We start from the raw sequence: 63,554 nt of genomic DNA on the forward strand, positions 1-63,554 counted from the left end.
GGTTGCAAAGAGTTGGACATGAGTCAGTGAATGAACAATAACAAACACCACTCATAACTGATGGTTAAAACTTACCTGACTGGAATTCCCTGGCGGTTCAGCTGTTACGTGCTTTCACTGCCAGGGCCCAGGTTCAATCCTTGGTCAGGGAACTAAGATTCTGCAAGCTACACAGCACAACCAAAATAAAAAAGGAAAGCTCACCTGATTGAAAGAGTGTAAAAGAGCCCAATATTATAAGAAAAATTAGTTAAATATACATAGAAAAAATCTGGAACCAATATGCAAACATTTAACAGCAGTTTACCTTTCAAGTGTCATTTACAAAACTTTCACATTTTATGTTAAAATTCAAACACTGTAGAAATGTCTAATAGTGAACATATTTTGATAACTGGGAGTTTTTTAAAATCCCAAATATGTATTTATTGGATGACTATGTAATGGATGCCCGTTTACCAAGCGTCCAGCAGCTGCCTCCGTTCCAGGGGCCTGAGGAGGAGCAGACAGACAAGCTGGTGAAAACACCACCACCAGAAGAAGAGCTCCTGAAAGGAAGCAATGAAGCTCCTGTTTTCTGGGAAGCAGCCTTCCCTCCACCAATATCCGCAGGTTCCTTTGACAAATGGCCTCTTTTTAAAAACTAAGGCCGACTACTCTTTGTTCCTTGTTAACAGCAGAGAAGAATTTAGATACAGGGTTGTAAAAATACAATACTTGTTTTTATTGTGACTTTAATAATGCTAAAGTTCAGCACAACTATATGTGCTGATGGTACTCTGGAAATTGGCAGTTTTGCAAATGAAGAAAAATTATCTTTCAACTAATGAGGCATTAAATGTTTCAAAAATGTCTTTCCACAATAATCATCTTGCCAAAAGAACCCACACAATACCAGTAAAATGGGGGAAATGGGAGTAACGCCGGTGGAGAGGACCACTGTCAATACTCTGCTTGTGATCCGTGTTGCCGTTCCTCAAGATGGACCGTTGGGAGAAATCCAGTCCAGGTACCCAAGCTCAGTCTATATGACTTCTACAACCACGTGTGAATCAACAATAAAAATCTTAGTTAAAAAAATTCTTTTAAAAGGATCCACACACAGACTCATGAGGACAAAGTAGGAAGCAAAAATCTTTATTTCTGAAAAAATTCACATTTATTAAAAACAGCAATTTCTAGCCAAATAATATAAAGCATTTTAAATTAATTATTTGAAAGTATGTACACTCTGTATAAGTGAACACTTTAAACTGTACAGATTTAAACAAACAGTCATTTAGCAAACAGGTTGGATCACTATTACCTACTCGGTAAGGTGTTTGAGTGTTTCAGAAATAAAAGATTCAAAGCACAAGAATGAGTGCCATCAAATATTTTTATCCTTAAGAACATACTCTGCTCTGTACATCAAATGAAATCATAGTACTGTACAATAATCATGCCCTCATTTCTTTGGAAAGGCTATTTAAAAATCAAATGTACATATAATATACAAAACTGGGTATTTTACAGTTTATTTCATTAAACACATATTTAAAATAGTAAGTAGAAGTGAGTAGAATCTTCCTAATTCATTCATTTCCTATCAAAGAATGAATATGGCCCCTCTTTACCTTCTACCTTCCCAAAATATACAGAGTATTAAGGTCTATCAAGCAACATCCATCACCAAGTTACACTGAGGTGAAAAGCAAGTGACCTTTTAAAATGACAGACATCAGGGTTATGTAAACTATCCACACGTGGCGGGAGTCTACTTGAAGTGGATGAAAAATACTAGTCTCACAAAGTGAGGTCTGCTGGCTACGTTCCAGAGCCCTTGTTAGCGTTCTATCTCAAAACTAGTGTCTCAGTAATTCAAAATTCATTGTGAACCAAAAAGCAGGTGACATTTACTGTAACATCAGAGGCAAAACCAATTCAATCAGCAAACAGGTATTTGTAGGAAAACTCAAGAGATGTGCGTGATTAATTTGATGACCCCTGATATCAGGCAGTCCATTTCAAGGCATGGGCGGTCTTCACCAGCTTGTGAGTAAACTGTATTCTGCTGTCGCAGGCTGCCGATCCACAAGGCCGGCCCGCGGCACAGCCGCTGTGAATGTTCCGGACAGAAAAGTGCTCGCTTTTCAAAGAACTGCGGAAATGGAAGGCAATGTGCACAAAGCTGGTAACCCTAAGCATCATGCATGCGACCTGCTATTCATCAGGCTTCCTGGCCTCCTCAGTGTGCCAGCCTGAAGACGCCCTAATTGGTACCTCCCCCTCACAAACACTGCCTATTGTACCGTGAAGATTCTCATTAAAGACACGCACGTATCCACCACGAGGAGGCTGCAGCCCCGGCCTGCCTTTGAATGCTCTGTACCTAAGCCATTCACAGAGTACAGATTCCGGGACCTTACACAAGGCCCTTGCATCTTGAAACTACCCCACATCAAACACGCAGAAAGAGAACACCTTGAATCCCCAGGAGCAGCCAATCTACTCCAAACTAAACTTCAAAGTGAGAGGAGAAATTTTATAAATAGAGTGTAGAAATAACATTTCTGGAAGTAAAAAAAAAAACAAAAAAAGTCACTGTGGAATGCTCAGTGGTTAAAAGGACTGCAGTGTTTCTTGCTCTAACAAACCTTACTCTTGGAAGTTCCCTAATTAGCTGTATTTCCGTAAAGCTCTTTGTGGTATTTATTGTAACCTATTTTCACTGCATTTTTCTTAAGAACCATTTCCCTGTGTGCCCTCCATAAGTTTTTCCTCTTAAAAACTTACACTGCTTGCGACCATTTAAGTGAGGCAGCTATCAGCGCTCATAGACTATATAGCTTATCTTTGGCATTTTGATGTTTTTAAAAGGGAAACACAAATCATTGCACACTTTGCTTCCATTTCATTCTGTGATGAGCCCTGAGTGGCGGCCGTGTGGTTCTGGGGACGTCCCTCGTCCAATTCCCTGGTGTCCTGCAGCCTCCGGACCCGGCAGCCCGTTCCTGCCAGCCGGCCATCTATACGCACAGCCCAATAGGCCAAGTTATTTAGAAACGGACAGTAGGAGGTTCAGCTGAAAAGCAAAGAGAAAGGCCGTGTTAGTTCCACTGTGCAATACCGTGCTCAAGAAAAGGTGTTCAGATTCTCACAACCAGAACAACAGGGCAAGTCTAAAATTTTTAAGAGACCAATAAACCTGGCTGTAAAGTAGAACCTGGACCCGTGATGGTCTGACTCCCGAAGCAGCCCCTGGGGCACCACACATCGTGGTGTCCTGTGAGGAGGTACGGCCGAACCTGGACCTTTAACTCATTCAGAATCCGATGAGGAAGACAGAAAAAAAACTAGACACCAATACTGACAAAAAACAGAAATAGCTCTGAGGTCCCCAAACTGCTTGGCACCAGGGACCAATTTCATGGAAGGCAATTTTCTCATGGACTGCAGGTGGGGACAGTTTGGGGATGATTCACTTGAATTATATTTATTGTGCACTTTATTTGTGTTATTATTACATCACTTCCACCTCAGATCATCGGGCATTAGATCCCAAAGGTTGGGGACCCCTGTAAATAACCAACTTCATCTTTCTGTATGCAGAGTGTGCTGTGCAGAGAGTTGCATGCTAGGAATTCTTTAAATGATTCTTCATTGCACAAGAACAGGCCTGGCAGATTCGGGAGCCCCCTGCCTCCTCTGTAAAGAAGGGCGTGACACAGAGCCAGCCCGGGGAAACCAGAGAAGTCGCCACTGTCACTGGCAGGGACGCAGCCTGAGCTCTGCAGGTCTGCCACCCCGGCCCTGGAGAGACCTGTGGCTGACTGAGCCTGGCAGTGCGTCCTTCTAAACACAAGGGTTTTTTGGGTTTTGTGTTTTTTTTTGGCATTTTATTTACTATTAAGTATGCACAATGCACATTTATGAGACCTACTGGCAAGTATAACTGTCCTTTCCTTTTTCTAAAAGAACTTCTTATAATTGGAGGCTAATTACAATATTGTGGTGGTTTTTGCCATTCACTGACATGAATCCCCCATGGGTACACATGTGTCCCCCCATCCTGAAACCCCCTCCCACCTCCCTCCCCACCCCATCCCTCTGGGTGGTCCCAGAGCCCTGGCTTTGAGAGTCCTGTTTCATGCATCGAACTTGCACTGGTCATCTATTACTCCGAATTAAAAAGATGGATTTTATGGTATACGACTTATACCTCAATTTAAAAATGACCCCCCTTCTCCTCCAGTTACCACCCCGTCTCTTCTCTCTCCGCACAGTAAAACTCCTCAAAGACTGACCACACTCACTGCCTCCAGTCTCTCCCCCTGCAGGTTCAACGCAAACCAATCAGACGCTCAGCAACCTTGCTGCTCTCCTCTCTAGTCCTTACCATATACTAAACTCCTCAGCGATTCTTAAAACCATGAACAAAATACCCGCCGTGGCGCCAGTCTACTTCCACTCAGTGAAAGTTTGCTGACAGAACGGAATGCGTGATGGCAGTAAACACAGGCTCAGCTCTCTCTTCAGGGTTTTTAATTTAGGAAGAAGAGAAAAAGAGGACCTCTTTCTGACATCTTTGAAACATGGGCCTCTTATCATACATACTGCAAACAAAACTAGGTAGCAACCTAAATACCACTGTTTGAGTCTTCCACAAAGAGTTTATCTTAAACAGAGCAACTTTCAATTATCAGAAAGCATTAAAAAGCAACTGAGGGGACTTCCCTGGCGGTCCAGTGGTTAAGGCTACATGCTTCCACGGCAAGGGGCCAGGTTTGATCCCTGGTTGGGGAACTAAGACCCCACGTGCCACAAAAGTGTGGCCAAAAAAAAAAAAAAAAAGGAGCAACTGAAAATCTGAACACCACTGCCAAACGTGAGAGAGCACGTTTGGCAATGCTCATCAGAATAATGTACAATTTTAAAAATTACAACAAAATATGGTAACTCAAAAGATACTATCTACTCAAGTAAGATAACTAAAAGGTTATAAAAGTAACACAGATTACTTACCTGTTCCATTGAAGGACAAGCAATGATTTGAACATCTTCAGGGCTAAACTCTTCCTTTAACAAGACGTGGAACTTCTGGAAGACTTGCTGAATATTATTCTTAGAAAGAAGAAAAGGCAATCGTATTACATGAGTCACTGAAAACAGGTTCAGCCTCCTTAAACATGAAGAACCAAGGATGTTAAATACTACTATTTGCCAAAACAAGCGGAGGAGACGTATCTTCCCGGGGATTACCAAAGACATGTAACTGGTCCTTAATATTTCACATGCCAGCACAACCTAACTAATAAGACTTACCAGATAGGATTTCCTGGACAAAACTGAACTCTTGCCAGCCTTGTCCCCTCCAGAGAATAATAAGAGTCTTCAGCAGCAATTTCTTCCACAAAAGATAATGAAGTTCCCAGACACATAAATTGTACTTTAAAAATCAACCAATGCCTTGAGTAAAGATGTGAGCTCAACACAGAGCTGGAAGCAGTGAGTACTAAATTTGCTCTGGTGTTTAATCCCTTGGGGGTCGCTGCAAGCCATATATTTTCACTGCTGCTGCTGCTACTGCTATATCGCTTCAGTCGTGTCCAACTCTGTGCGACCCCACAGATGGCAGCCCACCAGGCTCCTCTGTCTCTGGGATTCTCCAGGCAAGAACACTGGAGTGGGTTGCCATTTCCTTCTCCAATGCATGCATGCACGTGAAGTCGCTTCAGTGGTGTCCGACTCTGTGCGACCCCATGGACAGCAGTCCACCAGGCTCCTCTGTCCATGAGTTCTCTAGGCAAGAGTACTGGAGTGGGTTGCCATTTATCTTCTCTACTCACCAGTAAAATGGGGCATAGTTCCTGAGATGCTGTTCTCTCAAGTGCTGGGCCACATCTCACACAGAGGTCTGATTACTCATTTACTAATTTCTACTTTTTGGCAGAAATCACCTTTGTGCCACAGGTAACCATAAAAAATTAAGACAAAATGAGGGCTAGGAGGGGGAGAGGGGGCAGAATCAGACAGATGCAAGCTTTGTTAAGTCTTTCAAGAATCCCAGTGCTTTTCTTAATCGACTGCACTAGAATAGTAGACCAACATTTCCAAATGTTCACAGGAAGAGGAAAATGCCAGAAGAAGCAAGAATACTTGGAGAGACCAGCCAACATTCAAACACATCATCATGAAACTTACCCTGACTGGTTTAAACAGGATGAACTCAGTATCCTTGTTGGATAGGTACAAAGACATACTTCTCAATGTCAGGGGCAGCTTTGCTTTTATTGTCTTGTAGGCACTTGCAACAAGGTCACTGACCTTTGCTGGAAAGAAATTAGCCTCCTTAGTATCACAAATAAAAACAGAAGAAGTACTTCCATTTTAATTCAGAGGAGAATAAAAGGAGAGAAAAACAGCAAAAGACGACTATTTCCTCAAAGAATTTTTTTCACTTTTGTTTATTTATCAAGTTTAATCACAAGCCCATAAACATTCATTAAGTTTAGATATATAAAATTCTAACCACAAAAGCTAAACAGAAAAGAATTCCCCCAGCATGGCTCAGGACATTCATAGGGACGGTAGTACGGTGCCTTTGGAATTTGGAGATAAGAGGTAAGGTAAAATTGGAAGTCATTTGCAGAGAAACACTAGAAAGAATTACTTCATAATGAATGAACTTATTCACTGTGACTCTTACTGACTCACAGTAAGAGATGCTTTCTGTCTTATGAGATCATTCAGAAAATGCCCACACGTATTTCATGGGAACTAAAAATCCATCTGTTATGTTCTTATATTACCAGAAAAGGAATAGAATTCCAGAAAATGTTAACTGAAATAATTAGCAGCCCAGATGTAGTGTCTCAGAAGAAGTACAAATGGAAAAGAACAGCAGTAATCTGTATTAAGTATTTAAAAGAGAAAATTACCTAGAAAGCTAGAAAGGAAAAGACTGATTGTGTCAAAGATGGTCGACCTCACTCATAATTAAGGAAATGCCTATTAAAACAACTGAAATATTGCAGATTAGTCACAATCACTAAGATTGTGCATATGCACACCTGACAGAGGTGTGGGGAAGCAGCCCCCTCCAGGCACTATTATTTTTAGCCATGCCATGTGGCACTGCCTGTGGAGACCTAACTACTGGTTGTCTGCTGTTTTAGTTGCTAAGTCATGTCCAACTCTCTGCGACCCTATGTAGCCCACCAGGTGCCCCTGTCCATGGGATTCTCTAGGCAAGAACACTGGAGTGGGTTGATCTTCCCAACCCAGGATCAAACCTGTGTCTCTTGCGTTGGTAGGCGGGTTCTTTACCACTGAGCCACCTGGGAAGCCCATTTTAACTACTGGACCACCAGGGAATTCCCCTTCATCCACTGTTGATGGGAGTACAGTATGAACTGGTTCAACTTCTTGGAAGGGATACTGGGCAATGTCTAGCAAAACTGAAAATACACATACTCTATAATATTTAATGTTCGTACTGCTGAAAATTTACCTTATAGACATGCTCACAAAATACTACCAAGATATGTGTGTTTATTAAAGAGTGAAAGGAAAAACTAAAAGTAATTTAAATATTAATAGAATTATTAAAGAAATTGTGCTCTAGTGATATATGTGTCCATTACTTAAAATGGGTAGAGTTAGATATGCTGATATAGAAGGGGCTCTAAGGTACAGAGTAAGTGTTTTTTTAAAAAGGGGCAGGGAGGGTATATTTTGTAAGCAGATTGGGTAGGAGGTCGCTGGAGAAAGAGAACCAAGCATGGTTTTCTTGACATAAGGGAAGCCATTTTGTCCTAAGTCATTTTGTGATCTAAACCCAGCCACAATGCTTATCCCTGAAGAGGTCTCATTAATTGATGATGTTAAGGGAAGTGAGGAAATGCAGGAACAAAGGAAGAGCAGTCAAAACACAACGTTCAGTGAGAAAACACTAGCTTTGTCCTCAAGGGATACAGAGAACAATCTGATACTGGTCTGTGAGTTCTGCAGGAAGTAAGGCACACAACCAGGCGGAGGCTGGATGATGCTGCTGACCCTCATGACTTCAATCAATCAAAGCTTAGATTCTGGAGACCACTGCCCCAGTTCAAGGTTGAAGCCCCTCTGCTCAAGCCCCTTCATGAATACGTGTACCCTTGGCTTAAAACTTCCCCAATTTTGCTGTCTGGGGAGATGCTGCTCTGGGAAAGATCCCTGGTGTTCTTTCTTGCTGCAAGTAATACCTCCTTCCTTCTCCTGATCTTTGCCTTTTTTTGTGTCTTTCAGCTCAACACTTACCAAAAGGGAAACTTGGTGAGTGTCGAGCTAAAACTTGTTACCTAAAAAGTGGTTGGCCCAGGTTTTTCAAGTAACAATAGTAAAATCTTATTTGTATAACATGTTTGTGCTAGCATACACATGTCCAGGAAGCAGCTGTGAATAGTGGTTACCTTTGACAGAACTAGCTTGGAGGTGGAGAACAGAATTACTTCTCATTTTTCACTCCTCCACATTTCCACTTTCATACCACGTTAAAAGTTTTTTCAGTTGAGGAGGGTCATAGATGAACAGGGCAAGAAAGTGCCCGTGCCCACAAGAAGAACGAACCAACAATCCAAGGACTGCATGTTTTTCATGAGCAGATGAAAACTCCTTTAAGACAGTGAATTCCATAGGCTCTGGCCCTCTCATCACTAACACACTTGAGGGGTCACTGGTCAGTTTTCAGAGGCCTGGACAACTACAGTTATATGTGGAGCTCAGTAAATAAAGTACCCTAATTCTTAAGAAGGTATATCTCCCAGAGTGAAATAACAAACTGGCATCGTAGTTATAGCTCAATCTCATGAGTTCATCATGAACTGACCCCAAGAATGTGATCAAGTCTGCATGCACCACATTAACCCTGGGTTCCAGGGTCCACGGCAAGTTCCTAGACTGCTCTTGGTGCTCCCTCCCCAAAGGCTCAAAAATCTTTGACATTTCAGTATGGGTTTCTCCTGTTACAGATCAAGAGATAGCAACTCCACAGCTCCCTGTGGCCAAAGGGGGCGGAAGATACAACTAGGTGAACTGAAGTATCACTGCTAACATTCGCCAGCATCTCCTCACATAGGAAGAAACAAAGCGACTAGATGACAGAAGCAGTAAGCCTGATCCCATCTAGCCCTCCTGCGGGCTTCCTTTTCCTCTCATCTACTCCTGCGTTACTAGTGACGACGGTGGTGCTACCTAAGAGCACCGCACGCTCAACACTGAGACTCCTATTAGGGTTCCACTTGAGAAAATGACAGCCCCTACTTTGAGCAAAAGAGAATCTTTTCAGAGCAGAAAGGAAATTCATTAATTATACATCAAGCCCCTAGGCTTAGCTGTACTAACTATGCCTATGCCAATTTGCGGGTTTCTACCTATTTGAAGAAAAATTTATTGCACCCAAGAGTTTCACCTACATTAACATTCAAAATAAAATCTGCTCCTATTTCTAAATAAGCTCTGCAAGTAACTGAAACCTTGAGCCAAAAGCCCAGTTAATCCGAAGACAATCAGAATTCCTTCTAGAACTGGTGCTGAGTTACAGACTGACAAGCCTGCTGCTGAGCCTGAGGGGTCAGAACAAGCGGTTGCCACCAGGCTGACTATAGTTAGAATTTCCAGTATTGTCTGTAAAAGACTGGTTTTCTGTCTCTTGACAGAATGTACTACTACGTGAAGGATGTTCTCTGTCCTTTCATAAGATGGCAAAGATTTCAATCTCATATACAACACAAGGTTTAAAATAATAAATCTAGTACACCATTCACTGTCTCTACCACAGTAAACAAAAGGACTAAAGCGTGTCACAAAGTTTATTTACAAAATAAAACAAATCAATGCAAACCTATAAAAGCTCCCATGACACATTTCTGGCATAAAATCCTGCCTTCCGTTCAAATGCAAGTGATGGTTCTCTACGCTTCGCAAATCTCCCTAAGAGACAGAGCCACTCTCACTCTTCTCTGTTCTACTTCAACTTCAGACTAACCTGAGGCACTAACAAGAATAACTAAAAATTCCAGAATGGCCTCAGTTCTTTTTCCCAAAAGAAGTAAGTACCTGAAAGACATACATTCTTTCACTATGGAAAGCCAGTCGTGTTAAAAACCTGATTCCAGTTTAAGTGCCTATAGACAGTCAATCTTTTACGGCTGCTAAGACGGAATCATCCTTTGGCTTTCTCACTATAAGCAAATCGCTTCCTACCAACTTGCACACGGCTTACCTGTAATTAAAACAGACTGCTTCGCCATCGTGCCCTTCTCATTCAAAGGATCTCTATCACAACATGAGCCAAGGAATGGCCAGAAATATATAATCTAACAAAGTGACTTATTCTGGTTGAACGCCAACTTAAACTGTCACAAAATGGACTAAAAATAACCCACAAAACTAGTCTTGATTTTCAGTGTCTAATATCTAATGCCAAAGAAGGGAAAAAACCTTCTAGCACAAAAAAATTTACATTTAGGAAAGAGTTAAGACAGGAAACATCTCAAGCATTTCTGCCAATCAATGACATTGCCTGCCAACTTCCAAACAACTTTTACAATTGTTTTTCAAACACTCTAAAACATTAAAGAGAATGTAACTTGTGTAAGATGTAATAATGTGCAGTATTTCTTCATATAATACTTGGAAACAGTAGCATACGGTCCATCAATTTCATACTATCAAACAGTGTATTTTCATCCAAGTTCTAAGACAGTGAAAAGCAAGTATACAAAAACTAGCGCACTCAAAGCATTCTCATCTAAGCCATATTTTATTTTTAACTGGGTGTGTGCGTATGTATATGTATGGAATGCTTGTTGAAATACAAGTAGTGTAGGCTCAATTAAGACCTGTCCACTCCAAACTGGATCTTGCAATAACCTAAACCACAGCAGGAGTAGGAAGCCAACTCCTGGCTGTCAGAGCATGACTATATAAATGCAAATTAACCGACATCCTAAAAGAGAAATCCCAAATAGTAAGATGTGGATACCTGGTTGTGCCCAAGGCTGCTGAGACAGCGTATACTTAGGTCCTCCCTGACTGGCCATTGTTTTTAATGCTGAAACCTAGTAAAGGAGACAAAAGGGGAAAAGTTTCATTTCACTGATGACAAATTAAACTAGAACTGCTCTCAAAAGATGTGACACCATTCGAACCTATGAAAATAATAATAACCAAACGTACAACTCTAAGAGAAAATGAATCATTTCCCATCCTTTACAACCAATAAAATATTTAAGTAAAACTTCTTTCGTGATTTCAAGGCATACCACTGTTTTGCAAAAAGAAAACCACACCAATGTCCTGAGGCATTCTGCCTCAAACATTTCAGGAAGCCAAGAATGAAGACTGAGAGAAACATCAACACAAAACAGATCTCTCTTTAAGTGGACTGTTAGGTTACCTTTAAATTATTTTCCTATGCTATCAGAAAAATGTCACAGGAGCTGGACAAAATCCCCTTTATATATCTACAGGGTCCTTTTCTTCATTATAGGTAGAGAGAATGTTATTAAAAAAAAAAAAAAAGGTTTTCAGACAGCATCAAAAAGCACACTTGACCAACCAGTGTTAGAGGTATGGAAACGGACGCCCACCCTCTAGTCACTTCTCTCCTCATTGCTCAGCATCAGTGCAGAGAAGCAAGACCATGCATTTTGGGTAAGAATGTTCTTAAGATGCCAAACTACAGTGGGGCTAAGGTGGAGCTGGGGAGTGTGAAAGACAGAAGCTCATAAAACATCTTCATAGAAAGGGACTGCTAGGTGCCACAGGTCCAGGCCATGACCTTGGCCTCAGTAGACAGTCTCATTAGGAAGACTTCAATACCAGCTCTTTCGATTTCTCATGAAGAAGGCCACATAAATATGCAGGGAGAGGATGAGCACAGACAGGATAACAGACAGGATATAATGTTAACCCAGGCCTCTCCAGCCCTCTGTTTCTACCGAGTTCACATTGCCAAAACTACTTCTAGGCCCTTGCTCATGTTGTCATGTGTATAAAATCACCCCTTTCCACTGTCACTCAATTCCTCTATATGGCTTTATTTTTACTGTGAAATGCTGCTTTTAAAAGTGAGTCATTGTCTAGGGATTAGACAATGCTAAAAGAAAAACATGCTCATGTTTAGTGTATATTATCCCCAATATTTCCCAACGTAAACAGAAACATACTAATGTGTCTACATTTACAAAAGCAGGAACACAGTGCTCTGAAAACTGTTTTTTTCCACTTAAATCTAAGTCCTGAACATTTTTCTGTAACCAACTGTTACACTTTAATAGTAATGCTTGCCTGTTAGTCCACTGGCTGTTCCAGAATTTAACCAATTTCATAATGACATATATTACACAGAACTATTTTTATATTAAAAGCAAATACAGACTGGTATATTCACCTCTATTTACTATCTAGATAATTAATTAGGTTGGCCATAAAGTTCGTTTTGGTTTTCCCATTAACATCTTACGGAAAAACCTGAATGAACTTTTTGGCCAACCCAATACTTGTCTTTAAGTGAAACCTCAAGGAGCATTTTCCTCAAAGTTCCGCAAATAGCCCTATCTTTTTTAAAACCCCCCAGGATGAAGACAGACCCACTGTCTCATTATGACACTGCTGTACACATCTTCATGTTTACATAATATCCATCTTGATTTCCCATTAGGTTATAACTCCTTAAACAGAAATGAAATTTATAGATCAAATTCTATTACAACATTATGTCAGAAAAAAATTTAATTTATACTGTTACTGAGGAAATTAATAATACTTAAGAGGGAACATTAAGAGTAAACTTGCAATACTTCAGCAAATTGCTTGAGAGGAAATAAAATCTGCTAACATGAGTTTTTAGCATAAACTGGTCCTACCACGGGAAACACTTTTTAGCTTAGCTATAAACTTTGAAATTATACTTCCTATAAAATACTTTCATTCAGTTTTTTTGCAAAAGCAAAATCTTCACTTCATATTTGTCACATAAACTAACATTTCTGCAAGTGATTAGAAAGTACTTTGCTACTTTCGATCTTCTGGTTCTGATATATATAGTGATATATATATATCTCACTACACAGAGTATAGTGAAAGCTGCTCAGTCGTGTCTGACTCTCCAACCCCATGGAATTCTCCAGGCAAGAATACTGGAGTGGGAAGCCCTTCCCTTCCCGAGGGGATCTTCCTGACCCAGGGATCAAACCCGGGTCTCCAGCATTGCAGGCAGATTTTTTATCATCTGAGCCACCAGAGTCCTTGTACTAACCCCAAGCCCTACTAAGGAATCAGCTTCAAGCAATATTCAATACGATGAAATTCGAGAACAATAAAAAAAGTATGGACGGTGTTTTAGTTTTGGAAAATATCTGACCCAAATATTTTCATATAAACCTCTACCCCTCAAAACTTGGAAAACAGTTTTACACTCCCTGCGTGCATGCTCAGTTGCTCACTCATGTCTGACTCTTTGTGACCCCATGGACTGTAGCCCACTAGGATCCTCTATCCATGGGATTTCCCAGGTAAGAATACCGGAATGGGTTGTCATTTCCTTCTCCAAGGGACCTTTCCGACCCAGGGATCAAACTCGGGTCTTCTGAATTGCAGACAGTCTCCTACATCGCAGGCAGATTCTCTATCGACTGACCTCCAGGGAAGCCCACTGCACTCCCCGCTGCTGCTGCTGCTAAGTCACTTCAGTCGTGTCCAACTCTGTGCGACCCCATGGACGGCAGCCCACGAGGCTCCCCCGTCCCTAGGATTCTCCAGGCAAGAACACTGGAGTGGGTTACTGCACTCCCTAGGACCACTGAAATGATGCCGAGAGAAAAGGCTATCTTTCAAGGAGCAGGAAACAAGGCAAAGTTCTTCTAGAACTTTATCATTCTCAAGAAATTTCATTATTTTATAAAATGAAATTTTATTAATTGTGACCCCCCCAAAATCAGGAAGGATGTTTACACCAGATAGATTAAAAACGCCGTAGAAATGTTCATCTCATGTGTAATGAGTCACAATGCTAAGGCTGAATTTCTCAGTCTGAAATGAAGATGATTTACCTACTCTAGGTACAGGGGATGTAAGGAGAATTAATGAAAACAAAGCATCTCAACAAAGAGAGCTCAAGCAAAGAGCTACATAAACAATAAAGCCAGTTTACAACAGGTGAAGGAGATCGGAATCACACCTGGAGTCTTCAGGTACAAAAAAATGAAGTCTTCTGACAACCTAAAAATGTTTTCTACAGACTCTCACAGTTTGTTTTATGGCAAATCCATATATGTTTTAAAAATCAGTCCAAACTCAGAAACAAGCTGAGGACATTTTGTTAATGAGGCTTACATCCAAATAGTAAATACTGAGACCTACAAGCACACAGCCAGATGAAAGATGAAATAGTTTCCTTTCTACATGGATGAATACTGTTTTTCTTGCAGTCATTTATCAAGGCACAAGAACTGACTGCCTTACAATGGCAAGTATAACAAAAGGGGTATAAGATTCTGCACCTGCAGAATTACCTTCAAAGAAAATCCTTTTAAAGTTTTAAAATCATTTACTTTGTCTCTGCTAGTCAGAGTACTAGTAATGTTGACTTGGTGAAACGTGAAAAATGTTTGGTCCACAAATTCTAAGAAACAATGTCTTAAATGATCGCAAGTGTCTGTATGAACTCCAGGGTGTACAGTGCATGTGAGTTGCCTATGTGTGTATATATCTTCGCCTTTGACCCACTCTATGCCAAGAGGACAAGGGAATAAACTTAAATTTGGAATTTGTTGTTTTTCAGTCGTTCAGGCGTGTCTGAACGCATCTGACACTTTGCGAGCCCATAGACGCTTTGCGACCCCATAGACTGCAGCTCGCCAGGCTTCCCAGTCCTTCACCACCTCCAGGAGTGTGCTCAGTCTTAGGTCCACCGAGTCAGTGATGCCATCCAACCATCTCATCCTCTGTCACCCCCTTCTCCTCCTGTCCTCAATCTTACCAGCATCAGAGTCTTCTCCAATTTGGAATAAGATAGCGTAGAAGGGATGCTGGGTCCTCTAAGCTGAAGTATCTACTAAAGAGTCTCACTAAACAGTGAGGAGCAGTGAGGGAGCAGGGTTGTAAAAGGAAAAACGAGACAACTGCAAATGAACTGAAGAAGGGCAACAGAGACTGAGCTGGTGGCAGAGTGAGGGAGACCTTTGCCTCCCCCATCCCAGTGAGAGGAGTATAAACGGAGTTGAATGATCAGCTACACAGGGGTCCCTGCTGTAGTGTGTGGCATGTCCAGGCAGAACCATGCTACAATTCAGACTTGGATACATATTTTCTACCTAAATGTCTCAATTTTAAAGAATGTTCAGTGTCCAGAATCTTCCAAAACGCACAAAGTTAAACCAGATTCCCAGGTGGCACTAATGGTAAAGAACCAGCCTGTCAACGCAGGAGATGTAACAGCCGTGGGTTCAATCCCTGGGTCGCGAAGATCCCCTGGAGGAGGGCACGGCAACCCACCCCAGTATTCTTCCCTGGAGAATCCCATGGATAGAGGAGCCTGGCGGGCTACAGTCCATAGGGTCGCACAGAGTCGGACACAACTGAAGCGACTTAGCACATATTAAATATACCAAACTTATACTCAGGTCAACTTGGACAACTGCCATCAGTAAATTTTCATTCTTTTGACTTCTGGGAAAACTGTGTTTTTCTAGGAAAAGAACCCATTAAGCCAAGATTTCATTATAACCGTCTTGCTCACATCAGAAGATTCGCTCTGCTGCTGTACAATATTCATCTCTAGCATTTCCCACAAGTATTCATGTGGATGCTCTCCCAAAACACATACTACAATCTACAAACGAGTTGTCTGTCCATGAGGGCAGTTTTAGTAAAGACTATGATGACTTATTTGTAACTTACAAAATATCAATACTAGCACCATTTTAAAAAAATCAAAAGCCAGTAGAAAACATTTACACCACACTCCTTTTAAATTTATGTAGTGAGGGGGAAAAAAAAATGCACACATTCCAAATTCTTGACGAACAGGCTAAAATCCACCGAACAAGTAATATATCCCAATCATAAAAAAATAGTTTACCAAAAATCCACCAAACAAGTAATATACCCCAATCATAAAAAAACAGTTTACCATTTCTATATTTGCTTTTTTTTGGTATCATTTCTCATTTTAAGAAACTAGTATCTTCTCTTTATCACAGGAGCCAGCAACATGTTACCAACGAACAATTTCCTGAGCTGCCTCTGGTCATTTCGTAGATACACCCTGTCTCCCCATTTAAGACTTAGGTAAGCAAACGAGAGGAAAGGCTGTCATGTCTTTATTTTTTTCTTTTAATGTCCTCAAATTCAAGTCTGGACAGACAGTAGAGATTAATAAATTAAGGTTAATTTCAAGACTTTTTAAGCATCTTTACGAGGTAAGTCCTTAGCAACAAAACTTAGATTTTTTAAAAACCATTATTGAAAAACAGAAAGTCAAAACTGCTATGATCTGATTTTTTTTCTTTGCTGGCATTTGCCAGTTCATGGATTTTAGCTGGGAGACAGAGAGATAGACAGATTATTATAAATCTATACATGTGGTGATTACCAATGCAATGATATAGAATCTTCAATTCTCAATTATCCATACAAAATGAAAGACAGGAACAGCATGTAAAGCAAGAGGAAAATAAATCACTCGTTTAGGCAATGGGAAACCCTCATACACAGGTCTGTGACTACTGCCACGAAGGTCCTAATCTAAGCGAGAGTCCCAGACCACATGCAGACATCCACACTGTGGAGAAGAGAGCTAACCAGGGCCTGCTAGAGCTAGATTTGCAATACGCACACTTTCTTTCACAACTGAAGAATCCTGCATGCCTACCTAAAAGTCCAAACCAAAAAGCTTCCGTAAGACGAAACACGGTGATTTCTCACGATCGTTAAGACATCGGTTTACTATTTCCTTCTGCCAAGGATTTCACAAGAAGGCAATTCAAATTGCAATCTAGGGAAGAATTCAAAATCACTTTACCAAATATGCAGCAAGGTCTATACCTTTGTCAGGAACTCCTCCAGCGGCTCTATGAACAGCTTGGTCTGCTGCTGAATAAACTGCTCACAGGCTGATTTCAGGTGGCGGTCTACGTCTTTTTTAGAGTCAAGGTAATGTTCTCTTATCTCAGGAGTACCCTTAAAAAGAAGATGACAATTTCCTCCTGTTTTTATGTGCCTAAAATTACCAGACATGTAAAGAATGTTGTTTCTCTCCCACCACCAAGCAAACAGACTCCTTCTCACCTCCAACAAGAACTCTATCAAGGCATTGTTGCTATTCAGCCTAAAAAATCTTGGAACAGTCATAGGATTCAGGATTTTAAATGCTGCATCTGCGAAACAAAATTACTCATCCAGTGAACATGTACAGTTTCAACAGCGAAGTCGCGTAACTATTTCAGGGTGTAAACATACACTCGTTCTCCATCACCACCGGGCCAGAGCGCTCTCATTTCCAAGTCACCTCCATGAGTGGGTGGGGTTAGTGCCCATGATGGCTACAGTGCTCACGCACAATTATCTTCTAGAACTCAGAACTGCAAAATGGCTGTTGACCACAATTATTTATTTTTAGGAACAAAGAAAAAAGGATGAATGATAATTAACACCTTACAATTTCACAGCTTTACTTTAATGATGCTAAATAAGATTTTCTTTAAAAAAAAAAAAAAAAAGATTCATATACTTACCCAGCTTCTTTTAAGATCTGGCTGGCATAGAAATTTATTCATTCGAAGCAGAGAGAATAAATTAATACGTCAGCCAGAAAAAAAGAAAAAAAAAAAAACACCAAAAGGACATATTTACCCCTTAACCTCCAGACTAACTAGAATCTGTGCAAAGTACTAACAGGTCTCATTGATGTTCAAATGCAATAAGATATAATGTTAGTCGTGAGAGGTTAGAGGCTTAAAAGTAAAGACAGCAAGTATCCAGTGATAGTCAGAAAAGACCAATACTTTGCTTTGCCTTGCCAGGCTGCAGAAAGCACAGCATGAAGTGCTTCTAGCCCGCATTTAAAAGTACATACACACACCACACTGTACTCCCTGCCTCAACTGTGAACTGATGTAACTGAAAAAAAAATCCCCTATCAGATTCAGTATTCTGAATTCAGTATGCTTTAGTAAATGACTCTTCATTTCCACTGTCCTTTCTACAAGAAACCTGAAAAACTCTAGGTGATCATGCAGCAGGATTACAGAACCTTCATTGTGTTGCAGGGAAAACATATTTTAAACCAAAATTTGCCAAAATTTTAGAATACTTCATTTTCTCACACCTCAGTGGATCTATAGTAGAACGAAGCAGCAACAGGTTATGAATTAGAAAAAATGTGAAAGAAAATAGATCAGTCCTGCTTCACCTCATCCTCTGAATAAAATAAGGACCGTCAGTGCCTGGCATTCCTCAAGGTTAGGGTGCTATTCCCACATGTCACACTGAAAGGAAAGGATGAAATCAACCAGAATGGTTGGGTAATGGAAGCCTCTGATGAGAAGAAACTAAAAGAAAAAAACTAAAAAAATGACGCATTCTATAAAGGCAAAAGTCAGGAAATCTGGCTGCTGTTATAAAAAAAAAATTTACAATGCAGATGAATAACATACAGGCTTACTATCCAGATTCCACCAGAACCAAAAGGTATTCTCTATGGTGAACAGGAAAGTGCTTTAGGAAAAGGAAAAGAATAAGCTGTTTTAATACGACTCACTGATTCCAAGTAATGTCATATCAAGTCCACTAGTTTATAAGCAGTCATTAGGAAAGTAACTTGTTCCTCTTGGAAATCCTATATTTGAAGACCCTCTAAACCATGGAATACAAAAAGTAATCTGAATGGCTGTGAATTTTCTCAATTCTTCCAGTGCACAAGGGAGAAATCCATTCATTTCTTAAATGGATGGCTTAAGGCATTAGAGCTTAATTCTCTTGGAAATGGTTAAGATAAAGTTTAGATAAATTTGTAAAAGTAAGGGAGATGGATATTGATGGTATATCCTTTAACTGTTCAAGATCAGCATTTTTTTTTTTAATACAAAGGCTTTCAATTTTATTTTATTTTTAACAAACACACATGGGACTCGATAAAGGTTACTAAATGAATGAGCTCTAACAGACAGGTTCTCTGTGGCTTTGACACACTCAGATTCTAAATGATCAGCTAGCTAGTTAGGATTGTACACTTGGTACTTTTTGCTGTTGTTCAGTCATTCAATCATGTCCAGCTCTTTGCCACCTCATGGACTGTAGCCCACAAGGCTCCTCTGTCCATGGGATTTCCTAGGCAAGATTATGGGAGTGGGTTGCCATTTCCTTCTCCGCAAGATCAGCATCTTAAAAAATAACTAATCTTTTAGAAATCATCACTTGCTAATTCAGCCAGAAACAAATCATTAGTATGGATGAAGCACCTATCTCAAGATGATTTAATGCCTATTACCAACTCAAGACCCTATCAATGTGATTACTTAACCAGCTGATTTAATAATACAACTTAAGTTTATTTAAGCACCTTAAGCTTACAAAAACACTTTAATATATATTTTCATTCATTTTCACTCTTAATGATCTTGATAATCTGGTGAAAGCATCATGATGGGTTGATTCTGCTCATTTCATGTGGGGTACAGAAGCTAAAACACATGTTTAAAATCACAAGAACCAGGAAATGATGGACCAGGAACAGAACCTGACTCACTCTTCTGATTTTACCCAGCTGGCCTCCTGAGTTTCTATGAACTGACAAACCCAACTCAATGTCTAAAATCATTCTGGTTAGCTGACACTCTTAAGTAGTTATTACAATGATCTTTCATTTTTTAACTGGTTATGGTAATATGTGGCAGAGTCTCAGAGAAGTCACACTGCAAGTTGAAATGCTCAAACCGAGTTCTCTCCATAAAGAAAACACAGCAAGTTAGATGTAACTAGGATATTGTCAGCTCAGCTTAGTATGAACAAGCAACATGCTCAGCAAGCACAGCATGCAAAATCAAAAATTGCAGATGAACATAAAATAAACCTATAAACCTGTGCTGCCACACTTGGACAGGTCAAACACACCCAACTGTGCCAGCCAGGGCAAGGAAGTACCTCTAGTTTTCTTGAGGTCCAGGGAAATTTCCTTAATGGTGAATTCAGTGTGAAATGGAGCAATTTGTTCACGAAGAATCAAAAGGTGCTTTATTAAGAAAAGTTGTCCATCGATCTGAGTCTAAATTATAAGACAGAAAAATGGATATTATCACAGATTAAGTAAAAATAGGAATACATATAACATGGTTGCTACTAACTCAACATTAATCTGTCTAGGTCACTTGCCTTTAGCGTAACGGCATGGTACCAATACTCCTCTGCTGTGCGATGAACTCTACCATATTTTCATGTTGAAACTATCTGGAAAAACCTTACTTCAAACTTTTACTATCATCTACTTAGCAAACCCAAGAAAGTAAACCAGACAATAGGTCTTGAAACAACACAGTTAGAAACAGAAGTCAAATCTACTCTAACCCAGTGCAGAAAGAGAAGAGACGATGCGGCCCAAGATCAGCACAGCACAGCAAGCAGAGCTCCAGGCCTGAGCCTGACTGATCTCGCACAGCTTCCTAGTTTCTCTCAGTAACACAGCTTTCACTGTTTGGTCGAGGTGGTTTCAATACTCAGAATATCGGAAATATTGGTAGTTATATAAAAGTACAACAGGAGCCTCCAAACGTAAGAAGATCTCGGGTGGTCAGTTTGGGTCACGCTGCCAGCAATGGAGAACGGACTAGCTACACCCCACACAGGAAGCGCAGACACCCCTGCATTTCCTTTAACCCTCTCGGGACACAGCCTCAAGAGTTTCGTGATTCAAGCGCAGTTCTCAAAGCTCTGACCCAGTTCCCAAAATAGTGAATCACCAGAGCTCTCATTTCAGAAAACAGTCTGTATATTAATTAAGAAGAGCAAGGCTATGTTTGCTCCTTCTTGCTGCTACCCAAGACAGACTTACTTTGAAAATATTTTTAACGAACTTATTCTGCATTACAAAAAGAATAATGTCTTTCAGTAACTAATACAGGCACACCTTGGAGACACAGCGGGTTTGGTTCCAGACCACTGCAATAAAGTGATTATCGCAACAAAGCGAGTCACAGAAATTTTCTGGTTACATTTACACCATACTATCATGTGGCCAACAGCATTATGTTTAAGGAAACAAAGTACATACCTTAATTTTAAAATACTTGTTGCTAAAAATATTAACCATCTTTAGCAATAAAATATTTTAAAATAATCATCATTTGAGCTCAAGCAAGTCAATATCAAAGATCCCTGATCACTGATCACCACAACAAATATAACAATGAAAGTTTGAAACACTGAACTGTCAAAATGTGACACAAACACACTAAGTGAGCAAATGCTGTTGGGGAAATGGTGCCAACAGACGTGTTTGACGCAGGATTGCCACAAATCTTCAGTTTGTAAAAAAACACAGAAACAAACCCCCACAGTTATCTGTGAAGCACAATAAAGCAAACCACAGTAAAACAAGGTGCGCTGTATAAGCTTTAAAGAGGTTATTAAGGTGACTCGTCTCTGTTCTCTTTCTCCTTCCCACCCTCCTGAATAGACACAAATCAACGTGTATGATTTACTTGATGGAAACTCACTTTGCACTCTGGAACACAGAGCACTGGGTAAGTACGAAATGCTACCCATTTTGAATAATTGCTCTGTTTTCAAAAGAACTAACAGCTCCGAAAGAGAAAACAGTATCATACAGATTGGATTTACTTTGTGGAAGCTACTGTGATTCAGCAAATAGTATCGTGTTAGTGTACTGATAAACTAGGTGCTCAATTTAAGTATGGAAAAAAATTTCTTTCCTTAGGAAAGTCTCAACACATTAAGCCATTTTCATTGATCACTTTTCCAAAAGTTGAAAGATGAAAAGCATACTTAGTTCTGAAAATAAATCGGCTAATTCTTACTAAATTGAAGGTCTCCTCATATATATTTAAGCACCTTATAATATGAAGGAAACACAGTTAGACGATGGCCTTATGCGAGGATGGCCTTACAGATGGTGTGGGGAAAAGGCCAAATAATGAGAAAAAAGGGCTTTCATTCTTCCCTTTAAAATGAGGACAGAGGTACAACAGGATATAAGCACATGAGTTTTTAAAATTAGGTCATTGTTGTCCCTCTGATAATCTAAGAAATACATGCTCACTGTATAAACTGTGGAAAGTAAAGACAAGTGTGAGAAGAAACGAGAGTCATCTGCAGTCACCCCAACCTTTCATCACTACGTTCTTCAATGAATGTATTCATTACATAGTTATCATCTGGTTTGTATCCTGCGCCTTGTTTTTACCTTAACATATTTATGTTAGATTTTCTCATTCCCTTTTCTGGAACTTAACATCTGTATATTCCACTGTATGAAATATACCACAATTTACTTAAACATGTGTCTAGTGTTAGACGTGTTTCCTAATTCCCTCTATCACAAAAGAATATGAAAGCTCAGGCTGGGAAATATGTTTTAAATTTCAACCTGCCTGTCTATAACTTAACTTCCAGTTCTCTTCTAGTTCCCGGGTCAGAATTTCCTTTCAACTCTCAATCCCATGAATGGGAACATACAGTGGTCACAAAAGCAGAGCTTTTTCCAGTTTGTCTAGGATCCCACATTCTTCCGTGAGGAGGTTTCTGTTTTTAGTTTCTCTAAAACCTTGAAGTTAGAAACCAAGTTGATAAATCTGGAAGTCTAGAAAGGTTCACAAAGTCTGAAAACTCCCACGAGCTATGAAATTTTGGCTGGAAACAGTCCCACAACTTCCTCACTGTTGGTGAGCTATAGGTATTTTAGGTGGGGAGTTAAGCATCCTGAACCATACTTTCTGGAAAAAAACCTCAGGGGTTGTGGGAGAAGCACAATGCCAACAACCGTCAGCCCCAGATCCCTTCTTCTTGAATAAAAACTGTAAGTTACAAAATCATGTCAACTCCTAGTCACATAATCCATGGTCCCCTACTCTTATCTTCCAAACTGACTGACTGATTCCTCCAAGTGAGGCCATTCAGCTATTTGGAATGTCATTGTAGGGATGATGACAGATTGCTACGATTCCTTGAAAACAGTTTCGGTATTCCAGAGAAAGAGCAGTCCAGTACCTTCCTGCTACTAAGGCTAGAACAAGAAATCTTTATCCCACAGAATTTATAACCTAAGTATCACCTTTGGTACTTCAGCAAAGCTGGCACTCTCTTATTCAGTGTAATCTTTAGCACTAAAATGAAGTACTACGTCCTCTCAAAGGGCCTCAAAATTAAATCACATTAAAAAAATAAATGCTACTGCCAAAATGGCTTTAAATTTCTGTGCCTGTATATAAACGCTGCATTCCACAATAATATTATAGATGATCAGATTTCATCTAACACTTCATCAAACCTTGTTTTTGCTGATGGACTCTGATGCTCCAAGCAGTGACTGAATGCAGGCCGACAAGGCTTCCTGTGATAGTCCTTGGAACACTGCCCTCTGGTGAAACAAAAGAGAAACATCCCCTGTAGCACTTCAAACAAAGCAAAAAGGAAATATGTAGGCTGTGAGTACAGCTTGCTTGCCCTCATCTGATGAATTAATTCATTACTACCAATTGCAGAGTTAGACACGACTGAGCAACTGAACTGAACCGATACTCCTCCCAGACTTTCCTATTCCTACACAAGCTTTCTAGACCAGCACAATTTCCTAATTTGCACCTCTTGAAACTCTTACGTTTCATAGTGTCTTTCAACACTATTTCCTGAGCACCTATTTCATGCCAGGCTCTGTGCTGGTCCTGATCTGACCTTGGGAAGCTCTCACTCCAGTACCATCTCATGATATAGGCTGTTTTTTAAACATACAAAACCAACTTTAAAACAGAGCCTCAGTAAATCCACTTCTAAAAATGTATCCCAAGTAATATCAGTACTGTATTCTAAGATTCATACACGACTCTTTTCATATTATTTAAAGCAGCCAAAAAAAAAAAAATCTGGAAATAAATGTTCAATGATAGGCAGCTGACAAAATACTAGTAAATCTAAATTATGAAATACTGTGCACGAAATCAAAGGATGCTGAACAGGAAGTGCTAAAATTCTTGTACAAGAATATAATTAATTAAAAACAAAATCAGGTTACAAAACAGAAGGTGAAGTATGATTAATTTAATTCTGCCACTGCTGTATCTTCCCAGAGGTGTGTGTGCACAGACTCCGGTCAGCCCCCCTGCTTCCTCTCTGCCTCTACTCCACCTGAAACAGAACTGATAAGGATGTGTATGAGCATAATATTTATTACTAGGCCACCATCCTGGGCTCTGGTCTCGTGCGCAAGGATTTATTCTCTTTTTGCACTGCCACCCTCTCCTCTGTTTCTCATGAGGCTACTGCACAGTGAGACAAGATTAAGGCTGTCTCTTGCTAGGTCAAGATATACCCATTTGAATGCAGAGTTCCAAAGAATAGCAAGGAGAGATAAGAAAGCATTCCTCAGCAATCAGTGCAAAGAAATAGAAGAAAAAAATAGAATGGGAAAGACTAGAGATCTCTTCAAGAAAATTAGAAATACCAAGGGAACATTTCATGCAAAGATGGGCTCAATAAAGGACAGAAATGGTATGGACCTAACAGAAGCACAAGATATTAAGAAGAGGTGGCAAGAATACACAGAACTGTACAAAAAAGATCTTCACAACCCAGATAATCACGATGGTGTAATCACTCACCTAGAGCCAGACATCCTGGAATGTGAAGTCAAGTGGGCCTTAGGAAGCATCACTACGAACAAAGCTAGTGGAGGTGATGGAATTCCAGTGGAGCTATTTCAAATCCTGAAAGATGATGCTGTGAAAGTGCTGCACTCAATATGCCAGCAAATTTGGAAAACTCAGCAGTGGCCACAGGACTGGAAAAGGTCAGTTTTCATTCCAACCCCAAAGAAAGGCAATGCCAAAGAATGCACAAACTACCACACAATTGCACTCATCTCGCACACTAGTAAAGTAATGCTCAAAATTCTCCAAGCCAGGCTTCAGCAGTACGTGAACCATGAACTCCCTGATGTTCAAGCTGGATTTAGAAAAGGCAGAGGAACCAGAGATCAAATTGCCAACATCTGCTGGATCATGGAAAAAGCAAGAGAGTTCCAGGAAAACATCTACTTCTACTTTATTGACTACGCCAAAGCCTTTGACTGTGTGGACCACAACAAACTATGGAAAATTCTGAAAGAGATGGGAATACCAGACCACCTGACCTGCCTCTTGAGAAATCTGTATGCACGTCAAGAAGCAACAGTTAGAACTGGACATGGAACAACAGACTAGTTCCAAATAGGAAAAGGAGTACATCAAGGCTGTATATTGTTACCATATTTATTTAACTTATATGCAGAGTACATCATGAGAAATGCTGGCCTGGATGAACCACAAGCTTGAATCAAGATTGCTAGGAGAAATATTAATAACCTCAGGTATGCAGATGACACCACCCTTATGACAGAAAGCAAAGAACTAACAAGCCTCTTGATGAAAGTGAAAGAGAGTAAAAAAGTTGGCTTAAAACTCAACATTTAAAAAACAAAGATCATGGCATCTGGTCCCATCACTTCATGGCAAATAGATGGGGAAACAATGGAAACAGTGACAGACTTTATTTTTCTGGGCTCCAAAATCACTGTAGATGGTGACTGTAGCCATGAAGTCAAAAGATGCTTGCTCCTGGAAAGAAAAGCTATGACCAACCTAGACAGCATATTAAAAAGCAGAGACACCACTTTGCCATCACAGATCTGTGTAGTCAAGCCTATGGTTTTTCCAGTGGTCATGTATGGATATAAGAGCTGGACTATAAAGAAGGCTGAGTGCCGAAGAATTGATGCTTTTGAACTGTGGTGTTGGAGAAGACTCTTGAGAGTCCCTTGGACTGCGAGGAGATCCAATCAGTCCATCTTAAAGGAAATCAGTCCTGAATATTCATTGGAAGAACTGATGCTGAAGCTGAAACTCCAATACTTTGGCCACGTGATTCGAAGAGCTGACTCATCTGAGAAGACCCTGATGCTGGGAAAGAATGAAGGCGGGAGGAGAAGGGGATGAGAGAGGATGAGATGGCTGGATGGCATCACTGACTCAATGGACATGAGTTTGAGTAAACCCTGGGAGTTGGTGATAGACAGGGAGGCCTGGTGTACTGAGGTTCATGGGGTTGCAAAGAGTCAGACACGACTGAGTGACTGAACTGAACTTGCTAGATCACTCACCCTGCCTGCCTTAGGAAGACAGGTTCAACTGAGACCCTCTCTTCCTCCTGCTCATGTCTTTCTTTACCTTTGACTGGTCAGATGGAGAGGGATAAGATTTGAATGTAAGCTAAGTGAAAATGTAATAGGCAGGCCTAGGGCATAAAATAAAAACAGGCACAGTGTCGTTCATGGGCCTACCTACTGTTTGCCTAAAATTCCCACTAAGCACCTAAGAGACTTCACCAGGGTCTGTGATGACAATAAGTCCTATGTGGAATGGGGCCCCCTGTATTTCCCCTGGGATCCTGGCTCCGCTGTAAGAAGTTTCTGAATCCCAGCCTAACACTATCATTCAATACACCTACTTGGAGGACCTGGGGAAGAAGGGCTGCCAACATCCAAGTCTCCCTCTGGGAGAGATCTCAGCAGCTGGGCAAAATGGCTGAGAATCCAACTCTGCAACAGGCGACCTGGCCTCACCCCTAAAAGTCCCAGAATGGAGTAAAAGGTGCTTTCTGGTTAATTCCAGAATCTCTGAGCACAAACTCCAGGAATGATGTAGTTTAACATAGATAACAAGTAGTGAGCTCTTCAGTGAACCCATGAGCCAGCTGTGCAATCCTGCTCAGGCCAGAGGGCGGTGAGCACAGAGGATCTCCAGAGTGGGAGGGGATACACACGTTCCCTTCTGAACCACACTCTAAACAGACAGTGGCTTCTGAACAATTAATTACATGATCGTTGTAGTCTTCCCTGGTGGCTCAGACAGTAAAGCATCTGCTTGCAATGCAGGAGATCCGGGTTCAATCCCTGGGTCGGGAAGATCCCCTGGAGAAGGAAATGGCAACCCACTCCAGCACTCTTGCCTGGAGAATCCCATGGACAGAGGAGCCTGGAGGGCTACAGTCCATGGGCTCGCAGAGAGTCACACACAACTGAGCAGCTTCACTTGCTTTTCTTTCTGTATTTAATCACTTCTCTCTTCATATGCTATTCAAGTTGTAATGATCAAACTAATTTCTGAAAAGTGAATTAAAGTCACTGATTTTTATAAACTATTTTTTTTGGTTTTAACACTAACATTAAATAAATGTAGACAACTGGTCATTCAGTGATTGACATATCGTTAAACTGAAATGCTTAAAATAAATGCCACCTGAAACAAATGTGCAGTATAAGTTGAGGCTAAAAAAACTAAAAGGGTACTGCTAATTTCAGCAAATAATTAGTCCATGGTTAGAAACACATGTAATCTGTGTAACAAGAAACACTTGTTAAAGAAGTTGACTTAAACTGAGTACAAAAGTAGTTGCATTCAGTACTAAATGTATATTATACAAAATATACGTTACGTGACATTGAACATATTAACCTTCCTGCATCTTTGTCTTCACCTATAGACTAAAGACAGATGAACTAATCAATAGTTTTCAATGTATTTGTAGCCATGAGAAACAAAAGTTACAGGCTTTGAGAAACAATAAAAGTTATAGGTCTTTTTCTCAAAAAGACAAATACAAACATATAGACAAAATTTTACCTACAACTTCAAGGTGTTCACAGACTATGCAAAGTCCATGAGAGGATTCTGAGGGCCTACAAAACACTCAGGTTAAGAATCTCTAAGTTAGAGTGATCTTAGGGTTATCTCTGTATATAAAAATCATATTATCTGAATCCAGTACCAAGCAAAATATATTGCATCAAGATCTTAAAATAAAATTTAAATTAAAAAACATTTTAAGTCACAGAGCAAGCAATTTACAGTAAAGCTCCAAGGATTGACTGACACACATACGTCTATACATCTGTACAATTTGGAGAGACAGACAAGAGTTCGTCGAACCGTAGGATACCACATTCCATGAAGATCTGCTGGAGAAATCGTGGTCTGTGGTCTAGGATTGAGAGATTCAGATGAACCTAAAACCCCAAGTGGAAAAGAAGACATTTCACAGGTCTGTCTTACGTGCACAGCAATTATAAACTGTCAATTAGTTTCTGTCACCAATCAAAGGCTGGAGGCATCCGTTTTCTCTAGCCTCGTCTCTAATCGAGAATGTCAAAGGAAATCTACATCAGGACAGGTGAGATTTAACACACTGACTGAGAACACACACGAATACCCACATCTGTGCATTCCAGCCTCCCGCATTTAGCCCAAGCTGCCCTCTCCACACTGGAGTCAACTATCTTTATGAACTACAGGAGCAGTATGCACCCATTACAGAATACCGTGCACCCAGTAAAAAGGAGATGGACCTAAAGCAGTCAGTGGACACAGGCGGGGGTGGGAGGGGGGTGGCAAGAAAACAAAGCGCTTTACACAGGAAGATCAATCAAAGCTCATTCGCCTGGCAGCCTTCCACGTGCAGAACTGCATCACTTCCAGGCCCACACAGTGTATCCAGTGCCCAAGGGACCAGAGCTGTGTGTCCAGCACCACTCCCACCCCACCCTCCCCAGGTCAGAAAAGACAGCTGCCAGCAAGCGTGACGAGGAGAAGAGGCATGTGGCTGCACAGCTGCACAGAAACACTTCTGCGAGAGAAGCACAGTCACCCGGGTAGGGGGACCAGAATTCGGATAAGCCGTCAGAGTGGAGCTGAGACCACAGTCTGAGACAAGAAGGGCAGACTGAAATGCAGGCTGCGTATTAGAACACATCAGGAAACATTACCAAATTTTTCAGTGCAATAATGGTTTATGGTTACGTGAAGGATGTCCCGTTTTGGGGGGTAGGGGGAGAGATGCTGAACTACTCAAAGGCAAAGTTGCAATGATGTCAGTAAGTGAAAGTGAAAGTGAAGGCGCTCCGTTGTGTCCAACTCTCTGCGATCTCGTGGACTGAAGCCCACCAGGCTCCTCGGTCCATGGGATTCTCCAGGCAAGAACACTGGAGTGGGGTGCCATTTCCTTCTCCAGGGGATCCTCCCAACCCAAGGGATAGGACCCAGGTCTCCCTCATTGCAGGCAGACGCTTTACCTCTGAGCCACCAGGGAAGACAATTAGCAAAACTATAGATACAATATGATAAAATTAAGTCTTAAATCCAGGTGGTGGGCATAGGTGTTCACTGTATCATTCCATGTTTCTGTGTATTTGAATTTTTTTTAATAATAAAAAAGTAAAAGTATAGCCAAACAAAACAGAATTCTTTTTTTTTTAAAAAAAGCTATAGGGAATTCCCTGGCGGTCCAGTGCTTAGGACTCTGCTTCCACTGCAGGGGGCCTGGATTTGAACCCTGGTTGGGGAACTAAGGATCCCGCAAGCCATGCAGTGCAGCCAAAAAATAAAAAACATTTAAAACAGCCAGATCTGCATATGCTCAAGAGGAGACCTGGAGGCTTGCGGAGTAGATTTATGCAGGAAAGCGCTGAGGGGAACACTGAGGGTCAGTGCTTTCTCTTCATCGTTCTGTAAGCTTTTTTTTTTTTTTTTTCAAAAATATGTGATACTTGTAAACGTTTTAAAAGCTCTGCCTTACTTTAAACTAGGATACCTACCTTATATAAAATTTCTTAAGGAGAAAAAAATGAACTAGACAAATTATATCATGGAATATTTAGGAGATTAAGTATCCACAGTTTTGCTGAGAATCAGGCTATCTGCAGGATTCCTCCTTCAAAATGAAAGAGCCCAAAAAGTACTCCCAAGTTACAAAGTTTAGTGAAATAAATGTGTTTAAGTAGCTTAATGCTGTAAGTCAATTTATTTGTTCCTTTTTTCATTTTCTTGAGAACAGTTAACAGTTGAAGTGGCGGATGGGGAAAAGTTCCTTATACAGCCAAGTCCAGGGCCTACTAGCTGCCTCTTCTGAGGAGCAGTGCAAACCGGCTGCAGGGCGTCTCCCGCGCCTGCTCGTCTCCTCCTCCATGAGCCTCACACTGCCCTCACTTGCTCGACATGGAGATTAAGGGCTACGCTTATTGAAGACACTGATAATCAGCCTCTTCACAGGATGGACCCTCCGCCAATTTGCCCTGACATCTACTCCTACTGGGCTTCCCTGGCGGCTCAGATGGTAAAGAATCTGCCCGCAATGCAGGAGACCCAGGTTCGATCCCTGGGTCGGGAAGATCCCCTGGAGGAGGGAAAGGCAGGCCACTCCAGTGTTCCTGCCTGGAGAGTGCCATGGACAGGGGAGCCTGGCGGGCTGCAGGCTGTGGGGTCACAGAGTCGGACACGACTGAGCAACTTCACTTTCACTTTTTCACTCCTCCTGCCACATGAACATCACATCAGCTAAAGGCCTCACTTTATAGAGGCCTCTCTCATGTGCTTCTGACACACCAGAAGACCAGGAAAAGTGATGACTCTCTTCTTTTTGCTCCCCCTGCCAAGACTCAGAGTCCTGCTTTGCATCCCCAGTTCCATCTCCATTCTGAATAACATCAGTAACCATATGGATGACCCACGTGGTTGCCCCTGACCTTCTCAACTCCAAAGACCTTTGCTTCCATTCCTGCACCCCTAGTCCAGACAGTTTCTTTTAACTTTCTTTCAGAATTACTTTCTTATTAATTTCTACAGACTTTACTACTTTGAACTATTCTACCTCTTAATTATTAAAACTCGGTATCCCACTCTCTGGCCACAATGTCCTCAGATTTCTTATTCTCAGCTCATTACTCAAACCACTCTGCCAAGCCCTCCTCCTCTGACTTGATCACACCCTCTCTTCCTGCTTCCCAGCCCTCTGGCTGTTCTTTCCCTGCTGACCTGGTACCGGTCCACTCCCTCCATCTGCCCCTAATGTCAGCCCCTATTACGAGCGTCCCCCCAGACTTCCGCCACTGTCCTGCTACTCTGTCCTGGGTGATCTTATACAATCCCAAAGTGTCACTGACTCCGCAGTCTTTATGTCTAAGCTAGCCTTCCTCTCTATCGCTCTAGAGCAGTGCAGTCCACGAGGACTATTATGTGAATCATAAATGAGACCCATTAAACGCCACCCTGGACTTCCTTGGTGGGCCAGTGAAGAATCCACCTGCCAACACAGGGGGCACGAGATAACTCACGAGTTATCCAGGGCAACTCTTAGACAATTTTGCTCCCTGCATAACATGCACCCTACTTCAAGCTATGCCATACATTTCTGTCGATTTTTCACCCCAGTACAGGCACATTAAAAAATGCAAAACTGATGGTACAAGTAGCTAGAATTCCCAAGCCCATGAGATTAGCACCTGACGCCTATCACACTCTGGCCTGTTTCAGTTGCTCCTTCCCTACAAATAACTCGTGCCCAAACACACCAAACCACGTGACCTCCCCAAGCACCTACGGTGTTCCACTCCTGTCTGCAGGCCTCCAAGCTGCTCTGTCTTAAACAACCTTATTCCACCTGGCTCTCTCACACTCGTCCACACGACAGCTTTCAGATTCCACAGCTCTCACTGAACCTGCCTTTCTGCACACAAAGCTCATCCCCCTTCACAATTCTTCCATGGTCCTTCCTCGGTCCCAGAGTCCTGTGCGTATCTTTATCCTGTCACCCCTGAACTTCTTGCTTAATGCCTGTGGCGTGCCAATCTCCCCCCATTAAAGTGTGGGCTCCTCAAAGGCATAAACAGTTTTCATGCCTGAGACACGGCAAGTCCTCAATATAAGTTTATTAAGTGAATGAATAGTAAATGAATGAATTAAATAATGGACGTTAAGACAGCATAACATACCAGATTTTGTTAGACTATTAGGAGGCTCTGCTTCTTCTAACCGAACATCTGAAAACGGAGCTTCTGAAGGTGGTAACTTCTTCTGTTCATCTTTTAAACTCTGAGCAATTTGCTGTATAAAGAAATCAGAGAACATGAGCTTTTAGCTGTGTCTAGCAACACAAACACAATGTTTCTATAAAGTAAAAAATATATATCCTAATTCATGAATAAATAGACTACTTAAGAGAACCATGCCAAAACAGCACATAGAAATGAGAAGTTAAACTGGTAGTGTCTTTATTTTCATAAAAGCAAACACAGGCTTTCCTGAACCACTAATTTCAGAACCATTACAAGGTACGTGCTAAAGAGTCAAATATACAAGGCTCAGATTAGAAGCTTAATTTTTGACTTTCTATTTAGAAACAAAATACTCAGATTTAAGATTGGATACATTGTGGATGTCAGATATGCTTGTATCAAGTAGTGAGCTAACTCACACCATGGTTTTCTCTTTATGTGAGAACAGCTACAGTTTGGGTTTTTTAAAAACAGATTTTAAAAAATTATCTTATGGACTGGAAACTATCTGGCTCTTCTTCACTGCTTAAAAAATATCATCAAATATACACGTCACTAACTACTAAGGGGGCAGTGAAAATCCTACCAATTTCCATTGGTTATACAGGCGGAAATACACAGAAATGAAGGCCTAAAAGACATTCAGCTACTGACAAAAAAAAGAAATGGCCAGGTAACTATTTAGGAGACAGGCTCCAAATCAATCAGGCCTGTCCTTTCATTCTGCATGCACAAATCAGAAAGTATAGCTAATCCCCAAATGGCACACAGATGTAATAGCCAGACCACTCTATACCCCTGACCCTCACCAAAAGAAAGCAGCAAGTAGATTCACTGGAAGCAGTATCCAAGAGGTCTAAACCAAGAGGTCTACACAAGAAAACACTCAAGACACTGGCCAAGTGATGACTGAAGAAACATACCAAATGTACCACTAAATTATACTGGGAGGAGGTAGGCGCTTCAGTCGTGTCCAGCTCTTTGTGACCCCATGGACTGTAGCCCACCAGGCTCCTCTGTCCATGGGATTCTCCATGCAGGAATACTGGAGTGGGTTGCTATGTGCTCCTCCAGGGGGTCTTCCCGACCCAGGGATCGAACCCACATCGCTTACATCTCCCGCACTGGCAGGAGGGTTCTTTACCACTAGCACCACCTGGGAAGTCCAAGGTGGGGGCAGGGGGAGTATATAGTAAACTTAATCACCTGACATCCTATCAGACAGAATTATTAAAACAGGTACTCTATCTAGAAAACAAAAACTGATATTCACAAGGAGACAAGGGAAGAAAGGGAGGAAGGAGAAAGCGAGCACAAGTCCCTGCATCAGGCTTAGAAGCAGACCTACTAACACCAATCTCCCCAAGACGCTGGCACTGCTGAAGTCCCCACCAAGAAGGCAGAGGCTGCTCCTTCACCAGGTAGATGCCTTCCTGAGGATATGCGCCCCGGCAGAGGTCATCTCCACAGTGCCCTTCTCGGTGCTCTGACCCCATGGGCAGGAGGGACATGCTGCCTAGAGCTTTGGGTTGTGCCTCTAGCTTTACTGTGGGCCTGGCCCATGAGGGGGTGACCGGCAGGTCCAAGGTGCACTGACTGGCTGACTTCCCAGGGTGCCGAGAACTCAGCACAGGCCAAGGCCCAGGGCTGCCCTCACTAACTTCCTGGAACGGCTGGTGACACCACCAACTCCCCCACCCCGCCCTTTCCCATGTCCTGTCTCCACTGCTGTAGCCTGCAGTATACTTGTCATTCGAAAAAATGAATCAATAAAAATAAGAAGCTCCAGGTTCTGTTTTAGCACTAATACCCTAGGCATTTTAAACTCTATCCAGCACTCAAAAGGAAACAAAAATACATTTGTAACTGAAAGATTAGTGAGATGTGCCTAAGTCTTCAGACCATAAACTGGAGACCAGTACTGTATAGTTTTGAGGAGACAACCTGCATGCAGGGTTTTACTAAGAGACCATGACACATGGTTATGCGACCATCCACTCTGGTGGCTCATGTTACTGACCCTCTTCTATGTCACTTACCACCAACTGGCAGATCTAAAGGCACAGGGTGAGAAACAGGGTCAGGCTGAGGGGTCTCAGCCAGCAAGCCTGCTTCCCTGCCTTCCTGCCTTTTCCTACTTTGCTTCGTTGTGCACTGCCCCGAACACGGGCACCTCCTCCTCTAGGAGGGTCGGAAGCTCCCGTTGCTGCATCCAGCAGGGTACTTAACCTGGAATCGCCTTCAAGGCCACCGTCAACACAGAGGTCTGACCCAAGGAGGGTCTGGAAACAGGCCTGGCTGGCAGCCGCAGAGAGTCTCATTGTCACAGGAGGGCCAGGGTGAGAAGCCAGGAAGTTCGGCACAGAACTGCTGCAGGACACCTGGGAGCAGTGCACAGACCCTGCAGAGCAGGAGCTGCCCAAAACCAGGGGAAGAGCTCAGGCACCTGACCAGCAGGCTGGGCTTAGGAGCCAACTGGGGAAACTTCTTAAAGAGAGCAGGGAATACCAGAACACCTGACCTGCCTCCTGAGAAATCTGTATACAGGTCAAGAAGCAACAGTTAGAACTGGACATGGAACAACAGACTGGTTCCAAATAGGAAAAGGAGTACATCAAAGTTGTACATTGTCACGCTGCTTATTTAACTTATATGCAGAGTACATCATGCGAAGTGCTGCCTGGATGAAGCACAAGCTGGAATCAAGATTGCCGGGAAAAATATCAATAACCTCAGATATGCAGATGACACCACCCTTATGGCAGAAAGAGAACTAAAGAGCCTCTTGATGAAAGTGAAAGAGGAGAGTGAAAAAGTTGGCTTAAAACTCAACATTCAGAAAACTAAGTTCATGGCATCCAGTTCCATCACTTCATGGGAAATAAATGGGGAAACAATGGAAACAGTAACAGACTATTTTGGGGGCTCCAAAATCACTGAAGAGGTGACTGCAGCCATGAAATTAAGACACTTGCTCCTTGGAAGAAAAGCTATGACCAACCTAAACAGCATATTAAAAAGCAGAGACATTACTTTACCAACAAAGGTCCGTCTAGTCAAAGTTATGGTTTTTCCAGTAGTCATGTATGGATGTGAGAGTTGGACTAAAAAGAAAGCTGAGCACCAAAGAAGATGCTTTTGAACTGTGGTGTTGGAGAAGATTCTTGAGAGTCCTTTGGACTGCAAGGAGATCCAACCAGTCCATCCTAAAGGAGATCAGTCCTGAATATTCATTGGAAGGACTGATGCTGAAACTCCAATACTTTGGCCACCTGATGCGAAGAGCTGACTCATTGGAAAAGACCCTGATGCTGGGAAAGACTGAAGGCAAGAGAAGGGGACGACAGAGGATGAGATGGTTGGATGGCATCACCGACTCAATGGACATAAGTCTGGGTAAGCTCCAGGAGTTGGTGATGGACAGGGAAGCCTGGTGTGCTGCAGTCCATGGAGTCGCAAAGAGTCGGACACGAGTGAGCAGCTGAACTGATGCCACTTATAAAAAAAAAGAAAACACAAATTCACCTTAAAAACAGAATGCATAATGGAAAAGACGAGATAACTGAACAGAATGTTTATAAAATACAACTTAAAGGAAGGACAAAAAAAAGAACACTGTAACAAATCATTTCTGTTCAGTTTTTGAAAAATGTTATTTCCTAAGATTTCACAGCAAGTTTCCCTTGATTTTGCATCCAGAATGAGAATTAAAAAGAAATATCCTATCTTCACCGGTATAAAATATCCAAAAGTGTGGGGGTGGGTGAAAGATCCAACAGGACGACCCACCTCCATCATAACTAACTTATCAGGATACGCGAGATCTCCGGGAGCTGGTTTGTAGCCCGTGATGTCCGTCTGAATGTAGATGTGGGTCCGGTAGACAAGCCGCTCCTGCACATCTTCTAGCATCTGCTTTACACCAGCTGCAAATGCCCCCAGCTGTTCAGCTGATTTAAAAACAAAAGTGCAATCACCCATTCCTTTAGATTTAGAAAATACTTTCTTTAAACAAGCAAAACATTACAAAATTGTCTACAATAGGATAAACCAGTCTTGCTTCAAGGACTGGTTATATTCTATTTTGAAATAACTGTCTTCCGATTTCCTCAGATTTAAAGTTGGGAAATAAATTTTCCCTTAGATCTTCCTCCTGAGACTCTCTGAAATAACTTCTATTATTAATATGAATAATAAAATCTTAGTTTTAAAGTGCTCTGTGATTTTCAAAAGGTATCTCATATAGCTTCATACCAATCCTGAGAGATGGCTAAAGCAACTTGTTAACTGAGTTAATCCCCATTTTACATATAAATTGAGTTCCACAGATACTAAATGACTTGCTAACATTCTTACAAGGAAAAATGAGTAAAAAAATAAAATGAGGGAATTCCTCAAAGACTCAGTGGTTAGGACTCCGCACTCTCCTACCAAGGGTCCAGCTTCAATCCCTAGTCAGGCATGTGTTCAGTCGTGTCTGAATCTTTGTGACCCCAGAATGGACTGTAGCCTGCCAGGCTCCTCTGTCCATGGAATTTTCCAGGCAGGAATACTGGAGTGGGTTGCCATTTCCTTCTCCAGGGGGTCTTCCCGATCCAGGCTCTGCTGCATTGCAGGAAGATCCTTTACCACTGAGCCACCTGGGAAGCCCCACAGTGTACTAGAAATGCCCAAACTAATCTAATGGTTGGTTCTCTCTGGATTTCAGATGCCAGAAAGAACAGTAACTGTAATTATTTTATTACTAATTTTATACAGACTTTAAAATTCTTTCCCCATTATTATTTTAGTCACAGGATAAAGTGCATCTTGGTTCAAAAAGAGACAAGGCATCAACCCAAGTTTTAAATATATTAAATTTGTATAGGGATGTGGCGGGGGGCGGGGAAACAGTGTCAGACTTTATTTGTGGGGGCTCCAAAAATCACTGCAGATGGTGACTGCAGCCATGAAATTAAGACACTTACTCCTTGGAAGAAAAGTTATGACCAACCTAGACCGCATATTGAAAAGCAGAGACATTACTTTGCCAACAAAGGTCTGTCTAATCAAGGCTATGGTTTTTCCAGTGGTCATGTATGGATGTGAGAGTTGGACTGTGAAGAAAGCTGAGTGCCGAAGAATTGATGCTTTTGAACTGTGGTGTTGGAGAAGACTCTTGAGAGTCCCTTGGACTGCAAGGAGATCCAACCAGTCCATTCTGAAGGAAATCACCCCTGGGATTTCTTTGGAAGGAATGATGCTAAAGCTGAAACTCCAGTACTTTAGCCACCTCATGCGAAGAGTTGACTCATTGGAAAAGACCGTGATGCTGGGAGGGATTGGGGGCAGGAGGAGAAGGGGACGACAGAGGATGAGATGGCTGGATGGCCTCACTGACTCGATGGACGTGAGTCTGAGTGAACTCCGGGAGTTGGTAATGGACAGGGAGGCCTGGCGTGCTGCAATTCATGGGGTTGCAAAGAGTCGGACACGACTGAGCAACTGAACTGAACTGAACTGGGGTGGGGCGGGGGGGGGCGCAGAGAATGGCTAATCTTTTTCAAGTTCATTGAGTCACAGATATAATTTAAAAACACCTTTCGGGACACTTTCCTGGTGGTCCAGTGTCTAAGACTCTGTGCTCCCAATGCCGGGGGCCTGAGCTTGATCCCTGGTCAGGGAACTAGATCCCACATGCCACAACGAAGACCCAGTGCAACTAAACAAATATTTCTTAAAAATAATCTTTGAAATGATCATTTCTACTTATCATTTACCATTATTCTGTACATGATCTTCCAGCACCTCATTTTTAAGAATCCCGCAAAGTTCCGATAGAGTTTCTAAGTGAATAACATGAATGATCAATGGCCTGAAGACATCATACAACGACACACACAGCTTCTCCAAAAGTTCGCTAAAATGAAAGAATGAAACACGGTTACCAGCAGTAATCCTTTCAGTATTTTCTAATAGTTTAAAAGTCACCCTTAATTACTACCAGCCAATAAAAATAACGAAAATGTACTGGAAAATAATATGCGGGAACATTAAATAATGAGAAGTGAAAGGCTGATAGTAATTCTCTGAACTGTTTTCGCTAGAATCAATAAAAAAGCTCAGAATAAGCAATCCTCACAGTCAACAAATTAGCTGGCCCCAGCTGAAAGTCAATTTATTATTATTTTTACTTACATTAGCAATAATCTTGTGCATGTCCTTTCAAAAACAATAAAATATTTCAGTAGACTTAATTTTCCTACACCATAAATAACCTACACTATAAAATAATTTAATTATTTTTTAATTTTCCTACACTATAAAATAACCTACACCACTATGAATCAAATGGTGACATTTTTCCCAGGAAAGACTGGTTCAAATCTCTTGAATACATACAGATTTAGATAAACAAAACTCAAAGTATTCTGGACATGCACCAAGTATTCTGACAATTTTAAACATTTGAAAAGAAAAAAGTGAGGCTGTCTATACTCTTTACATTGTCAACCGTACTCTTCTATATATAGTCTTTCACCAAAACCATAACATATGTTTGTTTGTTCCGCATTATGAGAGTCATAATCTTGGGATTCTTATGAGTCAAAATCGCCAATATGAAGAACTCAGAAGTGACTAACAGTGGATTTGAAAGACACCTTGAGAAAAATAAGAAAAAGGATTTTAAATAGTATCTACATTTTTAAGTATTTCTCATGAGTTAAAATCATAGAATTTTTTTAACTAGTAAGAATTATTATACTTAGTGTAGATAAACAGCTCCATATACCAAAATAGCTGCCTATACAGGATTCTTACTCTTGTAACTTACTGTTTCCATAATTATAAAATTATGAAAGCATATTGGCCTTTAAGCTGCAAATTTATTTCAAAGTAAATAGCCACTGTCTCATCCAACAATACTCTGTTCATATACCCACAAAAATTAAAACACGCCTCAGTTAATTTTAGAGTACTACTATGATATAATAAGCCATTAGCAAACTAAATCTTAAAAACAAGAATTGGAGTCCATGTACCACGTACTCTAATTTTGATGTTGGTTTTGTGAAAAATTCATTGTAAAGCTGGTGCTCGTCCTGGCACACATGAACCATAAAGGCACAGCCACTGCGAATCTGTGGGAAACAAACACACACCACCTATAGTTAAGGCACATGACGGCTCCAGCCAGCATGGATGAAGCAAAGCAGACACTTTATTTACAAAGAGACTATAATATGTAATTCATAAAACAACTTCCTATTAACAGAAAACGGTTTTCAGCATAATGGGGATATAGATGACTTTTATTTTCTTATGTTTTCTAAACTTTTGACAATGAAAAGTACTCTTCCAGTTCAAAGGTGGGTATTTAAAAAAGAATCTTTATGTACTTTCCTACAGTCTGAATTAAAATCACACTAAATAAAACAGCACTTCTGCAGCAAAAGCTAAGATTAAACTGTACACAAATCCACCAACTCTGAAACTTCATCTTTCAAAAAACAATACTTATTTGTAAATCATCACATGCTCAAAAATAGATCAAAATTAGAATATTTTGCCCAAATGAATGCTAATTACTAAGTGAGATTTGTCATAACTGAAAGATTCTATAAGTTTGTTGATGGGGAGACCAAAACTTATTTACTCAAGTGTAGTTTCTAGTGTGTCAGAACAGCTTAAGAGAAGGTTTAACGTTAAACCACAACAAGCAGAAACTTACCAAGGCACAGTGGTCTCTGTTATTCTGGCTGGTCAACTCTGTTACAGTACAAGTAATACTGGGGCCCAAAAGGAGTTCCCGCTGATCAAGGTAACACTGGTGGATGTCAGTTAGCAGTTGTTGGTATCTGATGAAAAGCAAACGAGACTGGAGCATAAACTTCTGATTCCAGGTATGTAAATTAAATCTGATCTTAAATCCCAAAATAGGGTGCCAAGCCTCCAAGGTTATATATGGTTGCTGCTCACCTACCCACATTAAAAACTAGAAACATTTATGTACATAAAGAAAAAGCAAACAAATCACAATGATCTAACAAAACCTTTATCTTTTAAAGAAAGATTCATCTTCCAGGACTGTCCTACATCTACCTCAGTGAGGAGAAAATCCTGCTATATGGGAAAAAGATGCTTTGTAGACTCACAAAGTCAAGTCTACGACCTTGCTCCCTGTATTGAGCTGTGTGCCACAAGAGAAGGCTGGTATAGCACACAAGGTAATTGCTCAGAAAACATCAGGACACAGCAAACTTGGAAAAACAGCACTTCAAGCAAGGTGATTTGGAAACTGAAGAACCTGTGGGTACTCACTCAGGTATTTTTTCAGATCGTTGTTCTATCTGTTCAATGAGAGTCTGTGGAATAAAGAAAAGCTCACTAACTTCATCTGTTTTAGTAATACTTTTAATTACTTTCTGATTGTAACAGTAACAGAAGCTCATGTTAGAAAATCTGGGAATACAAAAAAGCTGAAACGTAAAAATCACCTAAAATGCAAAAATTTTTTTTAAAAATCACAGTATTTTGGAATATTTTCTTTCAGTGTAAGTACACAGTTATTTTCCTTTTTAAACAAAACTGGAATTATACTATATATTCAGCTTTACAATCTGCTTTTGAAAAACTAATATTTTAAATACTTTCCTTTTATTAAATAACGTCTGTTATCAGATGAAAATATTTGAAAAGCCTTAGCCTACTGCCTGGCACTTAGTAAACAGTCACTGAGTCATCATTATAAATACTATTTAGAACATTATTTTACATGGCTATTTGATATCCTACTGAGTAGATGTACTCTAAGTCAGACATTCTTCTATTGCTAGTCATCAAGGTTGTTTTCTAAGAATATCAGCCCCGTGGTTAAGAGCTCCGGGTCTTCAAGTGAAACTAGAGGGTTTAAGTGCTGACTCCCAGTAGCTGTCTGAGTCCAGGAGAACAAGCCCACATCATTGAGATTCCATTTCTGACCTTGGAAAGCTGATACAGTAATAATACCTAAGTCCCAGTTGGGGACTCCCAGCACCGGTCAGGAAAGATAAATATTTTTAGAGACTTTTGTTCCATTCTGCTAAAATGTTTTTGAGGAAGAAATTAAGTATTAATACATTCCATCAGCAGTATCACCTGTCTCACCAAATCCTGAAAAACACTGACTATTACACCTTACTTTGTCAATTTCTAACAGACCAAAAATACCACTCACCACTGAGCCCTCATGCCTACACCATTTTTTCTCATCAACTGTATCACTGTTAATTGACTAACAAGCAACCAACCTGGCACAATCTAAACCTCAAACTATCAACTAGCTGCTGTATCTTCTCTAAACAAGACCAAGTTCCTGCTTTGAAAAACAAAAACTCCTTTCCACTTACTTTCAAGACGGATACAAGGAAGAGAGTGGGGTCAAAGTCAGCAAAAGCAGACCACTCTTTCTAGAAACTTCACAACAATAAAAAAAAGATACACATACCAGCTCCAGGCAGCTGTATCTGGGATGGCACTGGTTTAAAATACTGTACTGGTTCTCTGCTTTTCCTGAGTGAGCATGACATGAAACATCCTTCGTGAGATGGCCTCTGCCACCGTTCTAATTTCTCATCACACTCTACTAAAGTCTGTGTTCCAGCGTCAACAAATTACATGAGGTTCTCCCCAAAGACATGTCTTTTATGGTTCTAGTACCTTCCCTGTACATGTTGCTCTCTCTGTAAAAAATATCCTTATTAATCCCCCCCCAAGTCCTCTCTAAATTCAAGCTTTTTAAGCTCAAATATCAGCTTCATCTGGAAACCTTCCCTGAGCATCACAGAAGAGCTAGGTGTTTCCTGCTCTGTGGGCTTAGAGCCCCTCAACATATACTGCTATAATGTGGAAGGACAAAGCCTACCATTCATTCACGCTCATTTTCCTGGTATAAGCAATGGACCTAACATACATTAGCATTTCCAAAGGGCTGGCTAAATAAATTTCATAGCAGTATCTTTTTTATGTCAACAGACTTACTCTGACTTTGGGGGCAGCAGCTCGAAATTTCACATAAAATAGTGTAAAGGCATTGTCTGCATTAGGTACAGATGAAGGATCCTAAAGACACAAGGCGGAGGACAGAGAAGGCAGATAATTAGCAAACAAAAAATTATTCAGAAAATATAACACAAACCACATCATATGGGTCCTGCTTGGCCTATATACCAACCAAAAGCTTACAGAGAGAAAGACTAAATATTGTTATTGCTACATATAAAATAATTGCGTGGAGCTGCCATCTCTCTCCTTTTTATAATTAAAATTTATCCTACGCTTCAAGAATTTTGGCAGTAAAAAAGCCTAAATTCAGATTCACAGTCATTTATTGACTATAGAACATTGGTCAAATTATTTAACCTCTCTGAGATACAAGGCATCCATTAAATGGAGACAAAACATACACACAAACGTTTTACAGAGCTCAGTTATAAAGCACCAACACATAGTAAGTACCAGTACATATTAGGTATTAGTTTCCAAAATTAAAAATTTTGCACAACAGAAAACTCATACAATCTGTTCTGTAAGCTAAGAGCAATGTGAATGATGAAATTCAATACAAAAATCAGTAGCTCTAAACTGAAAGCTCAAGAAAATATTCCATATTTTTAGAAAGTAAGCTTAAAAAATAAACTGTATTACCTTTAAGGTTTTATTTTTTTTAGGAAAGAAATGTGCTCAGCGACCATCCTATCTTGCTCCACTTTTATTTTCTAACCTAACACTCAGCTAATTTTCCACCTGGCATCTACCACAATCTTTAATTGATTAATTTGTTTCTTTATTGATTATTTCTCCTGAATATAAGCTCCATGAGAGCAGGGACCTTGTTATCTCCTTTCACTACTGCACAGTCCCCAGTACAATGCTAAGCACTTAGAGGCGTTCAATAATAAATTTCCTAAATAGAGAAAATTAATCCATCATGTATAAAGAAAAATATTCAAATCACCCATCATATATAATTCTACCACTCAAAACCACTTTTATCATTTTGATGTATTTCCTAATATTTTCTTTAAAAAGACAGAAAAAGTTTAAGTGAGAAATAGTCTGAATCTTTTTTATTATTTATCATATAGTACTGAATTATTTCTCACACTCATGTATTCTTTGAAAATAAAACTGTGACAGACAAATATATATGGCCATTTTTCTTATTATAAATGAAGTTGCAATGTATATTCTTATTTAACAATAGGTTAAAAAAACAGAGCTCAGTCAGTTCAGTTCAGTCACGTAGTTGTGTGACACTCAGCAACCCCATGGACTGCAGCAAGCCAGGCCTCCCTGTCCTTCACCAACTCCCAAAGCCTGCTCAAACTCATGTTCATTGAGTCAGTGATGCCATCCAACCATCTCATCCTCCGTTGTCCCCTTCTCTTCCTGCCTTCAATCTTTCCCAGCATTAGGGTCTTTTCCAATCAGTCAGTTCTTCCCATCAGGTAGCCAAAGTACTGGAGTTTCAGCTTCAGCATCAGTCCTTCCAATGAATATTCAGGACTGATTTCCTTTGGGATTAACCAGTCTGATCTCCTTGCAGTCCAAGGGACTCGCAAGAGTCTTCTCCAACATCACAGTTCAAAAGCATCAATTCTTCAGTGCTCAACTTTCTTTATAGTCCAACTCTCACATCCATACATGACTACTGGAAAGACTATAGCTTTGACTAGACGGACCTTTGCTGGCAAACTAAAGTCTCTGCTTTTTAATATGCTATCTAGGTTGGTCAAGTGTCTTAATTTCAAGGCTGCAGTCACCATCTGCAGTGATTGTGGAGCCCCAAAAAATAAAGTCTGTCACTATTCCCATTGCTTCCCCACCTATTGCCATGAAGTGATGGGACTGAATGCCATGATCTTAGTTTTCTGAATGTTGAGTTTTAAGCCAACTTTTTCACTCTCCTGTTTCACTTTCATCAAGAGGCTCTTTAATTCTTCTTCGCTTTCTGCCAAAAGGGTGGTTGTCATCTGCATACCTGAGGTTATTGATATTTCTCCCGGCAGTCTTGATTCCAGCTTGTGCTTCATCCAGTCCATCATTTCTCATAATGTATTCTGCATATAAGTTAAATAAGCAGGGTGACAATATACAGCCTTGACGTACTCCTTTCCCAATTTGGAACTAGTCTATTGTTCCATGTCCAATTCTGTTGCTTCCTGACCTGCATACAGATTTCTCAGGAGGCAGGTCAGGTGGTCTGGTATTCCCATCTCTTTCAGAATTTTCCACAGTTCATTATGATCCACACAGTCAAAGGTTTGGTGTAGTCAATAAAGCAGAAGTAGATGTTTTCCTGGAACTCTCTTGCTTTTTTGATGATCCAACAGATGTTGGCAATTTGATCTCTGGTTCCTCTGCCTTTTCTAAAACCAGCTTGAACATCTGGAAGTTCACGGTTTATGTATTGCTGAAGCCTGGCTTGGAGAATTTTGAGCATTACTTTACTAGCGTGTGAGATGAGTGCAATTGTGCGGTAGTTTGAGCATTCGTTGGGCATTGCCTTTCTTTGGGGTTGGAATGAAAACTGACCTTTTCCAGTCCTGTGGCCACTTATGAGTTTTCCAAATTTGCTGGCATATTGAGTGCAGCACTTTCACAGCATCATCTTTTAGGATTTGGAATAGCTCAACTGAAATTCCATCACCTCCACTAGCGTTATTCATAGTGATGCTTCCAGAGGTCATGAAGATCTTTTCTGTATAGTTCTTCTATGTATTCAGACTAAGGTTATGGAAAATAAACGAATCAAAAAAAAAAACACCCACCTCACCAGTTAACTCACCCTTTTTAATAACTGATTTGTGAGGTTCTGTAGTGTGTTCACAGTGTATGTTTTCATGAGGTGCAAAGCTTTAGAAAGACACTGCTTAAACTTCAGTAAATATACAGGATAATCTTTAAAATTCGGCTGTAAAGGAAATGGAAAGATTTATACATATGAAAGAAACATTAACAAAGCAAACATTTAATGAAAACCAACCTTTATGCAAAGCTATACAGAAAGTTCAAAGGAAGGTCTTATGTAGGTCATACGCTCCTTGAAGACAAATACTATGACTGTCTTGGTCATAGCCAAATTCCCTGTGCCTGACACAAAGCAGGACTCAATAAATATTCGCCATTTTTAGCAAAATATATTTTCAGTACCCCACAGACCTCAAGGCTAATATGTGAGGCCCAACTAGGAAAAGGAGTGGAGTTGGGTAAAATAAATACAGCTATAAATCCTCAGTGGACAGTAAGAGATGGTGATTATACCAAAGGGCTTGTCCCTTCATTTCCCCTATCAAGTAATAATTTTTGTTTCCAATGAAGTACCTAGCAAAACAGGAAGTCAACAGTCTAAACAAATCACTAGCCCTCTTAGATGGGATAAAGCTGTGTCAGCCAGACCCTTTTTCTACTTCAGAGGCTTCCATAGCAGCTGAAAGTACAATACTATTTTACATCACTACTGAAAGTGAATAAGAATTTACCACAATTTTTCTTCAAGTATATTACAGATATGTATTTTCCCTTAGGAAGAAATAATTATTGCATAAGAAGTGATGTCACAGAGATGTTAAGATTTCTTTAAAACATACAGAAATACCATGACTTACATGAGATGATATGTACGTTATACAATCATCTAACTTGGCCAGCATAGGTATAAATCCTTCACTATTCACAGACAACGTGGGAGAATTCAATTTCTTTAAGGGAAAAAAAATGTTTTACATTTTAAGAGTCAAAAAGTAGCCTCAAATGCAGCCCATGTGTAACAATACAACAGAGGACAAATTAAAAATTATATGGATTGAATTCAGTTTATTCCTAATGAGCTTTAATGGAGCTCTTCATGAATTAGCAAACATTTTATCCTCAATTGTACAGTTACATTAAAATAATACATCAAGAACCTAGATTTTTCATATACTAGTACTTTAAAACATAAATTGTCACATTTCAAAGAGTGGTGATTTTCTCAAAGTTAAAACATGTTTAGCAGTCATACTATGAAAGTAAAATATAAGTAAACGTATACAAGTAATATGAGTATAAACAGAGGTAACATAATAGTAACATGAAATTTAATATGTAATGTAACAGACAATATATAAAAATATATAAAGCTAATAATATATATAAAATATAAAATCAATTATTTCTAATCTTGATATACAAATAGTTTGTCAATGTATTCCACTATTAACAGGCTACCGTTTTTATTTCTCTCTCAAAGAACTTTAATAATTAAGATTACTTTTAATAATTTTAATAACATGATGTATATGCAGTTATTATAATTAATTTATGAGCCAGAGCACAGAAAAATGTAATTTACACAGGAGTCCTTATTGTGACGATCTCTTTGGGATACAAGAATGCTTTAAGAAGGCTATACTTTTCCTCAAACTAAACATGAGATTAGTTTAAGAAATGTTTTAATTAATATTATAGAAACACAACCACAGAAACATTTAAAATGTAATATATCTTCTTATAAACATCACAGCTTGCAAATAAGATACCATAAGAGTCAACCAAAACAGAGTTTAATAACTATAATACAATATAAAAAGAACTACTATTTAAATCATATGTGGAAAAAATCTGAACTGGTAATGGTATGTCTATCAGCCACAAATAGGAATACCTTAACAACAAGCAAACTATTAAGTTAAAAATACCACTCAGGCCAATTTATAAGTTTAAAGATTATACTCGGGGGGGGGGGGGGAATAGATAAAAAAACAATGCTTACTGTGTTAATAGTTTCCAATTCATTAAAATAGGAAAGTTTTTGTTGAATGTTTTCAGCCAGATCAACAAGTTCCGACTTGCAGTTTTTTAAAAGAGAAAAATCAATTATTACAAGAATATAAGAATCAACACTCCTGTCTCAAAATTACATTGAAGAGGTTTGTATCAGTCATATAGGTTTATATTAGATACATAGTCTCACAATAATGCCTAAAGATTTCAGCAATAATGGGCTAAAATAAGCAATGATTCTTACAGTAAATTATATAAGATCTTTTTACAGAATAACAAAGCACTGCCTTTTAAAAAGCATACAAAATATAAACAGAAATCTCTGAGATAAATATAGTAACTTAAATATTCTATCTTTAAGTCACAAGTTTAAGTGCAATCTAGATCTGTTCATCATTTCATAAACCCCACCATTACTACAATCACTACCCCTTGGTTGAAAAGTGTCAACAGGGAATTCCCGGGTGGTCCAGTGGTTAGGACTCAGTGCTTTCACTGCCAAGGCTGGGGTTCATTCCCTGGTCAAGGAACTAAGATCTTGCAAGCCACGCAGTGTGGCCAAAATTAAGTGTTAATAATAAAGAGCAGACAGAGCAAACAAATATATCGTCTTCACTCTGAAACTGTACTGAGACCTAACAGCTCAAAACATACGAGAGCCCGCCAGGGACCCTGCTCCTATAAGCTTAGAAGCAGGCTGTCCACGTAACCACTTGTACGCTTACGAATGTAAATCTCTTACAGAGCAGTGTTCAAAATAAGGAAATCAGATTTAAATTATATTCATCTATTTAAAAATATTAAATGATATAGTCACTGACATTCTCTCTTCTTCCAAATTACCTGCTCTTTCAGGAGCTGTTCACAGGCTTCATGTAGGGTTCCTGTCTTATTGGACACAAAAAGATACTGTTTCTGCAATGATTCCAGATGCTGAAGAGCACTGTTTACATCATTCAATATAGCATCACACTGCTCCTGAAACCCAGACAAGTAATCCCTCATCTGTCTAGAAAACAGAACCAAAAGGGGATTGGCAATAATATTTTCCCCCAATAAGCATAGACAATAAACAACAAAATCTTTTCCCCCAAATGCTTGTATTTCAGAAGGAAAGTCTGACCTAGTCACAAACATTTATTAATTCAGAAATGTAGCAAAAACTATGTCACAAACTGTTTCCATGCTTAAGGAGGAAAATGACTGAAACTATGAGCAACAAAAGGCATCAGCCTTGGAGCCATAAACTGGCTTTTCACATGTAGGTCAATAAATCATGGGCTCAGCTCTCCAAGACTGGGACACCAAGGTCATCAAGCAGGTCCATCCCTCAGGTCAAGTCTGTCTTTAACGGACAAAGTCACGGGAAGAATTCTGGACTTGGAAGATGTGAGTCCAAGTCCCAGCTCTGCCCAAGTCTCCGTAACATTAGGCAAGGATTCAACATTTCCAGGCCCCAGTTTAGTTATTTGTAAAATGGGGATAATGTTGCTATGAAGACCAAATGGAATCATACATAAAAGAGCCGAACACAGTGCCTAGCAACAGGTGTCACTTAATGTTAAATGAATGCAAATGTTCAACTCAGAGCCCCCAAATCAGCTAGAGATCACAGTCACTTCCTCCACGCCGTCAACACATGCAAACAAAACAACGCAGCCCAGGCGCAGCCCAGGCGGCCATCCCTAAAGTCTCCTGGGCCTCTCCCTCTAAAGAGAAGACAGCAGAGTTCTTGACAACACTCCCACTCCATCTCAAGTTATCTAAAAATCAGTGTCTCCCTCCTAACCTAACTGACTCCTCTTTTAATCACACAACTCCCACTACCAGTTGTAATGACCTACATCTTCTCTGCTGCTGCTGCTGCTAAGTCGCTTCAGTCGTGTCCGACTCTGTGCGACCCCATAGACGGCAGCCCACCAGGCTCCCCTGTCCCTGGGATTCTCCAGGCAAGAACACTGGAGTGGGTTGCCATTTCCTTCTCCAATGCATGAAAGTGAAAAGTGAATGTGAAGTCGCTCAGTCGTATCCGACTCTTAGCGACCCCATGGACTGCAGCCCACCAGGCTCCTCCGTCCATGAGATTTTCCAGGCAAGAGTGCTGGAATGGGGTGCCATTGCCTTTTCCACCTATCCTTAAAGAACATGTGACTGTTCAAGTTTTCTTTGTACCTTAATTTTATTTAAAGACACAGATTACAACGGTTCAGATGATCTAAAAACCAGGACAGCCAACAAATGAGAGCCACATACCTATATTTAGTTCCTTCATCCTGATCCATCTGAGTCTGTAGCTTTGCAAACCATGAGAAAAACTGGAAAAATAGAGTATTATGTTGTCAATAAAATTACAACAAAATGAAGAGTGGCTACAAGCTAGACAGCAAGTCAGAAGGGCAGACACTAAGTCGTATTGTTTGGGGCTCAGACATTAAAAGTTTGAAGCCAGGAGATGACAATTTAATTGCATGATCAGTGTCTATATGCTAGGGAAAGCAAAGTATCTTAAAAACACTGGCCACATTCAGAGTCAGAATAAGAGTATTAACAAGGCAATATGTGTTAACAGGAATAAGTATTTCTTCCCAAGAGGTTATTGCCTACCTGCTAATTTGCCTAATACGAGTAGGTAACATAGGGCTTTGGGTAAATATTAATATTATCTAATAATAATTGTGAGAATATAAGCTCAGAAATAATATAAAGGAGTGGTTTAAAAACATAGCTTTTGCATCAACTAAACCTGGATTTGAATTCTGGGCCCACCATCAAGTTGTATACTTAAAATGAGTACATTTTCATTATATGTAATTTATAACTCAATGTATTAGATTTTTTAATTTAAAGAGAGATATGCAAGTGTAAATTTAATCCAGATTTTTTTCTCAAATACTCCAAATAAGTTCACAGATATGGTGCCAGATTATCTACTATAGTTCTCAGGTGGGATCTGAAGTCAAAGGTATGCTTTATTCTCCCAAGATATTACACTTGCCAAGCACCTCGGCTCTCGTTCACTGAACCCTGATTGTAAGAGAGGGAGGTGCCTTTCAGGTCCACGCTGGCCTGACTCAAGAGCTAGAGCTTTTCACCACTCTGCGGCACTGCCTTTCCTGACTAAGTGTGTGCGATTCAGCACATTTGCTCCATGTTTCACTTGGTAACCGCCTTAGCTTTGATTTTTTCTTTTTAAACTGAAGTTATAGTTGATTTAAATTTACAGCTGTGAACAAGTAAAAATAACCAAAAAACAACCGACCACATATGTTAAATTACTGAAAAATAACCATAAGCTTTCGTCTAAAGAGAATACTGAGGTTTTTAAGAAAGAAATTACCTAGCAACAAGTGGGGGCAGTTTTAATTAGGGCCTTTTTTTACTAGCCCTCTCTTGAGACATTCAAAACAATAAATATTCTTACAAGTAAAAGCTACCATTCACCTGCTGTGCAGTTTCGATTCTTTCTTCTTCCATTCCTAAGGACGTGAATCCCTTCAAGAGAATGTCTTCTGTAGATTCGGGCACTACTGAAGTCTGTGCAATGGGCAGTGACTGGGAGGTTAAACTGCATAAATCTTCAATCGGGAGCTTGAAAAAAAAAAGCCACAAAGAGATTCAAATAAATTGAAAATTCTCTGAACTCAACTCAAGATTAGTAGTCCATCTCAGTTGTTCTGAAAGAGAAAGAAATGTTTTCCATTAAATCATCTGAGGTTAGTAATTGCCATATAATACTAACACTTATAGTTAGGCTCTATCTATGGTGACACAGCCATAAAGAATCTGCCTGCCAACACAGGAGACACAAAAGATGTGTGTTCAGTCTCTGGGTTGGGAAGATCCTCTGCAGGAGGAAATGGCAACCCACTCCAGAATTCTTGCCTGGAAAATTCCATGGACAGAGGACCCTGGCAGGCTACAGTCCTTGGAGTCGCCAAGAGTCAGACACGACTGAGCAACTGGGCACACACACACACATACATTAAATGCTAGTCTCAAAATGTAAACAGGATACCAATATCCCATTAGTAAAGTTTTAGGCTTATCTTTTGAAACCTGGTGATGAATCTGTACTAATCCGCACACATTCTCCTACAGAGCCTCTGGTGAACTAGCACCAGTCGAAGGCAAACCCTGTGTGCTAATGAAAGCAGCAGGCCTCTCAGGCATCAGCACAAAAGACTGACCTCCTTAACCCCAACCAACAGAAGACCAAGCGCACCCAGAAATCAAGGGCCACAACTGCACCTCCTGCCACTCTCTCCACACAGACGACAGACTTCACCCACATCTTCCGGCTGACTGCTTCTGAAATCACAACTGAAGAGAAATAATTTCAGAGTGTCCCATCAGAATCCTGAGTGCCTCACTTTGATGCCATCAGACCCAGAATACTGCCTAGTTTCCATTACTAAAGATAGTCCCGGTGTTCATTTACCTAGAGTCACACAGGCAGGCTGTTTTTAGACCTAAAAGGGCCGGGGGCGCAGTGTGATTGCTGGGGAAGGTAAAAAAGCCCCAACTGTTTCTTTTCAATCCCAGTTTTCAGCCCTTAGCACATGACATCTAAGGTCTAGCAATAAAAGATCTTAATCCAAGGTTTTAAGAAATTGCTTCTTATTTTTCTAGATACAGAAATTTCATCTGAAGGCAGTATTTTCTTTTTAAAGCTAAAATAAAATAAGGGAGATATAAAATGCACCATCATTAATTTAGAAATATGACCCTTTAAATGTAGGGGATTTTGTACCTGGGTTCACGTGGGGCTGTCCTCTCAGCCATGGTAAATAAAGCACTTTATAGCACAGCCTGCTTTGAACTCCTGCTCCCTATTTTTTCAGCCACACAGTTTTTGGGATCCTAGGTCCCCCACCAGGGATCGAACCCTCATCCTCAGCCGTGAAAGCATGAAGTCCTAATAACTGGACCACCAGGGAATTCCCTGCTCCTGCTCACTTATGAGCTGTGTTACAATGGGCAAGTTACTTAATATCTAAGCATTTCTAAGTTAATGACGGACTTCCCAGGTGGCACAGTGGTCAAGAAATCCACCTGCTAATGCAGAACTGGACATGGAACAACAGACTGGTTCCAAATAGGAAAAGGAGTCCGTCAGGGCTGTATATTGTCACACTGCTTATTTAACTTCTATGCAGAGCACATCATGAGAAACGCTGGGCTGGAGGAAGCACAAGCTGGAATCAAGATTGCTGGGAGAAATATTAATCACCTCAGATATACAGATGACACCACCCTTATGGCAGAAAGTGAAGAGGAACTAAACAGCCTCTTAATGAAAGTGAAGGAGGAGAGTGAAAAAGTTGGCTTAAAGCTCAACATTCAGAAAACGAAGATCATGGCATCTGGTCCCATCACTTCATGGGAAATAGATGGAGAAACAGTGGAAACAGTGGCTGACTTTATTTTTCTGGGCTCCAAAATCGCTGCAGATGGTGATTGCAACCATGAAACTAAAAGACGCTTACTCCTTGGAAGGGAAGTTATGACCAACCTAGACAGCATATTAGAAAGCAGAGACATTACTTTGCCAGCAAAGGTCCATCTAGTCAAGGTTATGGTTTTTCCAGTAGTCATGTATGGATGTGAGAGTTGGACTATAAAGAAAACTGAGCGCCGAAGAATTGATCCTTTTGAACTGTGGTATTGGAGAAGACTCTAGAGTCCCTGGCCTGCAAGGAGAGCCAACCAGTCCATCCTAAAGGAGATCAGTCCTGGGTGTTCATTGGGAAGACTGATGTTGAAACTGAAACTCCAATACTTTGGCCACCTGATGCGAAGAGCTGACTCATTGGAAAAGACCCTGATGCTGGGAAAGATTGAAGGCAGGAGGAGAAGGGGACGACAGAGGATGAGATGGTTGGATGGCATCACCGACTCAATGGACATGGGTTTGGGTGGACTCCAGGAGTTGGTGATGGACAGGGAGGCCTGGTGTGCTGCGGTTCATGGGGTCGCAAAGACTCGGACACGACTGAGCGAGTGAACTGAACTGAACTCAATGCAGGAGGTGTGAGCGACACAAGTTTGATCCCTGGGTCGGGAAGATCCCCTGGAGAATGAAATGGCAACCTACTCCAGCATTCTTGCCTGGCAAATTCCATGGACAGAGGAGCCTGGAGGCCTACAGTCCCTGCCAAGAGTCAGACACGACTGAGCACTTTTCATTCATTCAATATAGAAATTAAATTATCTGTATGGGACCACTGCAAAAACAAGAAAACACAAGTATGAGAAAACAGACTTCTTGGATCACTGGGAAGCTGCACAGAGGAAAAAAAACAGTTCAGGAAGGAGACTGATCCTCAGTCTTCCCACAGAGAGCCTGACTCAAGAGCCAGGAGGGTCTTGGATGTATGTAAATATGTATTAAGGGCATCACCTGTTCACATAAACTCGTGCTGAATGGAGACACAATCTCTGCATATAAAAGGACTGCGGTGGGGGGGGGGGGTAAGAATTAAGTTTCTGGAATCTGGTGAGAATCTACCTTGAGTTTAAAGTGTGGCCAGCAACTGTCTGCTGCCACCAGAGGTTCCAAGGACAGAGGGAGCTAAGCGTGCCCACTCACACTCTGTGCAGCCGCTCACCACAACCGCTGCCTCCCAGGGGAGGCGCCACCGGGGCTGGCACGCCACGCACGGGCACGAGGCCCTCCAGACAGCAAACCAAGTGATCGGAGCTGCTGCTATTATCACATTATTATTATCACCACTGCTACTGATGAGTAGAAACAGAGTAAGCAAACTTACTTTATTAATCTGTATTGAAGTACGATTTACAATGCTGTTAGCTTCTGATGTACAGCAAAGTGGTTCAGCTATATACAAACACAGATTTTTCTTCAGATTCTTTCCTGCTACAGGCTATTACAAGGTACTGAATATAGTTCTCTGCGCTATACAGAGAACCTTGTTGTTAATCTATTTTATATACAGTAGTAAATACCTGTTAATCCCAAACTCCTCAGCTATCCCCTCCCTCTTCCGCCTTTGGTAACCATAAGTTTGTTTTCTACATTTGTGAATCTGTTTTGTAAATAAGCATTTGCATCATTTTTTACACTCCACATATGTCATACCATATTTGTTTTTGTCTGACTCACCTGACTCAGCATGATAATCTCTAGTTCATCCATGCTGCTGCAAATGGCATTACTTCATTCTCTTTTTATGGCTATTTACTAGTCCCCTGCATATATGCCCAATCTCTGTAGTTTATTCATCTGCTGATGGACGTTTAAGTCGCTTCTGTGTCTTGGCTGTTCTAAGTGGTGGAGCTATGAATACTGGAGTGCATGTATCTTTTCAAAGTAAGAGTTTTCCGAGCTGGAGCGTGAGGGCCACTCGAATTCCGTTTGGAGGCTTCTTTGATCTCTCAGAGTAGACATCATGAGCAAAGCTCAGCCTCCCGAGTTGAAGAAATTTATGGACAAGAAGTTATCATTGAAATTAAATGGTGGCAGACATGTCCAAGGAATATTGCAGGGATTTGATCCCTTTATGAATCTTGTGATAGATGAATGTGTGGAGATGGCAACTAGTGGGCAACAGAACAATATTGGAATGGTGGTAATACGAGGAAATAGTATCATCATGTTAGAAGCCTTGGAACGAGTATGAACAATGGCTGTGTTCACCAGAGAAATCAACGCTTCCATGTGTCCCCTCTCCACATATTATCACCAGAAAAATTGGGTTGTGTACATTTTCTTACTTAACTTTTTTGTTAAATAAACTTTTGTAATAGCCAAAAAAAAAAAAAAATGAGTTTTCTGCTGACGTATGCCAGGAGTGGGACTGCTGGATCACATGGGAGTTCTGTTTTTAGTCTTTTAAGAAACCCCAAACTATTGTACATAGTGGTTGCACCAATTTGCATTCCCGTCAACAGTGCAAAAGGGTTCCCTCTACAGAGTACATTTATATATCAGAATTGAACTGCTTCTTGGAAACAGAATAGTCTGTAAATGACCTTTATCAGTTATTTATGAACAGATCATGACAACATTCAAACACATAATTTTCTCGCAGTTTATACGTTATCTAAGAAGCGCAGACTGGTAAAGCGTCTGCCTGCAATGCAGGAGACCTGGGTTCGATCCCTGGGTTGGGAAGATCCCCTGGAGAAGGAAATGGCAATCCACTCCAGTATTCTTGCCTGGAGAATCCCATGGACAGAGGAGCCTGGCGGCTACAGTCCATGGAGTTGCAAAGAGTCAGATACGACTGAGCAATGAACACACACACAAAAGGTAGAGGGATGGAGATGTGGATCAGGCACAGATTTGAAAAAAGGAAAAAGCAGAAAGCAAGAAAGCACACGGAGGCTAGGCTGAAATAAAAACACTAGACAGAGTGTGGCTTGCAGTCTTATGATAAGAAAAATACAAACAATCTGCGAACTATATTCCACCAGAGAGCTGAGGTCCCAGTGTCATCAAGCAGCTAAAATTCGAGAACACAAGGGCACCTCCAGGCACACCAACAGCTGAGGGTTGAGGAGGAACGTTAAGAAAACACAAAATTCAAAATGATAGGAAACATTTTCTTCCCATGGACCCATTCCCCAGCCACCCAGTTCCCTCCCCAGGAGCTACTAATGTTAACTAGTTTCTCATGAAGCTTTTCTAAGACAGGTTATGCATATACAAAGGAAGTGTACCTTTTTTTTAAAACCCAAATAGCAGTATAATATATACATCTTTGCCTTTTCATTTGATATGCAGCATTTTCAACAGAGTGTAAGAAAAAGATGAAATTTATTTTCTTACTTCAAATTCACAACTCTTGTCATTAAATTATAACAAAGGCATCATTTTACAAGTCCAGCAGTTTAGAATGATTATATCAAAATCAAGTTGCCCTCTTCCTTTCTCTGCCTTTCAATTCTTCTCTGAGGTAATACCAACGCTTATAATTTGAGAAACATTTCTAAGGAATTTGAGGGTAAAATGAAGAACTTTTAAAAGCAGAAGGAACCAAAGAGATTACCTGTAATTTTTATCAACTTTCTTTTATAAATATTATTCACATTTTTATTCCAAATCATCAGAAGAGTTAGAAAGTTCACTGTTTTCAGTAGTATTTTTGTTGGTTATTCCATAACTCGAAAACACAGATTAATAGCACTGTGTGTGAATTCATCAATTTAAGGTCCTATCTACTGATTCCCATGGTATAAAGTGAAATTAATACCCTTAACATCTCCTTGTATATTCACTCTCAAATTCTGTTACCCATATACCATTGCTTTTACAGACTGCCAACATTTGTATTGTTAGATCATCAAGTCTTAGGTGCAGGCTTACTGAAACCACCTTTCTCTGGGTGTGCCACGCCCTCAACACTGTCCTGTCTTAAGGACCCGGGGGCGTCATACACGTGTGCTCTGCCTGCCACTGCAACCAGAACGCATCCTCTGATATACTTTAGAAAACAGAATCATACGAAAACTCTATCTACTTGAGAAGGTACTACACAGTTACCCCAAATAGAATCTGTAATCTGGACGTTGTGAATAAATGAGATAATCTGAATTATGAAGGAGCATTCTACTTGATCACTTCATGCACAAATGACTACTTTCCAACCACAAGGACTTTTAAATATCAAGAAGCAGAAGGCAGCTTCCTGTCCTGTTGCCTCGTTCTAATACAAAACCATTTTCTCTCAAGCCAAACAAGCTAGAAGCCGCATTGCAACCACTTCTAAGAAACAATTTTTTAGAATCCCAAAACAAGTTGCTTTCTAAGAGGTTATGAGGGACTTCGCTGGTGGTCCCTTGGCTAAGACTCCTCACTCCCAACGGAGGGGCCCGGGGTTCAACCCCTGGTCAAGGAGTTAGATCCCACATGCCAGAACTAAGACATTTGGTGCAGCCAAAGAAATAATAAATAAATACGTTTTTAGAAAAGAAGTTCTCAAAAGATGTCCTTGTTAGGTACATCTGCCCAGCTGTCTTCTCTCCTCAAAGCACCTGGAACAGAATGGGAAATCAAGAAGGGTGCGCAGGCGTCACCGACTTCCTGTTCTGGCCACTCTTTCACTCCTGGAGAGGAGACGACTGGACACCTCTGGTCCACGTGCACGGTCCCAGTGTCCGGACGGAGAGACATCCACCACCGGAGAGGAGCGAGCCCGGAGAGCTACTGCGTGTAAACAGGGACACTGACATGTCAAACACTAATTACAAACTCTCAAGCCTTGCCTGACCAGCTGAGCGGGGCCAGGAAGAAACAAGCGAATATGCCTCTCTCTCCAAACTTTTCTCGTGCAGTTTTGGGTTGGAGAAAATCACTTTTGTAATCAATGTAATAAATTTATTCCCTAAATGAAACCTGACATTATCGACTCTGCTGGAGCAAATCACTGGAGATACAGATGGAGACTCAGAACCTTCCTCAAGGCACCTAACTCCTTCTTTTCTTACCTCTGGTCTGAGTGACACCTACATCAGCTCAAGATCCTAAGATCCTAGCCTGTTCTTTTAAGGTACTAATCACTTGGGGAGAAAAGCACATACATAATACAGTACTGACAGGTAACTTGCTGTATGCACATACATGATTTAATTCTCACATACCCTGAGAGGCACATATCATCCCCATTTTATAAAGAAGAAAACAGTTTCACAGAAGTATCAATCTAAGGTCACAAAACCTTTAGGAAAACAGCTCTAACAGTCAATTACAGGTAACTTTCAGGGTAAATCATCTCAGCATTTTATTCAGAATGACTAAACTCAGCAGAAAGAAGAAGGCTCTCATGACTAAAAAATATGCTGTAGCTACAAGAAACCAGTCTACCTAATACTCTACCACAAATTTTCTTATTTAACACCAACTTAATGTAACTCCCTTCCAAGAAAAGACTAGTTCACTTTCATAGAAAAGAAAATTATTAACAGCTTTATGATATTTATTGAAAGTTAGCTGGTCTCTTCAGAGAAGGCAATGGCACCCCACTCCAGTACTCTTGCCTGGAAAATCCCATGGACGGAGGAGCCTGGTGGGCTGCAGTCCATGGGGTCTTGAAGAGTCAGACACGACTGAGAGACTTCACTTTCACTTTTCACTTTCATGCATTAGAGAAGAAAATGGCAACCCACTCCAGTGTTCTTGCCTGGAGAACCCCAGGGACGGGGGAGCCTGGTGGACTGCTGTCTATGAGGCTGCACAGAGTCAGACATGACTGAAGAGACTTAGCAGCAGCAGCTGGTCTCTTACTATTCAACTAACTTGCTCAGTTCCTGCTGTTCAGGAAACACTTTATCTCCTGAAAATTGGAAAATGCTACAGAAAATCCTTTACAGATACCCTGGTTGGACAAAATAAAAACCGAGGCATTTTTCCTCACTGCCAATGTTAAAAGAGTGACAACAGGGTTAAAAAATTCAATTTCAGTCTTCCCTGGTGGTTCAACGCTAAAGAATCCACCTGCCAATTCAGGAGACATCAGGTTCAATCCCTGGGTCAGGAAGATCCCCTGGAAAAGGAAATGGCAACCCACTCCAGTGTTCTTGCCTGGAAAACTCCATGGACAGAGGCACCTGGAGGGCTACAGGCATGGGGTCCCAGAGAGCCAGATGAGACTGAGCACACACAAGCACATGCACGCCTCCCCATCCGACATTCGAAGGGAAAAAAGGGCTGCTGAAAGCAGACGAGCGAGGAGAAACCCCTCACAGGTTCCAGGATGGGTAAATGACAGGCTGGCATCTGAGTCTCACAGGAATCCAACACTAGGGGTGCACACACCAGAAGACCCTCACTGAGCCTTTGATCTTGTCAGACTCTACCTACCCAGGACTTTACATTGCCTTTCCTCCAGCTAGATTACTTTTCTTGTCTTTACAATGCTGGCTTCTTGTTTTCCAACATGAGTTCTCCACTCAATTAATTTTTCAGAAAGGCCTTCCATCTTATCTGAAAGGGCATACATACCTTATTCCTTGGTGTCATACCCTCCTGGTTTTATTTTCTCTATATCCTGGACCACCATTTGAACTTACCTTCTTCTCTCTTTTTTTTATATATTCATAATCACCATAATTATGTAAGCTCCATGAGGCAGGGATCTTGTCTTTCTTATCTTTCCATCCTCAATTCCTGGCCCTCAGTTAGACACATAATATATGTTAAATGACTGCCTACTAACAGTAGGCATTATATTGCAAGACTATCACATAACAGGATGAAAATGAAGAAATTCCATTTACTCCTCTCCAACCCCTTTCCCTCATGCTCAATGGGAATAATAGTTTGTGACCAAGAGAACAGAAACAAGCTGGGTCACCTTTCTTACGGAACACAGTTTGCCAAAGGTACTGTGATGTCCAAGTATACTGCTTTGGTAACAGGCCAGATCCAATTATAAACAGACTGAAATATTTACAGAGCAAACAACTTCTATTCTCCAAGCATAAAAGGCTTTGATGGCAACGCCAAAGCAAATTTCTACCTGCTTCTTCATTTATTTCAAATCCACTTTCAGCACAGACTTTTATAGGTGGACAGAGAAACCCAAGAAAGAACACTTGTATATCACTGCAAAGCATGAGACAGTTTAAGTGAGAACTTTCAAACCAAAGTTCTTACCCTCTAAAAGCTTAAATTGCTAAACTCCACCTGTCTTCGGACACCAAGTGTGAAAACAAGGCTTCCAACATCAAAAGTAACTATGGGTGCAAATAAAATGACCTTCTGAACCTGGCCCCCCAAACTAGAAAGTTTGTCAAACGTCTGACAATTCATGAAAGGTACTTCTTGCTATAATTAATTGAACTGAATCACACAGGCAGTAAAATGCATAGCATCCCAAAATGATAGTTAGAACTAGAAACGTTGAGACTAAAACCGAAAACCAGCATTATCTAATAATGTACCGACCTAGCTTCCAAAGAAAAACATTTTTACTGCTCTGCTGTAAGTTAAATATAAACACAACCTGCACTTGATTCGAGAGCTCAACAGATCAACGTGCGATGAATGAAAACTGTCACCCCGGACTAACTCTGGTCTTCCCCAGGCGCCCCTAGGGAAAAGGGAAGCCGGGGTTGTCATTAAGGTGGCAAACGAACACCAACAGGAGGCTGTCCTGAAAGCGAAGCACTTCGGGTTCGCCGCGCTCTCCTTCCGGGAGAGGGTGGGCGGCAGGACTGGGCCTCGGTGACCCCAGGGACACACGGGGCGACACTCCCGGGGCAAAGCTCCCGGCCAACCGGCCCGCGCCGCAGGGGGAGCGCCGGCGGTCCCGGGCAGAGAGAGGCCTGACAGCCCGGGAAGGGGGAGCGGCCTCGCCCACTGGAGCCGTCCCCGCGCCCGGGAAGGAGGGCAGAGACCCCGGGAGGCGGTCTGCAGGGCGGGCGTCGGCGGACGCGCCCACGGAGCTGACCCAGCCCGGCCCCCGCCGTCGCCTCACCTCGGCCGGCACGGGCAGGGCCTCGGCAGCCGCCTTCAGCGCCAGCACCGAGTCCGTCTGCCGGTCGGTCAGCGGCGCCTTCGTGTCCGCTCTCCCATCCCACAGAGCTAGCTTCTCTCGAGCGTCTCGCTCCGCCGCCGCCTCTGGCAGCGACAACAGCAGAGACGCCTCCGCCATCGCCGCCTCCCCCGCGGCCCGCAGCAGCAGCGGGGAGGTGGGGACCCCGACAGAGACACAGAGAGGCCCGGGCCACTTCCGGGAGCGCCGAGGCTTCCAGCGCGGCACCGGCGGCGGGGCGGGGCGAGCCAGAACACCCTGACTCCGGAAGCGATTCCCTCCTCTGAGTGGGCGGGACTGAGTCCAGGACCGACGTGGCTTTCGACGGGGTACAAGTATTTCCGGTTGGGATGTAGCCCGAGAGGACGAAGGCTCTAGGGCCTAACGGAAATAGACTTGCCCCTACCGGAAGCCCCTGCCTCAACATCAATAACTTTATTGTTACATGTCGTTATTGACAACTGTGCTTCGTGACCCTGCCGGCAGGGGCCTTACTGAGCTCCAGGATCTGCTGCCTCTCTCAGCTCACAGCGCCGTAATCTGTGGACTGTGATTTCCGTGTTGACGTGTTGAGTTACCACAACTTTTCAAACATTCAAAATTCCGCTGTTAGAAACCTAATTTATGAAAACATAAAATCTCAAAGGCCTAGGTATATCAGACATCATGCATGCTAAGTCGCTTCAGTCGTGTCCGACTCTGCAACCCAATGGACTGTAGCCTGCCAGGCTCCTCTGTCCATGGGGATTCTTCAGGCAAGAATACTGGAGTGGGTTGCCGGGTCCTCCTCCAATATCAGACATCATGCTGCTGCTAAGTCACTTCAGTCGTGTCCGACTCTGTGCGACCCCATAGACCGCAGCCCACCAGGTTTCCCCATCCCTGGGATTCTCCAGGCAAGAACACTGGAGTGGGTTGCCATTTTCTTCTCCAATGCAGGAAAGTGAAAGGTGAAAGTGAAGTCGCTCAGTCGTGTCTGACTCTTAGCGACCCCATGGACTGTAGCCCACCAGGTTCCTCTGTCCATGGGATTTTCCAGGCAAGAGTACTGGAGTGGGGTGTCATTGCCTTCTCCTCATCATAAATAGTATCAAATAACCACTCAAACGTCCAGCATGGAAGAACTGGATCAATAATTCACGGCACAGATGTGTAATTGGAAAGCTGTTCTGCCATTTATATCATGTAGATTTCAGCAACAAAATAAATAATGATAGTATTTGACCGTAACCTATAGAATAAAATAAATGCCTATGAGGTCACACTGATATGAATAAATAAATAAGGGAGAAAAGACTCCACTTTCCTAAAGAATTTCAACCAATAAATGTAGAAAGACGGAGGGGAAAAATCATTAAAGATATCACAGCAATAATTAAAAAGCAGGGAAAAATCTAAGGAGGCTAAAATTAGTGGGCCAAAGTTTGAGGAGATACAGAAATTTGCATAGTATCAAAGGATCTCTCAGAGATATTTATTCATGGGGGGAGGTGAGGGTTGCTATAAACATTACAGTGGAGAAACATCCTCTTAACCAAGAGATCAAGGTCAACATCATCACCATGAAACTCCTAATATCAAGAAGGACACAGTATCACTTTTGTGATATTCTTGCCAGAAATGCAAAACCACATTCTCATTATGAGAAAACATCAAACAAACTCAAATAGACAGACATCCTACAAAACTGCTCACCACTAATCTTCAAAAGTGTCAAAGTCAAAAAAACAAACAAAAAAGTCAAAGTCAAAAATGAGAAGGAAGACTGAGGAACTGTTACATTTAGGGGATGAGAGAAACTTGACAAGCAGATGCAATGTGGGAGCCTGGATTGGATCTTGGGACAAAAAAGGGAAAACTATAGAAAAAAGTTAGCCCTATGGTTTAGATAACAGTAGTGTACCAAAGTAACTTCCCAGCCTTGATTGTTGTACATAATGTGGTTATGTAAGATGGTAACACAAGGTGAAGCTGGATGAAGGGCACATCTGAACTCTAGCACTTTTGCAGTTTTCTAAAGTCTAAAATGGCATCACTGACACAATGGACATGGGTTTGGGTGGACTCTGGGAGTTGGTGGTGGACAGGGAGGCCTGGCGTGCTGCGGTTCATGGGGTCACAAAGAGTCGGACACGACTGAGCGACTGAACTGAAAATTATATCAAAGTCAAGAGTTAAAACTTTCCTGGTGGTCTAGCAGTTAAGATTCCACACTTACCATATCCTACATGCCACAGCTAACACCTACTGCAACCAAATAAATATAATAAATATTTTACAGAGTTAAAATTCTTGTGTTGTAGCAAATGTGTATCTCTTTGGAGAAATTGATAAAACTGAGAATGAAACAGTGTACCATACTGTTGACCAAAGGAAACACTCCCAAAATATTCACAGATGGTTAGGATTATTAATAATCACTTTCTTTTCCTTTTTTTTCAGTGAGTTTTGCATCTAAGGTAAGGGATTTTTGTTTATTAGTATACCTAAAACACACTTCCTCCTTTGCAGGCCAGGCTGATTACAAAAGTATCAGAAATGAAGTTTATCCTGTTGAGTTTTGCAATGACAATTCTTCACCAAATATTATCCTTCAGAGGCCAAATATAAGCATCTTCTCTCACAAATGTGCTTATATTGCAGATTTGCCTAAACCCATAATCATGCTTTGTTATTGTGGTTGTTGTTTAGTTACTAAGTTGTGACCGACTCTTTGCGACCCGGTGGACTATAGCCTACCAGGCTCCTCTGTCCATGGGATTCTCCAGGCAAGAATACTGGAGTAGGTTGCAATTTCCTTCTCCAAGGGAACTTCCTGACCCAGGGATCAAACCTGAGACTCCTGCAGGTATTCTTTACCACTGAGCCACCAGGGAAGCCCCATAATCATGCTGCTGCTGCTGCTAAGTCGCTTCAGTCATGTCTGACTCTGTGCGACCCCATCCCTGGGATTCTCCAGGCAAGAATTCTGGAGTGGGTTTTCATTTCCTTCTCCAATGCATGGAAGTGAAAAGTGAAAGTGAAGTCTCTCAGTTGTGTCCGACTCCTAGTGACCCCATGGACTGCAGCCTACCAGGCTCCTCCATCCATGGGATTTTCCCGGCAAGAGTACTGGAGTGGGGTGCCATTGCCTTCTCCATAATCATGCTACTTTCATTTAAACA

At 41.2% G+C, this 63,554-nt stretch overlaps 1 protein-coding gene and 1 pseudogene across 2 annotated transcripts; one reads left to right on the plus strand and one right to left on the minus strand.

Annotated features, from left to right (window-relative positions):
• COG3 (component of oligomeric golgi complex 3) lies at nucleotides 1,122–60,657 on the minus strand. Its single transcript, XM_018056764.1, has 23 exons — nucleotides 60,334–60,657; nucleotides 50,336–50,482; nucleotides 49,148–49,209; nucleotides 47,738–47,903; nucleotides 46,884–46,958; nucleotides 45,739–45,831; nucleotides 44,919–45,044; nucleotides 42,110–42,190; nucleotides 40,412–40,455; nucleotides 39,822–39,948; nucleotides 39,140–39,231; nucleotides 37,870–38,009; nucleotides 35,900–36,060; nucleotides 32,048–32,159; nucleotides 28,167–28,291; nucleotides 23,525–23,614; nucleotides 20,167–20,287; nucleotides 17,314–17,402; nucleotides 17,071–17,205; nucleotides 11,006–11,081; nucleotides 6,184–6,311; nucleotides 5,005–5,103; nucleotides 1,122–3,064 (listed from the first exon to the last, which is right to left on the minus strand). Exons 1-23 carry the CDS (start codon nucleotides 60,508–60,510, stop codon nucleotides 3,035–3,037), a joined length of 2,496 nt encoding a protein of 831 aa, XP_017912253.1. The 5' UTR covers nucleotides 60,511–60,657; the 3' UTR covers nucleotides 1,122–3,034.
• On the plus strand, nucleotides 54,224–54,661 carry LOC108637308 (annotated as a pseudogene). Its single transcript, XR_001918958.1, has one exon. The product of XR_001918958.1 is annotated as a small nuclear ribonucleoprotein G pseudogene (transcript).

Source organism: Capra hircus, chromosome 12, assembly GCF_001704415.2.
Source record: "Capra hircus breed San Clemente chromosome 12, ASM170441v1, whole genome shotgun sequence".
Classification (NCBI taxonomy): domain Eukaryota; kingdom Metazoa; phylum Chordata; class Mammalia; order Artiodactyla; family Bovidae; genus Capra; species Capra hircus.

What these genes read in the sequence shown, in the direction of transcription:
- COG3 (XM_018056764.1), bottom strand. Translation starts at nt 60,510, where the DNA reads ATGGCGGAGGCGTCTCTGCTGTTGTCGCTGCCAGAGGCGGCGGCGGAG. An exon ending in AATTGGAAACTATTAACACA is followed by an intron (nt 45,832 to 46,883) that starts GTAAGCATTGTT and finishes TTTCCCTTAAAG; the next exon opens with AAATTGAATTCTCCCACGTT. An exon ending in CTTGTCCTTCAATGGAACAG is followed by an intron (nt 3,065 to 5,004) that starts GTAAGTAATCTG and finishes TTTGCTTTTCAG; the next exon opens with CTGAACCTCCTACTGTCCGT.